A 72089-nucleotide genomic window follows, 5' to 3' on the forward strand; every position below is an offset into this window, starting at 1 on the left:
TTCTTTGACTTTTGAGGATTTTGGAATAGACTTTTTATGAATATGGCAGTTCCTTAATCAAGAACCACTCACGTACCTCTTTCTTGATGCAGCTGTCTTCAGCCTCCTTTTGTTCACAGATCTTTGACAATTATGCTTACTCTACGACAGCCGAAGTCACGTGGTATTGCAAAGATCGGCTCACCCCTCTGTACAGTCACCGGACTAGATTCGTTCAGAGCTAGGGACCGTATCATTTTTGCCCTTACCTTCTGATCAGCTCATATTAAATGCATGAGTTATCTGTTTTTTCAGATCCTTTTAGTGTAGTCTGACCATATTACTGCTTTTTAACATTCTTGCAAGTTTCCATTGCTGATTTTCATCATTGTTCCTTCAAAATCATTCATCATATGATACTGAAACTCATATCATGAGTTAAGCAACATTCTGAGGGAGACGTCAGCAAGATGGAGAAATACACAGTCCCAGCTCTCTTTTCCCCACAGACACAGACTTACCGGCAATATATGGAGCAAAACACCTTTGTGAGGACTTCAGAAGTCACTAAACAATTTGCAGTACCCTAGTCGAGGGCAAAGCTGAGAACACCCACCCTGAAGTGGGTCAGAAGAACCCTTTCATTTTACCCACGGCCACCTTTCCTTGAAGCGAGCACAGCGCAGCCCTGCTCATGGTTTCTCCATCATGGGGATTAGGGGAAAGAGGCGAGAGGAGAATTCATGCAAAGTTCTGTCTTTTGGAAGGCTGCCCGAAGACTGGTTTGTGTCTCACCTGACCTGAGTGCTGATGGAACTAGCATGGTCTGTCACCAGAGGGCCTGCAGTGCCCCAGACAGAGGCCGGTGTGGCTCACCACCATCAGGAGAAGGTGCCCAACTCACAGCTTCATCCTCAGGAGGCAGGGAGGAACGTAGACCATGTGTCTTGTGTGCCAGTTTTTGGAGGGTTGCCATCCGGACTGGTTTCTATCTCACTTGATTTGGGGTGCTGCTGGTGAGCTGACATAATTTGGATTACTGGGGGCCAATGAGAACAAAGGAAAGTGGGATGGCTTCCTGTTGCAGCACCAAAGAACCTGCAGTACTGCAGACAGACACCAGAGGGAGCAAGAGATTATGAGCGTCTGAAAGAGAAACTGGCCAACCTCTCCAATTGGCAAATTATGCACACAAGCCTAGAGAAGTCACATCCCGCTAAAAAGATTTCAGAGGACCTCACAATCTAGCACTGGGCTGATTGACGAAGGTCTTCCCCTGTATGAAGCAGCCCACAAAGACTGGAAGAGGTGGCTGCTTCTTCAAATGCATAAAACTCAGCAAAACGTCAAAAAGCACACAAAGAAACAGAGAAACATGGCCCAATCAAAGAAACAAATTAAATCTCCAGAAATCAACTCTAAAGAAACAGTGAACTATGAATTACCTGACAAAGAATTCAAAATAATAGTTACAAAGAAACTCAAAGATCTACAAGAGAATGCTGATAGATAACTAAAGGAAATCAGGAAGAGGATTATGAACGGAATGAGAATATTAAACAGATGGGAACTATAAAAAGGAACCCAACAAATTCTGGAGCTGAAGAATACAATAACTAAACTGAAAAATTCACGAGAGGGGTTCAGTAGCAGACTTTATCAAATAGAAGAAAGAATCAACAAAGTTGAAGACAGATCATTTGAAATTATGCAGGCAGAGATGCAAAAACCAAAAAGAATAAAGAGCAGTGAAGAGAGCCTAAGGTATTTACGAGACATTAGCAAATGGACCAATATACGCATCATGGTACTTCCAGAAGGAAAGAGAAAGGGACAAAACGTTTCTATGAAGAAATAATGGCTGAAAACTTCCCAAATCTGTGGAAGGAAATGGACATCCAAATTCAAGAGTTAAGCAACATTCTACTAAACCTGATATATGAAGACTGATTATATTTTTAATGGCATTAAAGTAGTTATCACCCAGATGAACTTGCCTACTACTTCACATTACTCTTCTTCAGTGGAGGAGCAGACATAGTAAAGAATCAGACCTTCAGCTGTGTTAGTGTCTGTTTTGGGTGCAAAGAACAAACAAGACTGCCGAGGGACATGCCTACGGGAGACGATTATAGGAAGGGAAAATTTCCCCTTCACCCTAGTGAACCCTATGACAGGATGTTAAGGTAAGGGAAATTTTCCAATCCATAGACTTGAAAGTCTTGCTAGATGCAATTCATAATCTCTTCCTTTGAATGAGTCTTCTTGCCAAAGAGCCAAGAGTGCCTTGAAATCACTAACTCTTTTCTGAACCTTATGCAACTTGCTGTTTTATGTGTTTTTTCAAAGTCACATGAAACAAAAGTAATATCGGATACTTTGTAAAACCATAGTTCTTAACCTCTTGTAGGGTAATAGACCCCTCGGAGAGTATGTTAAAAGAAAGAATGGACCCTACTATCCTAGAAAAATGAATCCACACACAAAAGTGAACCTAAAATTTCAGAGGTTTTACAGACCGTGTGAAGCCATCCACAGATGCCTTATGTGTTTGTGGTGACCCCAGTGTTAGGAACATTACTTTGAAAGATATTGGTGCTGGCTGCTCATGTCTAAAATGAAAGGGTGGAATAAATGTTCGATAAGGTTCCTCCAGCTGTGAGTGAAGTGAAATAGAACATAAAGTCAAGTAACAAGCCAACCAAGTGAGAGTGCTGGTACATGGTGTGGGGTGGGTGGGCAACAGAAAAGGGAGACAGATGTCTTGCAGTTGTTACAGCAAAGGAAGATTAAGACTAGAAACTGCAGAGGTCCCAGCACCTGTGATCCTTTAACAACTTAAATCCAGAAGGCGTGTATATTTTCACAGCAAAATTCAGTCAACAAATGAGAGAGGAGAGCCAAATACAGCCTGAGTACCCCACCGAGAAATATTAACTAACTTTATGTGGAGTTGTTACTGGAGCTACTAATTAAACATTTACTGAACGTGTAAAGTATTTAAAAAGGAGTGTATAATTTTGTTAATTAAATGATGCTATATATTAATTGATGTATTATCTAAGTCACGTATGGATAACTTTACATTAATGAAATATACACACAGAGACTGGAAATTTCCTTCAATGACTTTATTATTTATAATAATATATAAAGAAATAAAACAATCCAGCTTCTAAAGTATTACCACATTCAGGAAGAAGGTATTGCTGTCACTTTTCTAAATTACTGGAATGCCTTAATTTCCTATTCCTTCATCTTCTAACTCTAGTAGCAAAGTGACAACTGAATTGAAATTAAGTTAGAGACTGACATCGCTACCAATGACAGACAAATAAATTAACAGATACAGCCATTTCCAAACAAGGGACACCAGTCCCCAGGAAAGCGATGGGAGAGGGGTCTACTGAGTTTGGCATGTGGGCACAGCTCTTCCTGAGGACGTGTGACAGGGGATCCGATGAGGATCCACTTGCTCAACTCCAGGTTTTTGTTCGCCTGAGAAAAAAATAAAAAACAAAAGTCATCTCCTAAAAAATACACAAAAAACAAGGACGACTGGCGGTGGACAGGATGTTAAAACCGTAGAGACGTGAAGAGTGGAAAATGTCAATGTGGTCATTAACTTCCTCAGGTTTGGTCTTTAAAAATGTATATTTCACTTCAGCAGAGTTGGAGAAGTTTATTCCCCATTTTCTGACAAAATGAATTGTTAAGAAAACCCTGTTGAACATAAAACCGAGAAGTAATAAAGTCTTATTCAGAATGCATCAACTGGAGATTCAAAGTGAATCAAACATTAATTAATTGAGTTTGATTTTCTTTTGACCTATTTTTAGGGAAAAAAAATCGTTGTGCTAAACAAATAGTGTGTATTTTAGAGAATATTTATCATCTTCAGAAAACTTCCCTTGAGCCTTTAAAAAGCACTACAGCTACATCTATTTCTTTATAAACAATATTTATTTTCAAATAATTATATTCATAAAAGTGAATCTAGCGTAACCGCTCTTATCAAGTATTTTAAGTTGTTGAGATAATTCAGAATACCTTTTATAATTAAAATTAAAAACTGACATTAAAGTATTTTAGACTGATATATTAGAGACTATGTCCTTGAATTCTGAGTTGGTCAGTTTTTGATTTATATAATCCTCTAGACTACTCCTTTACTTATTTCACTTAAAAACAGTTACAGAGAGATCCAAATATTGACAAAAGGAATTAAACATTTGAATTTGTGGGGTCTCTCCCGTGACAGCAGCAGTGAGAGCTATCCCTCACTGTCAACGTCCACAGCATTGGGGTCTGTCCCCATGATGGCAGCAGGGAGAGCTGTCCCTCACTGTACCCTCCACGGCAGTGGGATCTGTCCCCGTGATGGCAGCAGGGAGAGCTATCCCTCTCTGTCACTCACCACGGCAGTGGGGTGTCACCTGTGATGACAGCAGGGAGAGCTGTCCCTCACTGTCAACCTCCACAGCAGTGGTTTCTGTCCCCGTGATGACAGCAGGGAGAGCTGTCCCTCTCTGTCACTCTCCACAGCAGTGGGGACACCTGGAGGGCTTCTTCCATGACACAGTTTGTGTGGGGTCCACCGCCAGTCATTCAGTGTACTGTCACTACTCAACACATATTCGTTACTAAATAAACCTTAGAATGATAAAGCATACATTATTAAGTATTTTATACTATGTCTGTAAAAGAACTGTTCTGTAAAATTTAGGTAAAATTGCAGAAAACTGTGAGGTGCTTATAAAGTGGAATAATCCACTGGGTCGTGGACTATTTACACAGGAATGGTAAAATGTGTGGGGAAGATTCTCAATGTCCATTTCTTTTGAATTATTTTGAATTCAGGTACAATATATACCTGAAAGTCACTTACAAATCAAAAGTAATGTTGCTGACGATTCTGTAAGAACGAAAGTTCCATTTTTATCCCTTGAAGTGTTCCAGGTAGGAGCTGCGACTGTCCTGCTATAGACACTAGGGCCGTTCACACTAAATACATACTAGACGACATCTTTAACACTATCTCTAATTTTTTTTAAATGAGTGGACAATAACACACACAAATATCATCTTACGTTTGACGACAGCTAGGATGTTCAGTGTGCTTTCACACACGACTCTGAGTCTGACCCTTACAAGCCTATGGATAATCTAGACGGTCAGCTGTCGTCCTCACGAGCGCACAGGCCGTCGTGTGAGGGTCCTCAGCCTGGAGACTCATTTCTGACTTTAGCTCAGTGCTGGTCCTACTACACAAAGCTGCCCCAAGGGCTGGTCAACATTCTCTTTCTTCAAATGCAACACAAGAGGTAGAAATATGGGAAAAGGTGTAGTTTGAGGAATGGATATGCAGAAATTGGATCATTGGATTTGAAAACAGTGCCTAAGATAAGCTTCAGTTTGCCAGTGAGCATCAATGCTGTATTTTCAGTATTAAGAACAAGTAGGATAACATTTACTTATTTTTACTGTGTACTGATTATATTTTTATGGTGCACATGGTTAAAATCTATTAAGACATGCTTGTATTTTTATTGGGAAGGGATCTTCTACCCTGATAGTTAAGTCATTCTTTTATAGTACTGAAGGTATCTTCACTAATATGTAAATATGTGACAATGCAAGGGTAAAATTCATATTTTTCCAGAAGCTATAATGAATAAATAGTTGAGAATACAGCAAACTAAGGAGATGTCACAGGATATATATGATCCCAATGTGTTCACTTCAAAGATAATTCTTTCTAAATTAGTGATTAACTTAGGTTTATTCTTGACTGTCACATATATAATAGTAGTCTTCAAATGTGTAAGTATATTGAGAAGTAAGATGGAAAGCATCAGGAAGTATCAGCATTTTCTACTTACTTGAAGTTTCCTGGGCCTGTTGATTTCCTCTAAGATTACATCTCAGTCACCTCCTTGCATCTTTTGATCCTCGACAGCAGCTTCTGTAGGAGTAATTCCATTAAGAACAACAGAAATATGTAAAATGCCAGCAACTAATTTTAATGGAAGAATAAACAGAACCGCTGTCAAGAATTTCCTGATAAGATACATCACATTGACATAGTATACGTAAGGAGCAGCAGATAAGTCCCCATGATACCCTCCTGATATCACACACTTGAAAGCTATAAATAACACCATCAAATTGGAAATGTTCTGTTTGGTTGCAGGGGATTTTTTTTTTTATCATTAAGATACCAATTCTTTTTAAATTTCTGAAACCCCAATAGCTATTAATTGGATATTGAGCAAAATTACATTTGGGGGCACCATAAAACAAATAATTGGGTCGTTACCATGAGGCACTAGAAACATCTTGAAGCTACAGAAATTACCAGAGCACAAAGGCAAAAAGCAGCTTCCTGTCTACATGGTCAGGCAAGCAAACCCATGCTGCAGCTCTGATCTGAGATGACACAGTCAGAGGCCAAATTCTGCTTGTTGTGCCCAGTAGAGAAAGACATTTTGTGAACTGTTTGAGCATGAATCGGCAATGCTAATTTATGAGACTTTCTGCCTTTCTTAGAGACTGAAAATATCTGCTGATTCTATCCTGTAAGTCAAACTGCTTTTTATAATGATGAATTTAATAGGTATAAGCTCCATGAAAACCAACTGTTCTATCGACTCAGATGATGAGTCTGGTGAGGACGCATGAAGAACGCATGAAGATTCAGAGTGCTACTTTTTGGGCAAAATTAGATATCGTCACTTAATATTCATTCATTAAACACTTAGAGGAAGAATAAAAAGTGTTAGGAGTCAGAGGGTATCTTAAGAAATGCTCTAATACAAACCTATCCTTTTATTGATTATGAATGTGAGGACCAGAGACATTAATAACTGGCAAAATTATATTTCTAATTCAGATTCCCCCTCTGTTTAATTTCCTTTTCATTATGCTACACCACAAAGGACCTTAGGAACACTATTATATGTGGTACTATATGTAAATAAATCAATAAAAAGAGGATATGCTCTTGGGCACTGAGTACTACAATTTAAAAGGAAATACAAGGGTGGAACGGGTGGTGTAGTGGTTAAGCTCACATGCTCTGTTACGGCGGCCCAGGGTTCCCAGGTTCAGAAAGTGGGCACAGACCTACACACCACTCATCAAGCCGTGCTCTGGTGGTGTACCATATAAAGTAGAGGACGATGGGCACGGATGTTAGCCAAGGGCCGATCTTCCTCAGCAAAATGAGGAGGATTGGCAACAGATGTTAGCTCAGGGCTAATCTTCCTCATCAAAACAAAACAAAATTAAAAAAATAAAAGGAAATACAACCTTTACACAAAAACACAACAGGAATTAAAAAATAAAATTAAGAGAACCAACAGAAAACTTTGTCAAACAACTAAACACATGCACACGTTCTGAATACTCACCTTCAAATATAAGGCCATATATTTTTTATTTTTTTGGTGAGGAGGACCAGCCCTGAGCTAACATCCAATGCCAATCCTCCTCTTTTTTGCTGAGGAACACTGGCCCTGGGCTAACATCCGTGCCCATCTTCCTCTACTTTGTATAGGATGCTGCCACAGCATCGTTTTAACAAGCAGTGTGTGGGTGCACGCCCGGGATCCGAACCGGGGTACCCATGGCTGTCATAGTGGAGCGTGCACACTTAACTGCTTGTGCCACCAGGCTGGCCCCCATAAGGCCATTTTTAAGCTCGTTATATATTACTGAACAAGAAGCATCCAAAGACATATTATGTTAGTCATTGATCAGAATTGTGCTTGTTTTTAAAATCTTTGTGTGCGTAAAGAGAATTTAATAAATTTGAAATCTCTAGATGTTTGTATTTGTTTTACAAACATCAATAATAATATCTTAATATATTTTAAAAAGTTAACTAATGCAAAGAAATTTAGACAGTTTAGAAGGGAAATTTAAGCTATAGAAGTCATAGTCAATTGAGACAAAGACATACTCCTTCTCCAACTTCTTGGCATTTCTCTTCTTCTCTACGTCTACTTTCACCAGCTTGCTGCAGATATTCAACTTCTTTAGAGAGCTTAGCTGTTAAAGCAACATTTTCCTAAATTTTTTAAAGAAAAAACAAATAAAGTAATTTTAGAGAAGTTTCAAAGTCTTGTTGACTACCTTGATCTGGTAAGAACATTTTACAACAGCAAACTCGAAATATACAAAAACAGGAAAGGCACAATTTTTAACCCTAAAATGAATAGCAAATAGATATTTGATGTGAAGTATATTTGAAGCTATTGGATGGTAATGTGTAATTAGAAAACCTATAACTCTTATTTCTTAAAACTAATTTTTCCCCAATTAATAAACCATATACCTAAACAAAATGAAACATAAAGGTTGAAAAGAACAAAATGGGTAGACAAAGGGAAATGAGGAAAATGAGAAGAGACGAACAACAATATAAATATCAAAGTAGAACTGAATTCAAGGCACAAATTATTATATAACATTATTGGAGATATTCCATACTCAAGGACAGTTCTATCTAGTTGTATAAATGTATCTACTTCCTACTCAGAGAAAAAAATTATTCATATATCATACAAACATATATATAAATCTTTTTAATAAATATATTTCATTTTTTAGAGCAATTGTAGGTTTACAGAAAATTTGAGCAGAGTACACAGAGTCCCCATATACCCTTGTTCTCCTCCTAGATTCTCCTTTTACTATTATTTTATAATTTATTTATTGTGGTCACTTTGGCTTATAACATTATAAAAATTTAGGGTGTACATCATATTTCAATTTCTGTGTACACTACATCATGTTCACCACCCAAAGACTTATTACAATCCATCACCACACACATGTAACTAATCACCTCTTTCATCCTCCTTCCTCCACTCTTCCCCTCTGGTATCCACCAATCCAATCTCTCCCTATGTGTTTCTTTGTTGTGGTTTTTATCTTCTATTTATGAGTGGGATCATACGGTATTTGACTCTCTCCCTCTTAATTATTTCGCTTAGCATAGTACCATTAAGGTCCATCCATGGTGTCACAAATGGGCAGATTTCATCCATTTTTATGGCTGAGTAGTATTCCTTTGTGTATATATACCACATCTTCTCTATCCATTCTTCCCTTGACGGGCACTTAGGTTCCTTCCAAGTCTTGGCTACTGTGAATAATGCTGCAATGAACATAGCGCTGCATCTATCTTTTCAAATTAGTGTTTTCACATTCTCTGGATAAATACCCAGCAGTGGAATAGCTGGATCATATGGCAGTTCTATTCTTAATTCTTTGAGAATCTCCATACTGTTTTCTACTGTGGCTGCACCAGTTTGCACTCCCACTAGCAGTGTATGAGAGGTCCCTTGTCTCCACATCCTCTCCAACATTTATCATTTCCTGTCCTGTTAATTATAGCCATTCTGATGGCGTGAGGTGATATCTCTTTGTAGTTTTGATTTGAATTTCGCTGATAATTAGTGATGTTGAACATCTTTTCATGTGCCTGTTGACCATCTGTATATCTTCTTTAGAGAAATGTCTGTTCAGATGTTACCCTCGTTTTTTGAGTTGTTAGTTTTTGTTGTTGTTGAGATGTATGAGTTCTTTATATATTTAGGATATTAATCCCTTATTAAATACATGGCTTGCAAATATCTTCTTCCAATTGTTAGGTTCTCTTTTTGTTTTATTGATGGTTTCCTTTGCTACACAGAAGGTTTTTAGTTTGATGTAGGCCCGTCTTTTTTTCTATTGTTTCCCTTGCTGGGTCAGACATGGTAATTGAAAATGTGCTGCTAAGACCAATGTCAAAGCATATACTGCCTAGGTTTTCTTCAAGAAGTTTCATGGTTTCAGGTCTTTAATCCATTTTTGAGTTCATTTCTGTGTGTGGTGTAAAAAAATGGTTTACTTTCATTCTTTTGCATGTGGCTGTCCAGTATTCCCAACAGCATTTATTGAAGAGACTTTCCCTTCTCCATTCTATGTTCTTGGTGCTCTTGTAGAAAATTAGCTGCCCATAGCTATCTGGGTTTACTTCTGGGCTCTCGATTCTGTTCTGTTGATCTCTGTGTCTGTTTTTTCTTACTACTCTCTACATCTCTCACTGAGATGCACCCAGATCATATCAGGTGTTTCTCTTTTCGCCAAAGGAATGTGCACCTTTCTGGTGATTTTAGGTTGCTTTCCAAAACAGGTGAATTTGTGTGTGGGCCCTATAAGAGCAGACTTTTCTTTCCCCTTATGTCCAATAGCTTCTCCAGAGGTATTCCCCCTTGTTGTTAGTAGCCAGCAAAGCCAAGTATTATGACACTAATCTCAGTTGTGTTGAGTTCAAAAGCTGTTTCTTGCAGTAACACTCTCCCACTCAGATACTCCACTCCTTCAGGGAAGGCTTTGTACCTTAGAATTGCTCCCAGCTGTGAAGTGTCACAGCTGGGAGGTGGTTTTTCCTCTCCCATAAGGAATTTCTGTCTCTCCCACCTCGGTCAGCATCGTCCCTTTGTGTGGGGGTTGTTTTATTTATTTATTTATTTTTTGAGGAAGATTGGCCCTGCACTAACATCTTTTGCCAATCTTCCTTTTTTTTTTCTTCCCAAAGCACCAGTACATAGTTGTGTATCATAGTTGTACAGTTGCAGCTCTTCTATATGGGACACTGCCTCAGCATGGCTTGATGAGCGGTGAGTAGGTCCGCACCCAGGATCTGAACCAGCGAACCCCAGCCGCTGAAGTGGAACACGTGCACTTAACCGCTCTGCCACCAGGCCGGCCCCTGGAGATACTTTATATCCCATTTTCAGTTCTCTCTTAGGGGTAATTGTTCCAAGAGTAGTTGTAAATTCAGTGTGTCCATGGGAGGAGGTGAGTTCAGAGTCTGCCTATGCCACCATCTTGACATTATCTTTCTCTCCGATCATTAACATCTTGTATTAGTGTGGTATATTTGTTACAAATGATGAGCCATTATAGATACATTATTATTAACTAAAGTTCACAGTTCACGTTAGAGTTTATTCTTTGTATTATACACTCTATCGGTTTTGACAAACGTATAATGACATGTGTTCATCATTCCTGCATCATACAGATTAGTTTCACTGCCCTAAAAATCTCCTGTGCTCCACCTATCAACCCCTCCCTGCCTCCACCTGAACCCTTGGCAATCATCAATCTTCTTACTCTTTGCCTAGTTTTGCCTTTTCCAGAATGTCATACATTCTGGAGTGGGCTTTTTAAAATTATCAATATGCATTTTAATTTCCTCCATGTCTTTTTGTGGCTTGATAGCGCATTTCTTATTATTGCTGAATAAATCATTCATTTCTTTTATCGTTGTTACCACAGCCATACAATCGATTACTATTAGATATTGAATAAAAAATAAACCCATCTAAATAGGAAACCCTGGAGCTCCTTATTCCTCTAGGCTTTCCCCCCAGTCCCCATAAAAACATTTGCACACACACACAATGGTTAGCAAAGACTAAAAAGGTGCAAGCTTCCAAAAATGAGATGCTCAGCTTAAGGAGGTCAATGAGCGGGTCAGATGAGCCCATTCGTGGAAGAGCCTTCCATTTACTCAGTCACAGCACCACTAAAAGACCCTGGCTTTCTGGAGCAGATGCTGACATCAGTGACTCCCTGAGCATGTGACTGGCTGGAGCGGTGTCAATTTTGTAAGAAACTGTCCAACTGTCTTCCAAAGTGGCTGTACCATTTGCATTCCCACCAGCAATGCGTGAAAGTTCCTGGCTCCACTCCTCGCCGGGATTCAGTATTGTCAGTGTTTTGGATTTTGGCAATTATGATATTTTGAGATACTGTGGGTGTGTAGTGGTGTCTCATTGTTTTTTGATTTGCAATTTTCTAGTGACACATGAGGTGGAGCATCTTTTCATATGCTTATTTGCCATCTGTATATCTTCTGTGATGTGTATGTTCAGATCTGTTGTCTACTTTTTACTCAGGTTGTTTGCTTTCTTATTATTGAATTTTAAGTGTTCTTTGTATATTTTGGATAACAGTCCTTTATTAGATATACATTTTGCAAAAATTTTCTTCCAGTCCATGGCTTGTCTTTCACAGAGCAAATGTTTTTAATTTAAATGAAGTCTAATTTATCAATGTTTTTCTTTCATAGACCATGCTTTTGGTGTTGTATATAAGTCAATGCCTAAAGATCACGTAGATTTTCTCCTATCTTATCTTTTAGCTGTTTTCTAGTTTTGTGCTTTATATTTAGGTTTATGATCAATTAAGTTACTTTTTGTGAAAGGTGTCCAGTTGTTGAGCACCATTAATTGATAAGACTATCCTTTTCCATGGAATTGCCTTTCCTCTTTTGTCAAAGATCAATTGACTATATTTTTGTCTATCTATTTCTAGGCTCTCTATTCTCTTCCATTGATCAATTTGTATACATTTTGTTTTAAAAGTTCAAAGAACTCTAAAAACATTTATTAATTTTGATGCCAAACAAAAATTTCAATATATTCTAAAAATGCAGAAATTACAGTAACTTTTGCCACAATATAATGAAATGAATTAGTACATATAACAGTTTGAAAATAATTCTTGGGTAAAAGAAATCAAAATCGGAAATGCTGACTTAGAAATGAAAGACAATGAGAATTCCATATTTCAAACATATGGCATGGGACCAAAGGTGCACTCAGGAAATACTGACAGCCTGAAACAGTTTACTAATAACCTGAAAACATACGTTCTTAGCTGACATCATCTATTTATCATATTTTAGATGGATTCTGTTTCCTTGGTCTACTAGCAAAAGAATTCCTTTGAGCGTCTGATTTGAATTACATTAACTTTAGAAATTAATTTGGGAAAAACTGATGGTTGTACAGTATTTAGGCTACAATCTAGGAAATGACATCTTTCTTATTTTAAACTACATGCCCTCCTATATTTCCTTTTAGAGTTTTGTTGTTTTTTTCATATATGTTGCCAAATTTTTTGTTAAGGTTAGTCACTTGAGCATTTTATTTTAGATTTTATTCCCGTTATAAATAAGATCTTTTTCTCCTATAGTGCAGGATGTCCCTAAAGTTCTAGCACAGGTTAAATTGTTAACAAATTCACTGCTACTTTATCTAAATAATTTGTAAAGCTACAACAGAGGAAACGTATTAAGATTTAAACAAAACTGTTAATGATTCATTTGTTCATATTACTTTCTTCTATATTCACGTAATAAACCCTACATTATATTGGACAGCTATCCAGGCAAATTAAAATAATGGTGAATAGGGTAAAAGTTAATATATTTACATTTTATTATGCCAAGTCTTGAGTTAAATACACTTTCTTGCATTTTATAGAATATTTATAAAATATACAGAAACAAATTCTTAAATATTCAAACTGTATAAAGATTTTATGGATACCCTGTGATTTGTTTTCTTTCCCCATGGGCGCTGTACAATGGCAAACCCTATTATAGTATCTCAATGGCTACTTATAGTACGCAGGAAAGATAGTTATCTCTCTGTAGATACCTGTCTCAATCTATACTGAGCATGGAGAAATTTGTGGCTCACTCCCTCTTTCTTGAAACACTACCTCCACTTATATCAAGGACCTGGACCCACTCTCTCTTGCTCACCCCCCTTTCTCTTTCACTCACTGGCTGCTCCATTTCAGTGTCTTTTGTTTACCACACATCTCTTCTCCATGATGCAGTCTTCATCCAGTCTCATGATTTTTATATGCTGATGATTCCCCAAATTTATACCTCAAGTCTAGATCTCGTTCAGACTCATACATCCAGTTGCCTAAGTCACATCTCAACCTGGGTGTCCCCAGTAGGCATTTCAAATTCAACATGTCCAAAACTGAACTCTGATTCTGCTTCCCTGGTTTCAGACTTGCTCTTCTGGCAGTCTCTCCCATTTCCATAAATGGCAAGTCTATCCTTGCGGCTGCTCAGACCAAAAACTTTGGCATCATCTCTGACTCCAGGAAATATGAGAGGTACGTTTTGCTTTCTGTTTGATAAATGAAATCTAAATATTCTGCAAAAACCAAAAGAAAAAGAGGGGTCTGCCTGGTCTCTTAGTGGTTAAGTTCATGTACTCTACTTTGGTGGCCCGAGGTTTGCAGGTTTGGATCCTGAGCATGGACCTACACACTGCTTATCAAACCATGCTGTGGTGGCATCCCACATACAAAATAGAGGAAGATGGGCACAGATGTTAGCCCAAGGCCAATCTTCCTCAGCAAAAAGAGAAGGATGGGTAACAGATGTGAGCTCAGGGCTACTCTTCCTCACCAAAGAAATAAAAAAAGAAATATGAGAGGAAGAGATGTGTGCTACTTCTGGGCCAAAGACTTTAAGAGTAGAGATTTTGAGACAATTTTCAGCTTCTCCATCTTGTCTCTTTTCTGTGAGCCTGATCATGGACAGCACACAACTTGGCTTTAACCATGCAGATGAAAATAGCACCGAGGGAGTGGTGGAGAAACAAGATGGGAGAATGTGACCCTCTGAATGATTAGGTGGAATGGAGACACTCGCCAACCTGGAACTCACACTTTTATGTGTGAAATAAGCTATTTTGTTTGAGCCATTGCATTTTTGCTTGCCTTTGTTGTAGCAGCTGGCACATCACTAACAAACACACTCTCCTGGATACTATTTTCAAAGGGCAGCCCTTAAAAAATTAAGTCAGACCATATCCTTTTGCTAAAATCCTCTGATGACTTCCCATCTCACCCAGAATAAAACCGAAAGTACTTACAACAGCTTCTAAGACCCTTTATGATTTGGCTCTCTGCTACTTCTATTTCCCCCTCTATCCCTTGCCCACTCTGCTCAGGAGATGCTGGATTTCTGGCTGTCTCCTTGAACATGTCTCAACTACTTGCATGTCAGGGCCTTTGCATTTGTTACTTCCTTTGTCTAGGAGGCCCTTCTCTCCCAGACAGCTCACCCTGTCACCTCATCATCCTAATACTGTGGCTCTCCTCATCTCCCCTTGCAAAATCACATTCCTACTCTCACACACCCCCTCTCACCCAGCACCTCTATAACCCTGTGTGGCTTAATGATTTTACATTGCACTTTTCCCACCATTTGACCCAAATATATACTTGTTTATTTTCTGACTTCCTGAATCAGAATGTAAGCCTCTTGAAGGAGGCTTTATTTTTCTCCATTGCTGTTCACATGTCATCTAGAACAATGACTAACACATAGCAGGTACTCAACAAATGTGTGCTGAATAAATAAAAATGTGATAATTTAATTATCTGAAATATTAATTACTCTTAAAGATGCTAAAGCCTTACAATTGATTTTCTTGGTTTTTGGTTCTAACTGCAACTGTCTAAAAACAAAATTAAAATTATTTTCTCTTGCCTCTCTGTTTCATGTCTCATTGAATGGACCACAATTTTCAGAACGATGTTAAATAATGAAAAGAGCAGACATTCTTGACTTGTGCCGAATTTTGGAATGAAAAGACAACTGAAGCAGGAACAGTGAAGTGAAATATCTATTAGGGTCTGATCCAAGTAACAGAGGAGTGGGAAGTGGCTGGGGCTAAAATGAGAGGGAGGAAGGATGTGATGAAGGAGGGTGTGCCTGGTGTAATGGCACACAACTGAAAAACATTTAAACTACGTTCTTTCTAGAGAAAAATGTCAGATTCAGCCCATAGGCTACCAGGGGATTAAGTAGGGCAAAAAAAAAGAATTGTAAAATGTACTTATCTAACAGTGTGAAATATTTAGATAAGAAGCATTTTCTTTGAAAAATAAAAATATATATTTTTAAATGTAAAGATTATTTAGGTTTTTTAAAAATAACTTTTTTAGGAAGATAAAAGTAATCATTATTTTGCATGAAAAGATACTCTTGCATTTAATTTTCAAGTTGTCACTTGCTTTTTTGAAGCTTGATTATAGAACTTCAGACGTAAAAGATCAGAGTCCCATACTATCTGCCAAGCTCAACAATAAAAGAAAGAATCTCTTTCATCTATAAAATGAATTTGTTCTTACCTCAAGGTTTTGGACAATTGCTTTTGCTTTTATCAGGTACTTATTTGTATCATCAACTTTCAAAAGCATTTTATCATTTTATCTATGGCATCATTAGTCATCTCTTGTTCTCTCTGCATCTCTATAATCTTCTCTTTTTTGTCCTTGGCACTTTTTCTTGCTTCATGGAGTGCAGTTTCCAGCTCTTGAATTTTCTATTAAAAAAACACACATATATAAGGTCTGCCTTTGAGACAGAATCACAGTGTACAAGTTTAAGACAAAGGTGATCATATACGGGTATTAACTTTTCAGATTGCATTAACAAAGCATAGAAGAGAAGCCGAATGACACTCAATTTACATAGTTATTCTTTTTTTCATTTAGAAGCTGATGATTTTGGGACTAAAAAATGGCCCGGTTTTACATAAGCATTGGTGTTTATTTTATTTACTAGTTACCATGGTGCTAAGCATATTAAATAGGCACTTACATTTTAAATTAACATTAGTCACACAAAGTACACTTGTTAATTGACTCTTTAGAGTAATACATGTAACATATCTTTCTCTTTCTTTTTATTACCTAGTTTTTACATTGAAAAATACAAGTATGTGGAAAAATTCAAAGGGACATAAGGAAGAGTAAGTTTCCCCACCTCAGAACCCACACTAACTCTCAAGCGATGACTACTCAACTCTTTCAAGAGTATCCTTCTGCAAATTTAAGTATCTAAGAATATGTGAAAATACAGTTTATACAAACAGTAAGTCATACACACAATAGTGTGTAAGAAGAAAGTACACACAAAATAGTGTATAAGGAGAAAGTGCCAAAACAGGACTGTATTTGAACATCAAGAAGAGAGAAATCACGACTACAGAAGAAGTACTCAACTTTAACGTAGACAAAGAAGACATTTAAATTGTTAATGATTTTGTTTACCTTGGTTCAGTCATCAATCTAAATGGAGACTGTAGTCCAGAAACCAAGAGAAGACTGAGACTCAGAAGGGCAGCAACGAAAGAATTAGGAGAGATCGAGTGTAAGGAAGGGAAATTAGACACTAAGGCCAAGATTATCCACACTCTCATACTATCAATTACTATGTATTGGTGTGAAAGCTGGAGTGTGAAGAAGGCTCACAGGAAAAAAAACTGGATTCATTTGAAATATGGTGCTGGAGGAGAGCTCTACGGATACCCTGGACTGCCGGAAAGATGAACAAGTGGGTCCTAGAGCAAATTAAGCCTGAACTATCGCTGGAGGAAAAAGATGAAACTGAGGCTGCCCTACTTTGGGCACATCATGAGAAGGCAGGAATCTTTGGAAAAGACAATAACACTGGGAAAAGCAGAAGGCAGCAGGAAAAGAGGAAGACCAAATATGAAATGGATTGACTTCATAAAGAAGCCAAAGGCATGAGTCTATAGGAGCTGAGGAGGGCTGTTGAGGAGGATATTGCTGACATTACTCATTTATAGGGTCGCCAGGAGTCAGAGCTGACTTGATGGTACATAACAACAAATATATAGTTCTGTTTTATTTGCTGTTGTTCATTTATTTATTTATTTATTTTGCTGAGGGAGATTAGCCCTGAGATAACATCTGTGCCAATCTTCATCCATTTTATACGAGTGATGTAGGTCTACACCCTGGATCCAAACCACAAACCTGGGCCACCAGAGCGGAGTCACCTGAACTTAACCACGTGGCCATTGGGCCCCTGCTTTTAAATTTTTTTTTTAACTTGAAAATGCATTTTTCAGATCTTGTTCAATATCAACCCACAGATATCTCATAATTTTGTTTTCATGGATACATACATCCTGTTTCATGGAGGTATTATAAACTAATTAACCTGTCACCTACCAATGAACATTTAAATTATTTCCAGTTTTTTATACGTACACAAATACCTGATTTCAAACACCTGAATTCGTTCATATGTATAAGATTATTCACATACACACACATGCAGGTTTTCCTGGAAAATGTCTGTTTCTTTCGGTCCACCCAGAACTTATTTGTGTTTAATGAATGAAGTAGGAGTCCAGACTTATGTTTTCAAGATGGCTAGCTGGTTGTTCTGATGCAAACACTAAGTAAACCATCGTTTCCCTACTGAGTTGACTGCTACCACTATCATACACTAAGTTCTCATACTCATTTGAGTGTACTCCCGAACACTCTACTCTGTTCCATTCCTCTATTTCTACATCACCACCAAACTACTCTATGCTACTCTAATTTGGCATAATTATCAAACTAATAGCATATGATTTACTCTCTGATGGGGTATTCTTATTTCTTCAAGGCTTTCATGAAGTTTCTTAGTCAAATGTAAGTTATCCATTTCCACACTATGCATGGAGAAATTTTGGCCTCAAATTACTTCTTGAATCGTTCCATTTCATTCACTTTTTAAATGAGTTTTATTGACATATTGCATTTTAAGAAGCTGAAGTTCTTTTTTCTGAAGTTCTTGGATCTTGAGATAAGTATAAAACAAGTTAGAATGTAAACAGAATTCCTTCAAGGAAGGAAAACAGTGTCTATTTGTTACATACGCACACATACCTATGTCTACATATCAACTTCTATCTCCTTTCTCATTTGACAAATAATTTCAGACAAAATTTCTCCCGAAAGAACAAAACACATACCTTTTTATGTAATTCATCTTTTGATTTATTTAAATCATGTTGAATACTTGAAATTTGTCTTGGTTTTCTGAAACTCTTTCTCTCAACTTATCAATAGTTTCTTGGTGTTCTTTCAAATGCATACGAGCAATTTTTAGTTCTTGTTGTGTTTCTAGATCCTTTATTATTAGCAGAAATTGAGAAACATGATAATATAAAGACACATTACCTTTTCTTAATGATGAACTAGGTAAACAGTCTTAAGAAATGCATGTTCATAGTTAAAAACCACCACCACACCACCCCAAATCAGAACAGTACAGAAGGATATCAAGTAAAACTTCCCGTCTCTCCCCTCACCCATCCCAGTCCTGCTTCCTGTTGAACTGGGCCTCTTGCTCTTCTCCTTTCAGACCACTTGCACAGCTTTCTGGATCAATGTCACATAAAAAGTGCCCCATTCTTATGCTTAGTATTCCATTATACAGACAAACCCCACTTAGCCAGTGCCTTATGGCAGACACTTGGATTGCTTCTAGAGTCTGTTCACCACAAACAGTATTGCAGAGAATGCTGCTGTATTTCTGCCCAAATGTGTGAATATATTGGTAGGATAAGTTGCTAAAGTATAAATGCCTTAACAAATGTATATGCTGAAACATTTTTAATAAGATATTGTCAAACTGTCTCCCTAAAAGGTTATAACTTACATTTTCACCAACAGTACCATTGATTTAAAAGAGAAGGAGGCTTCTTGTATTTAAAACATGTTTACTGGATAGGAAGAAAGAGCATAACTCACTCTAACTATGGTTTCTTGTAGGTTTGCCTTGAGTTGGTCTCTCTCCAGTTTGAGATTCTCTTCTACTACTCTTAGACTATCTCTTTCTTTCATTACAGATTTCATTTCTTCAAGGTTTTCATGAAGTTTCTGAGCCAGCTGTGAGTTCTCCATTTCCATTTTATCCAGAGTTAAACTTTGGGTCTTGAATTGTTTCTTCAATTTCTCTATTTCAGATATTTTTTTCTGTGTCTCACTGACATCTTCTTTTAACTTAAAAAGTTGATGTTCATTTGTCTTAAGTTCTTGGATCTTAAGATAATCATAAAATAACATGTTAGGATACAGATGGTTTTTAAGGGAAGTATCAAGAATAGTTTCTAAATTGATTAAAACAATAGGCTTCCATGTGACTCAATATACTGCATAATTCCACACAGAATTTACTTTCTTTTGAGGTATAATATACATAAGCACACTAATCTCAAGTGTATAGCTCAATTATTCCTGACATATGTATACGTCTATGTAATTACAGCCCAGATTAAAATACAGAACATTTCTAGCACCCCATGAGTTTCCTGGGTGCCCCCTTACTCCAGCCAACCACTATTCTGACCTTGATCATCCTAGATGAGTTTGCCTGTTTTTGAACTTACAAATCACAATGTATGTATCCGTTCTCCTGTTGATAGGCATTTGAGTTGTTTTCAGTTTTTCACTATTATGATTAGAGCTGCTATGAACATTCTTGTACACATCTTTATGTGGAAGTATGCATTCTTTTCTCTTAGGTACATACTCGTATATGCTGGGCCACAGGCTGGTATACGTTCAGTGTGAGTAAACACGGTAAAACTGTTTTCCAATGTGGCTAAACTATTTTACATCCCCAAAGGATTTTAGGCACAAATAAGTCAGATATCCAATCAAATAAGCCTCCCTTCCCCCAATACCTTTTCTTGTAATTTAGCATTTGAATTTTCTAAATCCATCTGCATATTTGATATTTCATCTGTCTTCTCAGAAACAATCCCTCTGAGTTGATCAATAATTTCCTGGTGCTCTTTCAGATGCATGTGAGCAATTCTTAGTTCCTCTTGTTTTTCCAGATTCTTAATTAGAGAATTTTAATAACAGTGATGTATCTTAATTTTAACTAGTATTTTCTTAATGAAAATGGTATATTTTCTTAGTAAAAATAATAAAACTATTACTTCTTAATCTACATCTTTGTTGTTAGAAAGTTACAAGCTTATCCCCCCGTCCCTACCTCCCCACAACCAACTCTTAATTCCCAAAGACAAACATATTACATACGTACTATTCTACAGCTTGCTTTTCCACCTAAGGGTTATTTTGGGCTTCCATATTAGGACGTGCAAATCTATTCCATGGTTTTATTATGTCCTGCATAGTATTCTGACATAGTGCTTGCGTTTACCCAGTTTCCTTCTGATGGACATTTAGATTGTTTCCCATTTTTTATTACAAATTGCTACAATGAACAACCTTGTGGTGTGTATTTCTGTATGTGTGTATAAACATAAATATATATTTATCTTAACAATTGATTAAGTGTACATATAGGATAAAGTCTATAAAGGAAATAATGGTTGCAGAATTTAAAATTTTCAAGTATACCAAACTATGTGCCTAAAAGGTATATCAGTTCACGCACACTAACAGTACCCCTCATTTCAAAGAAGGCTCACTGCTGTCAGAAAACCCCATGTCTCCTCACTAGGGTGGGGAATGAGTGTAACTTACTTTAGCTTCCAGCTCTCTCAGGATTTCACTGAGCTGGTCTCGCTCCATTTTGAGGGTTTCCTCCACTCTTCTGAGGCCATCTCTTTCCTTAGTAACAAGTTTTATTTCTTCAAGGTTTTCAAGATGTTTCTGAGTCAACCTGAACTTCTCTGCTTCTATACTTTCCAGGGTTGAATTCTGGACCTCTAATTGCTTCCTAAATTGCTCTGTTTGATGCGCATTTTCCCTGAGATCATTTTTTGCCTCAAGAAGTTGATGTTCTTTCTCCTGAAGTTCTTGGATCTTGAGATAATCATACAATAAATTATGATATAGACAGATATTGATAGAAAGCTAAATAATAGTTTCTAAATTAATTAAGGCAAGTAAAGACAAATCTTTACTTGTCTTCAATTTTAGGCTAATTCATATACTGTTTCTTTACACAAACGACCCGATTCAAACTGTCAGTTACTCAGATAACAACCGAATGTGATCTTATTTGGAAATAGGGTTTTTGCAGATGTAATTTCTTAAGGAATGAGAGGCTCTCCTAACTGGACTAGGGTGGGCCCTAAATCCAATGAGAGTGTCCTTATAAGAGATAGGAAAGGACACGCAGAGACACAGAGAAGATCATTTGAAGATGGAGACAGAGATGGGAGTGATGGAGCTACAAGCCAAGGAATACCGAGGACAGCTGGGAGCCAAGGATAGCAAGAGGCCAAGAAGGACCCTTCTCTAGAGACTTCGGAGGCAGCATGGTCTTCTGACATCTTGGTTTTGGACTTCCAGGATCCGGAAATGTGGCAGAATAAATTTCTGCTGTTTTTAAGCCACCGAATTTATGGTAATTTGACACAGAAGTCCTAAGAAACTAGCATAGAGTCACTAGGTAAATCAAGGAGGCAAAGTGAATATGAGAAAAATTTAAAAAGAAACTGACTAAATATACAGATGTAGCTGTCAAACTGTAATTCCTCATCTCTTAAAATCTTTTTGGATAATTTATTTTTACTTCCAACAAGGTCTTTAGGGGGTGGCCCACACAAACATTGAGGCATTAACTTTTACATAAGGCTATTGATTTTACTTCTTTAGGAAGAGAATGAAATAGACAGGAGGTTTCAGTAAATTCAGTTAGGTTATAGTCAAAGGGATGAGAATTACGAGAACCCATGTTAAGAAAGCATCATTCAACAGAAGCACAATGGAAACAGCAATGAATTATTTATAATGCAAGTGGTACTGTTCTTAGAAGAAATAGAAAGATCTCAGTGGATGCCTTTTAGAATTACTGGAGCAGTACAAATGTTACAAGAGTCTTAGCTCTTATGCAAATATACTATGACAGCACCTTACTTCCATTAAGGAAATGATTCAGGAAATTGCAAACGTCTAAGGGATGGCAATAGTGACAAATCTTACATTTTAGAGAATGCCTAATACAGGTCTATAAGGGCAGGGGCTTTGTTTTATTGACTAATGTATCTCAAGCACCCAGAGCAGAGCCTGGCCCATGGCATTGCTCAATAAATATCTGATGAGTGAATATATCATGAGTAGTTTAGATGAACCAAGCCCCCCTCTTATCTAAAGACTCCAGGATAATGTAATCCTCACAAAGGACAACAGCAACATCTTCGTGTGAGCTGAAACTGTCCAAAACATTAGCAGTGAGATCTGACCATCTGGGAGGCATATGCTATTTCTGGAATTTAGGTCTACTGGGATAAAAATTTATTACCAAAAAAAGTTGAGTCAGGAAATATGGCCAGGAAGGTAACTTTAAAAATTCACCTTTTCCTTTAGCTTTTCTTCAGCTTCTGCCAGTTTCTCACAGGTCCTATAAAGCTCTTCCTCTTTCTTTATGGTATGGTTCTTTTCTTGTACAACTATCTCTTGTTGCTTTTTAAGCTCACCTCCAAGAATTCTTAATTCTTCTTGGTTTTCAGTGGCCTAAAATTTTTTAAAGTTGACATTAAAATAAATACTAGGTTACATTTAAGAAATCAGATAAAAATCAGCATTTACCTCAGCCTGAAGATGGAGGAATCATGGCAAAGTATATTGGAAAAGACCTATTGAAAAAGAACATAAGTCTTTATTTTAATCATGTAAATGCCAAGAATCTGCTTTCTTATGCTGTTTCTTTATTGCTCAATGTACATTCGCAGCATGAGAATTAGAACTGGATCTAACATTCCATCATGAGAGGTTTGCTTGTTTTCTACCCCTAAGCCAAAAGAGACCATCTCTACACTTTCATCGACTGATGATGAGACTCTAGCTATGGGCTTTTCATACACTGGGATGGCTTGTTTTGGGGCATTGATTTTGAGCAAGCTCGAAATAGCAACTGTCCTTTGCTAGCATGACTTGGGCTAATCTTACTTATTATCTTTAAAAAGTGACATTCTCCAGTATCAAGACCAAAAAACATTACAAGCCAGAGATTGAGAAGAGAATATGACCTTTGTCTGTATTCTTATTTACATTCATATCTTTTGAGCAAACAGACAATCCCAAGAGACATGAAAAATTACACAAAAGGTCAAGTTCTACTGTGATCCACAGCAAACTTTTCAAAATATTAATTTCTATCTATTACACATTATATTGCCCCTAAATATAAAAATAAAGCCTAAAGTAGGTTTGAAGATACTGGCAAATATTAACAACAAGCAAACATGAAATTAGAGAAAACTACAACAGCATAAATACAAGAGAAACATTTAGGAACAAATTAACAAAATACGTACAAGACCCGTACACTGAAACCTATATAACACATCACTGAGAGAACAGAGAGTTTATAGAAAGATACACAATAAGCACATGAATGATGCCCAATATCTTTAGTCATTGGGGAAAGGCAATTTAAAACAATGAGGTTACACCCAATAGAAGTGCTTAGAATTAAAAACACCAATAATATGAAGCTTTAGTGAGGATGTGGAGCCATCAGAATTCCCTTAATTTGCTGATGAGAATTAAAATGGTACAACTACTTTGGAATTGAGTCTAGTAAACTCTCATCAAGTTAAATATACATGTCCCTATGACACAGCTATTCCATTCAGATACTTACCCTAGAGAAATAAAAAATATGCGTTCATAAAAAGATTAGTATAAGAATGTTTACAGCAGCTTTATTCAAGAGTCAAATAGCGGCAATGAATCAAATTTCCAACAATAGGAGAAAAACTAAGCAAACTGTGGCCCATTCATACCATGGAATAGTACCCAGCAATAAAAAGGCATGTAGAAAGAAGTGAGACACAGAAGAGCACATGCTGTGTGATTCTATTTGTGTGAAGTTCTAGAAGAGACATGGTGATCTGAGGTGGAGAAACATCAGGATACTGACTCTACGGGGCAGAGGGTGAGGTGAGGATTGACAGGTGGAGGTGTGAGGGAACTTCTTGTGGGTGGAAGTGTTCTGTATCTTGACTGGGGTGGACAGTACATAGGGGGACACATTTGTCAAAAGTCATCAGACTTTACACTTGCAGCAGATACATTTATTGCATGTAAACGATACCTCAATAAAGTTGTAAAAACCCGAGACACAAAGATAAAAACACACTACCAAGTACCCGGTGCTGAACTCACCCTGTCAGTACTCTCCCTCACGTCAGTCTTCAGTTGCTCCTTTTCTGCGGTAACACACTCTAACATTTGCCGCAGCTCTTTTTTCTCCTGTATCAAAGAAAATATTTTTCTCTGTTGTTCAATCAGCTCATTATCAACATCTGCAATCAACACTTGGGTTTTTTTGGCTTCCAAATTCTGCTTTCTATTTATGTCAACCATCTCAAATATAAATACATTAGAGAATAATTTCTTAGTTTTAATAATAACAAAATAGCCAACACATATTACTTATTATGTACCAGGCACTATTTTCATATACTGACACATTTAATCTTCACTATAACCTTATGAGGTAGGTACTATTATTATCTCCATTTGACAGGTGAGGAGACTGAATCCGACAGAGGACAGGTCATTTGCCCACAGTCACTCAGAGACGTAGAGTCATGCTGTGAGCCCAGTGCTCTGGCTCCAGAGTTTGTGCTCTTGTGCCTGTGTACTGAGAAGAGCTACCTGGACAGCTACAGATGACCCACACTCACCTTCACGTCTGACAGGTTAACCTGACTTTGTGAAGGAGTGAGCCACCTTAAACTCTCCCCCTCTTTCTTTCCTTCAAAAGCTGGAAATTGTAACCTCTTCCCTACTCCCAACAAATCTTTATTTTCAGAGTTTTATGATATATAAGAAGGCAAAAGAGTTTTGTTAGAAACATATTTCATATCATAGTAGCATAATACATGTTTTCTTAATTTACACTTTCCACACACTGCTTAAGAAAAACACCTCATGTCAACTCATTTATCCATAAATAAGGCTGAACCAGAGGTAACAGAATACGTGGACTGCTTGGTAAAAGGAGACAAAACTGACATTACAAGCATAGGTATGAAATTACGGTATCACCATATAATCCTACACTACCCCAGTAAAAACACTCAGCTCCATGTTGGCCACAGATGTTTGAAAAAGTTGTTATAATAATCTATATTTTCATTAGAAAAAAAAGAAAAAGAAGAAAAATAATCTAATGACACTAACTTCACACAATCACTATTAGAATTCTGGAATACTTCCTTCCAGATTTTTTTCCATTAAATTTTTTTTAACATTGCAATTATGATTCATTTACTTATACATAACCTCCTTTTTTACGTTTACTTTTCCACTTAGATTAGATGATATGCATTTTCCCAAGCTGTTACATCATCTTCAAATTATAATTTTTAGTAGCTGCTCGATTCTCTAGACTGGATATGGACAAAACATATTTGACTTACCTACCCCCTTACTGTTGGCAATAGGCACGAGTTTATAACAAAGATGAGCACAGAGCTAACTACTAAGTACATGAGAAATTAACATTTGGAACACACAATCTTGGGGACTAGTCTGTCAGATACTACAATTCAGAATCTTGCATCTTTTTCCTATATATCGGAATATACACAGAAACAAAGCAGAGTGAGACAAAGTTCAAAACTAAACTCAGCCTAGAAAGTATTTCAGCTACCAAGGTTATGAGCAAATCTAATAGCTCTAATCATTAAAGAAAAAAAATTGTGTTCTTTATATGAGAATAAGACAACTAATCACAAAGTTTGAAATTTCTGTTGAGATACACCAGAGAATCTCACTTGCAGAGAGAGACACATCAAGCTGGACTGAAAACGGGAAATCGAAGTGGATTCATGATAGACCTACTAGTGCAGACCTCTGGTGCCCTGAAAAACAGAGGGATGACAGAAATGCCCAGACCCACTTCTTTATCCACATGGGTGATTCCAGCATGAACATATCACAAGACCAAGCTGATCGCGGCCTCCCATCCCAGATTTCAGAAACCTGGATGAACAAAATGGCCCCAGAGAATGCCCAGTCAGACCCTTTTATCAACACAGATGATTCCAGCATGAACATAATACCACAGATCGGCTCGTCACAGTGAGTGTAACTCCCCTTTCCCCTCACTCCTCCTCTACTGCCCTTTCTCAGGGGGCCCTGTGCCTGCATTTTACATTTGTTTAAAAGCAGCTACTGATTGTTATATCTTATTTTCAAAATTCTATTTAAAGAAACATTCTCCTCATAAAAGTGGAAATTATAAATTTTAAAGCAAGGTTAAGTGCCTTTGGCCCATGGTTGATCTAAATTATAGATAAGCTGAGAACACAAGATACAAAGCAAGTGAAAATGCTTCCTAGGAGAAAATGACTGAAGCATAGGCATAGAGGAGGAGAAAGCTCCTTTTCCAAGGCAAGAATAATGTACCCCAGGGTAAATGGGGAAAAAAAGAAGATCGTTATATACAGGAATAGTATATAAATGTATATATAAGTTTATTTACATAAGTTGGATCTCACTGAATTATTCTGTAGTATGCATTTGCTTTTATTTAACAGTGTGTCCTGGAGACTTTTCCATCTGTATATAATGTCTACTTTAAAAAATTTACATAACTGTACAAAATTCAGTTATATTTCTATACATTAACAATAAACAATTAAAAAGGAAATTGAGAAAACAATCCATTTACAATAGCACCAAAAAGAATAAAATATAAAGGAATAAAATTATCCAAGAATGCAAAGACGTGTACAATGAAAACTACACAATGTATCTGAAATAAATTAAAGCAGCAGCAAATACACGGAAAGACATCTATGTTCATGGATAGGAAGACTTTGTATTGTTAAGATGTCAACACCACCCAAAGTGATCTCCAAATTGAATGCAATTCCTATAAAATCCTAACAGTGTTTGCAGAGATAGAAGAATCCACCCTGAAATCCACATGGAATCTCGAGGGGCTCCAAACAGCCAAGTCAATCTTGAAAAAGAACAGAGCTGAGGCCTGAAACTTCTTGATTTAAAAACTTACGACAAAGCTGTATTAATCAAAACAGTGCAGTACTGGCACAAAGACAGACATGCAGGCCAATGAAATAGAATATAGAGCCCCAAAATAAACCTTTGCATATATGGTCAAATAATCTTTCACAAGGATGTCAAGCCCACTCAATAGGAAAGGACAGTCTCTTCAACAAATGGTGTTGGGCAAACTGGCTATGTCACACAGAAGAATGAAGTTGGGCCCTTACTTTACATCATATAAAAAATTAACTGAAAATGGATCAAAAGCCTAATCATAAGAACTAAAACTATAAGACTCTTAGAAGAAAACATGAGAGGAAAACATCGTCACACGTGTCTTGTCAATGATTTCTTGGATATGAAACCAAAAGCACAGGCAACAAAAACCAAAATAGATAAGTGGACTATATAAAAATTAAAAACTTATGTGCATCAAGGGACACAATCAACAGAGTAAAAAGGCAAGCTATGGAATGGGTGGAAAGATTTGCAAGTCATACAACTGATAAAGGGTTAATATCCAGACTGCATAAAGAAATTCTACAACTCAACAACAAAAGAAAAAAACCCAATTTAGGGCCTGGCCCGATGGCTGAGTGGTTAAAGTTCTGTGTGCTCTGTTTTTGTGGCCCGGGTTGATGGGCTCATATCCAAGCCGCACAACTAATCCGCTCACCAACTATGCTGTTCGGGTGTCCCGCATCCAAAAACATAAAGGACAATTGCCGTGGATGTTATCTCAGGGTTAATCTTCCTCAAGCAAAACGAGTAGAATGGGCAACAGATGTCAGCTCACGGAGAATCTTGCTCAGGAAAAAAAAGAAAAAGATCCCATTTAAAATTGTAAAAAATAAATAAATAAAGCACTTAAGGATAAATGTAGAATTCTAAAAAAAAAAACAATTTAAAAATGGGCAAAAGGGGAGTGACATCAGCATCATGGCAGAGTGAACTCTTCTCCGATAGGATACAATAAAAGAGACAGTCACAGACCAAGAAGGGTCACTCACACAGCACAAAGGGACATTGGAGAGTCCCACACTGCTGCATATCTGAGAGTGGACATGCTGGGGCCCCCCGAGGAGGTGGGGAGAAGTAAGGAGAAATCCTCCCCCTCACCATCAGATCGGTGACTCGGGTCTGTGAGGCTCACAAAGGGGGGTGTGGCTGCCTTCTGCAGGGAAACTGTAGCCCGTCAAGCTCTCTCAGCCAGTGGGAAACTCCCACACAGAGGACTCAGAACTGCTGCAGGGGTGCATCAACATTTGAGGACCCCAAGAGAGAAGATAATGAGAGGCGAGTGAGAAGCCCCCCCAGGGACTGGGAGCACAAAAGAGAGAACCCTTCCCAACCACATGCCCGACGCTGCAGCTCTGCTGATCAGTCAGAGCAGCCACAGCACAGGCAGCCAGGGAGCACCAGCAGCCGCGGAGCACAGGGCGCTCAGATTACACAGCCCTTGACCCTTACCCAGTGGCAGGAGGGGGAAAATGCAACCAGATATTTCCAGTGTGAGGAAAAACACAGTGACTACAGCAACCACGTTGCAAAAGTACATTAAATTGCCATACCAGAAGGAAAATGACAAGCACCCAGAAATCAACCCTGAAGGCACAGAAATTCATAACCTAAATGACAGAGAATTCAAAATAGCTATCATAAAAAAGCTCAACGAAATACATGAAAACACAGAAAAGCAATTCAACAAGATAAGGAGTTTCTTCACAAAAGAGATTGAAATCATAAAGAAAAACCAATCAGTATTGATAGAGATGAAGAACACAACAGAGGATATAAAGGAGAGTCTGAGATCTTTAAAGAACTGAGCTGACAATACGGAGGAAAGAATTAGCATTATCGAGGATAGGAATACAGATATGCTCAAGATGGAGGAGGAGAGAGAATTAAGACTAAAAAGAAATGAAGAAAGTCTCCAAGAAATATCCTACTCAATTAGAAAATCTAACATAAGAATGATAGGCATTCCTGAGGGAGAAGAGAGGGAAAAAGGAACAGAGAGACTATTCAAGGAAATAATAGCTGAGAACTTCCCAAATCTGGGGAAGGAGCAGGAAATACCAGTAAGTGAAGCCAATATGTCTCCTAAATATGTCAACAGGCAAAGGCCCTCTCCAAGGCATATAGTAGTAAAGCTGGCAAAAGTTAATGACAAAGAAACAATATTAAGGGCAGCTAGACCAAAACAAAAATTAATGTACAGAGGAATTCCCATCAGGCTCTCAGCAGATTTCTAAACAGAAGCTTACTGGCTAGGAGAGACTGGAATGATATATTCAAAATCCTAAAAGACAATACCTTTCAGCCAAGAATACTCTATCCAGTGAAAATACCCTTCAAATATGGTGGAGAAATAATAATTTTCCCAGATAAACAAAAACTAAGGGAGTTCACGGCCATGAGACCCCCCCACTGCAAGAAATGCTCAAGAAGGCCCTCATGCCTGAATAAAAGAAGAAAAATGGAACACAGAGCTTGGAGCAAGGAGAAAAATAAGTAGACAAAATCAGAAAAAACAGTAGATCTTTATCAGAATAGGTTAGCAACCACTTAAATACCACAATGAAAGATCAAAGGAAGGAAAACACCACAAACAAATGTAACCTCATCACTTTAAACACACATCCACAATAAAAGATGGAATAAGTTGTGACAAGAATAACTTAGAATGGGAAGAGGAAACAGATCAAATGGACTTAGTCTAAGGAAATAAGAGGCCATCAGATAATGGACTATCTCATTCACAAGATTTTTTATACAAATCTCAAGGTAACCACTAAACAAATAATCAGAACAAAATCACATATGATAATAAAGAGAAAACCAAAAATGTCATAAGACAGAACTATCAAACTGAATTGGCAGTCCAAAACACATGGGACAAGAAACACAAGAAATTCAAAAGAACCAGAAAATAAGCAATAAAAATGCAACATTAAGCCCTCATATATCAATAATTACCCTAAATGTAAATGGATTGAACTCTCCAATCAAAAGACACAGAGTGGCAGGATGGCTTGAAAAGCAAGACCCAACAATATTCTGACTCCAGGAAACATATCTCAGCTCTAAAGACAAACAGAGGCCCAGAGGGAAAGGATGGAAGACAATACTCCAAGCTAATGGCAAAGAAAAAAAAGCAGGTGTTGCCATACTCATATCAGACAAAGTAGACTTCAAGATAAAACAGGTTCAGAGAGACAAAGAGGGCCACTATATAATGATAAAAGGGACCCTCTGCCAGGAAGATATATCAATTATAAGTATATATGCACCCACCATAGAAGCACCAAAACATAAAGCAACTATTAACAAACCTAAAAGGAGATATTAACAACAACACAATAATAGTAGGGGATCTTAATACCCACTTACATCAGTGGATAGGTCATCCAGACAAAATGTCAATAAGGAAACAGTTGACTTAAATGAAAAACTGGATGAAATGGACTTAGTAGACATATAAAGAGCACTTCATCCAAAAACAGCTGACTACACATTCTTCTCAAGCGTGCACAGAACACTCTGAAGGATAGACCTTATGCTGGGAAACAAGGCAAGCCTCAATAAATTTAAGAAAAATTGAAATCATAACAAGCATCTTTTCAGACCATAATGATATGAAACTGGAAATAAACTATAAGAAAACAACTAGGAAAGTGACAAAGATGTGGAGATTAAACAACATGCTACTGAAAAACCAATGGATCATTGATGAAATCAAGAGAAATCAAACAATATCTGGAAACAAACACAAATGAAAATATGCCATACCAACTCACATGGGATGCAGCAAAAGTGGTCCTGTGAGGGAAATTCATAGCACTACAAGCCCACCTCAACAAACACTAAAAAGCCTAAATCAGCAACCTTAAATTACTCCTAACAGAACTAGAAAAAGTAAAACAAGCAAAGCCCAAAGTCAGCAGAAGGAGAGAAATAATAAAAATTAGAGCAGAAACAAATGACATTGAGACTAAAAATACAGTAGAAAGGATTAATGAAACAAAGAGTTGCTTCTTTGAGAAGATCAACAAAATTGACAAATCCTTAGCCAGACTTACTAAGAAAAAGAGAGAAAAGGTTCAAATAAATAAAATTAGAAATGAAAGAGGCAAAATTACAACAGATACCATGGAAATACAAAGGATTATAAGAGAATACTATGAAAAACTATATGCCAACAAATTGGACAATTGAGAAGAAATGGATAAATTCTTAGACTCACACAACATCCCACAACTGAACCATGAGGAAATAGACGATCTGAATAGATGCATCACAAGTAAAGAGATTGTAATGGCAATCGAAAACCTCCCAAAAAATAAAAGTCCAGGACCAGATAGCTTCTCCAGTGAATTTTTCCAAACATTCAAAGAAGATTTAATACCCATTTTTCTCAAACTATTCCAAAAGATAGAGGAAGATGGAACATTTCCTAACACATTCTATGAAGCCAACATCACCCTGACACCAAAGCAAGGCAAAGACAATACAAAGAAGGAAAATTATAGGCCAATATCACTGATGAACATAGGTACAAAAATCATCAATAAAATATTAGCAAACTGAATACAGCAATACATTAAAAAGATTATACACCATGATCAAGTGGGATTCATACCAGGAATGCAGGGTTGGTACCAACTTAATACACCACATCAATGAAACAAAGAACAAAAACCACATGGTCATCTCAGTAGACCCAGAGAAGACATTTGACAAGATCCCACATCCATTTATGATAAAAACTCTCCACAAAATGTGTATAGAAGGAAAGTGCCTCAACATAATAAAGGCGATTTGTGACAAACACACAGCCAGCATCATACTCAATGGGGAATGTCTGAAAGCCATTCCTCTGAGAACAGAAACAAGACAAGGCTGCCCACTCTCACCACTCTTATTCAACATAGTACTGGAGGTTTTAGCGAGCAATTAGACAAGACAAAGGGATAAAAGGAATCCAAATAAGCAATGAAGAAGTGAAACTCTCACTATTTGCAGATGACATGATCTTATATACAGAAAACCCTAAAGAATCCATTGGAAAACTATTAGAAATAATCAACTACAGCAAAGTCGCAGGGTACAAAATCAACCTGCAAAAATCAGTTCCACTTCTGTATGCTAATAACAAACTAACAGAAAGAGAGCTCAAAAAGATAATACAGTTTTACAATTGATTCAAAAAGAATAAAATATATAGGAATAAATCTTACTATGAGGTGAAAGACCTATACAATGAAAACCACAAGACATTACTGAAAGAAATCGATAATGACATAAGGAAATGGAAAGAGACCCTATGCACATGGATTCGAAGAATAAAAATGGTTAAAAAGTCTATATAACCTAATGCAATCTATAAATTCAACACAATCCCAATCAGAATCCCAACGACATTCTTCACGGAAACAGTACAAAGAATACTAAAATTCATATGAGGCAACAAAAGACCCCCAATAGCTAAAGCAATCCTAAGAAAAAAGAACAAAGCTGGAGGCATCACAATCTCTGACTTCAAAACATACTACAAAGCCATAGTAATCAAAACAGCATGGTACTGGTGCAAAAACAGACACATAGATCAATGGAACACAATTGAAAGCCCAGAAATAAAGCCACACATATACAGACAGCTAATCTTCGACAAAGGAGCTAAGAACATATAATGGAGAAAGGAAAATCTCTTCAATAAATGGTGCTGGGAAAAGTGGACAGCCACGTGAAAAGAATGAAAGTGGACCATCTGCTATCACCATTCACAAAAATTAACTCAAAATGGATCAAAGACCTGAAGGTGAGACCTGAAACTATAAAACTCATAGAAGAAAATATAGGCAATAAACTATTTGAAATTGGTCAGAAAGGAATCATTTTGGATGCCATGTCTACTCGGACTAGGGAAACTAAAGAAAAATTAGGCAAGGAAGACTTCATCAGATTAAAAAGCTTCTACAAGACAAATGAAACCAGGATCAAAATGATTGGACAACCCACCAGCTGGGAGAAAATATTTGCAAAACATATATCTGACAAGTGGTTAATCTTCGTAATATATGGGGAACTCACACTATTGAACAACAAAAAACAAACAACCCGATCAGAAAATGGGCAGAGGAAATGAACAGACACTTCTCCAAAGAAGATATACAGATGGCCAATAGGCAAATGAAAAAATGTTCAACATCACTAATCATCAGGGAAATGCAAATCAAAACTACACTAAGATATCACTTTACACCCACTAGAATGGCTATAATCACCAAGACAAGAAAACAACAAATGTTGGAGAGGTAGTGGAGAAACAGGAACACTTATACACAGCTGGTGGGAACGCAAACTGGTGCAGCCTCTATGAAAAACAGTATGGAGAGTCCTCAAAAAATTAAAAATAGAAATACCCTATGATCCAGCCACCCCACTACTGAGAATCGATCCAACGAACCTGAAATCAACTATCCAAAGAGGCTTATGCACCTTTGTGTTCATCACAGCATTATTCACTACAGCCAAGACATGGAAGCAACCCAACTGTCCATCGACTGATGATTGGATCAAGAGGATGTAGTATATATAAATGGAATACTAGTAAGCCATAAAAATGACAAAATCGTCCCATTTGAAACAACATGGTTGGACCTAGAGGGTATTACGTTAAGTGAAATAAGCCAGAGAGAGAAAGACAAATGCCACATGCTCTCACTCATATGTGGAATATAAACCAACACACAAACAGAGAAAACTGTATAGTGGTTAGCAGGGGCAAGGGGGGTGGGGGAGTGGGCACAAGGGGTGAAGGGAGACATGTATATAGTGATTGACAAACAATAATGTACAACCGAAATTTCACAATGCTATAAACTATTAAGACTTCAAAAAAAAAAGTAAGTTAGTATGCACCACTAGGAGGAGATGAAGTGGTAAAGTCGTAAAAGACATTCTTTGATAATCTTTTGTATTTCTGAGACATGTGTTGTAATTTCTCCACTTTCATTTCTGATTTTACTTATTTGTGCCTTCTCTCCTTTTTTCGTGGCGAGTCTAGCTAAAGGTTTGTCAATTTTGTTTATTTTTTCAAAGAACCAGCTCTTGGTTTTATTAATTTTTCCATTGTTTTTTTAGTCTCTAGATTTCATTTATTTCTGCTCTGATTTTTATTATTTCCCTTCTTCTACTGAATTTTGGCTTTGTTTGTTCTTCTTTTTCCAGTTCTCTTAGGTGCATTGTTAGATTGTTTATTTGAGATTTTTCTTGTTTGATGAAATAGGCCTGTATTGCTACAAACTTATGCGTAAAGATACATGCACCCCTGTGATCATTGCAGCGATATTCACAATAGCCAAGACTTGCAAGCAACCTAAGTGCCCATAAAGGGATTAATGGATAAAGAGGATGTGGTATATACACAATGGAATACTACCCAGCCATAAGAAATGATGAAATCCAGCCATTGTGAAAGCATGGATGGACATTGAGGGTATTACGCAAAGTGAAATAAGTCAGAGGGAGAAGGTCAAATACCATATGATTTCCTTCATTAAGGAGTAGATAATAACAACAACAAACAAACACATAGAGACAGAGACTGGATTGGTGGTTACCAGAGGGGAAAGGGGGAGGGAGGAGGGCGAAAGGGATAATTCGGCACATGTGTGTGGTGATGGGTTGTAATTAGTGTTTGGGTGGGGAACATGATGTAATCTATGCAGAAATAGACGTATAATGATGTACACCTGAAATTTATACAATGTTATAAACCAATGTTACTGCAATAAACAAAAAATTAAAATATATATATATAAATTTGTTTGTGAGCTATGAGAATTTTAATTTTATTGAGGTAAAATATGCCCTACCTACAGAACACCTACATGCAGTTACCATAATCAATAGTTTCTCAAACTTGAAGTAAAATATACATTTCTTCTCATATCACTATTCTATATGTCATCTATAAGATATCAATGCTGTTAAAGCAATTTTATTAATTGACTGAAAATATATAAATAATAGGCAGAGAATTCTTAAAGCAGAGACTTGAATAACTATAGCAAAAGAAGTGCTATCATAAGACCGCCATTTGATATTTTAGCTCATTTTTAAAAAGATGATTAAAATGTAAGATTTTTACAGAATAGGGGACCGTGACGGTTAAAACAAACAATGACAAGCAATTACAGTATCTTATTAGCTTGCTATCTTAGGGCTAGAAGAGGAATTCAAGATAATTAAAATGAAACAAAGTAGTTTTAAAAACTATTGATAGAGACTCTTTTTAACCTAACTCTCTATGTATTTGTGACAATTTTTAAAAATTATCTCTAAAAAAAAAAAGCATCTCTACTTGGCCCATTTGAAAATCTCAAATTTTGCCCTTTGGAAATGAAAAACAATATCTAAAATAATTTCAAGAAACCATACCTTTCAGTTTATAGTAAACTAAAATTTTTATGAGTTGATTTCTCCTTAGTTAAAAACTATTTGTTTTAAATTTAGGTTGTAGAACTCAGATAGATGATTTAAGAGGCTCTGGGCATTTAGGCAGTTCTGAATTCTAAATCTCTCTATATTCTTTACTGAAATACATGGCTCATACATACCTCCTCTAACTGTTTTTTAAGATCAATTATTTCTTTTCTATATCTTTCCAGGAGAGCTTCATCATTTGATACCTCATTAACATAAGGGGTATTCTTCATAGACTGAGCAGTTCTGGAAAACTGGGAAAAAATACAAGAGAGTTAAGTGTTTGACACTAAAAAGTTAATTTACTTAATATTTAGGTTCCTCGTAACTAAGTTTTGTAAAGAAAAATCAATACTCTTCCCAGGTGGCTTAATGCTTGTGAACACAGAGCATTCTATGTCCCTGTGACAATGCTCATAATTTATCCTAGCTGCTAGTCTTCAGGAGAGTTAAAGAAATATCTTGATGACAGGTGCTGACAAAGAAACTACAAACACTGGCTCACTGGAATCCCATCTACACCTCAAAATCCTGTGCAAAGGTCCCCTCTACTCTAAAGATTTGCTTCCAGTCAAAAGCCTCTCTCCTTCCTTTGATCTCTGTCCTACTTATTAGCCACTTAACTCTTAATCCATGGCAAGCATGCTGGAAGACAGGTCTTTTCTTCCCTATAAGACTATAAATTCTATGAAGCCAGAGACTCTATCTTCTATCTGCTTCTCTGGCAGGATTTTGATCCAGTGCTCAATAGCTACTTCAAGCAATGTTTCTTCACATATGAGTGTCAGAAGGAACTTTTATTTTGGTTAGGAAGCTTGGCCCTGAGCTAACATTTATTACCGATCCTACCCTTGTTTTGCTGAAGAAGATGGGCTCTGGGCTAACACCTGTGTCCATCTTCCTCTATTCTTTTGTATGTTGGATGCCACCACAGCATGTCTTGATGAGCGGTATGTCAATCTATGCCCAGGATTAGAACCTGTGAACCCCGGGCCACTGAAGTGGATCACGCTAACTTAACCACTATGCCACCGGGCTGGCCCCCAGAAGTAACTTTAAGAGGATATGTGTGGGGGACCATTAAATGACACTGAATCCTTCATTGAGATAGATAGTCTACTGACATTCCTCACTTTTCCTGTTTTAAAAAAACAGAAAATGCAGGCCTTAGGCTCAGAGAAATTTCAGACAGTAATTCACTAACAGGAATTTAAGAATTATTTTGTTATAAATATACACCCACCAGTTTTTTGGGTCACCTTCTGTTTGTTGCAAGTGATAACCAGTTTTTCATTTATGGGATTGATATAAAATTTCCTTTTATAATAAGTTAAATTTAAAAAGTGAGTTATTTAAAGAAAAAATCAAGTCAATTTCAGTAAAATACTGAAGAACAAAATTGTGTAGGTGGCATATGAATGACTGAAGTTTGGGAAAATTAAGGAATGCTCTTTAGTAGACAACACATCAACTTTATTTTAACAGGTATATTATATCAATTAAAAAAACTGTACCTAATTTTAGTAGGTAATTTTTTCTTCTGAAAGATAATTTCCCCCCATAGTAAGTTGAGATAAAAATCAAACTCACTTGAAGAGTAGTCAGGGTTTCATTCAAAGACACTGGAGTAATTGTGCAGATAATACATGTTTTTGCATTTCCTCCCAAGGAATTCTGGAGAATTCGTGTTAATTTGCTGTCTCGATAATTTATGAAAGCACTTAGTGAGGAATGAGTTTGGGAAGAAAAAAGAGTAAAAGTTTTTATATAACAAACGTGGTTGGTTTTTAATGCAGAACCTTCAATTAACTACAGTTAAAAAATTGATTCTTTACAGGTTACACGAGGCCAAGCAAAACTACTAACTAAAAATATTCCATTTAATTTAGAAAGTAAACTTAGTAGGTCACAGTCATACATACAAGAAGCAATTCATGTTCATGGAATCACAGCAGCTTTTGAATATATGGGAGAAATCAGTACATTTGTTTGAGTGTCACTGAAATATCATAATTTTCAACCTAATGAAAAACCTTAACATTAATAGGTAAATGTACAATGGGATAAACTTACCCATCTTGTCCATCACTAAGTTTCTTGATCACTTGTCACAAAACAAATAAGCTACGATTTATATTACAGCCTTCCTTGAGTTTCACACCTGCATTTATTAAATAAATAAATGAAACTAAAATTTTCCCCTGTACTAGATTATGAACTTACTTATCAGTAGGTTATGAGAGAAATTAGAAACTGCAGGGTCAGATGCTACAGTCTGGGCTTCAGATTAGATCTGCACCCACCTTTATTACCACAGGTAGCAGGCACTCTCTCTCTCTCCCTCCCACCTGTTATGTGAATCAGAAAGGCTCTCACCAGAGAAACAGCAAGAAGAAAAAGATGACTAAGAAAAGATTAAGGAGAGAAAGCCATGTCCTAAAAGAGCCCTGCTAACTCCTCAATTCAAATCTATTTTTCCAAACCCCCAAATATACGCAACTAATGACTTACAACCAAATTAGTTCCTAGCAGCTCACAACCAAACACATTCTTATTTTTAAACTATTAATATGCCCACATGGCTCAAACAAAAGCACATGGAAAAAGCCCTCTCTCACTTTTACGCTCTTTTCATTCAGTTCCTGTCCCTCTACCGGGAAACCACTGTTATTAGCTTATTCTTCTGGAGATTTTTGAAATACAAGTTCATATATATTAAGTTTTCCCCTTTCTTTTTTAAACAAATAGTAGCATACCATACACACTATTTTGCACTTTGCTTTTTTCACTTGGCAACATACCATATATCTTATTGGTAAACATTGGTCTTTCTCATTCTTTTTTATAGAATGGAATATCATTGTATGGGTCTACCAGAATGTATTCACCCAGCAGCCTGCTGAGGGACACGCAGGTGTTCAATCTACCCTGTACACAAAAAATACTGCAAGAATCATTCCGAATAGCGATTATCTCACAGGTGCCTTAGTCAGCTATTGCTGTAATATTGCTGTTACCAAGCCAGCTTAAAACAACAGGCATTCATTTCCCATTCACAGGTCTGAGGAGCCACTGCTTTGGTGAGTACAGGCCATGCTCAGCTGAGTGTCTCTATGTCAGGTTGCAGAAAATTAACACAGAGAGAGGCTTGACACCTTTACGGTTCTGAAGCTTCCTATCCAAGTATACTTTTCCATTTGTTTAAGTGTTCGGTTATGTCCTTCAGGTCTGTTTAAAGTTTTCTTTATTTTGATCTTGGGCAATTTTTGCTGAGTTTCTTCCTAGGTATTACATCTTCTAAGTCATTATTGTAAATGGGATCTTTTTGTACATTAAATATTCCAACAGGTTGTTCTATTATGAGTTATTCATGTCTGTATATTAATTTTGTACCCTGCCACCTTTCTGAATTTCCTTACTGATAATGGTGTCCATGGTACTCTCAGGAGCTTTCCAGCTATAAATCTCATACAGAGTTTTAGCATTTTAACTGATGCTATAGCAGCCCAAAGAATATAATTAACCAGATAAGGAAGCTGCTCTTTATGTTAAAGACTTTTTATCACAAAATTATCACCATTACCTTATTAGTTTCTAAAATGCCTGCTGCCATTTGTATTCTGTAAAAGAACAGCAGGACATTCAGACCAACATATTTCATGAGTTTTCATTACCTTCAGCACCTGTTTGTTCAGCTCTTTCTCAGCCTGCAAGATCAACCAAATTCTGTAAGAGAGGAAAATAAAACTTTAGGAAGGGTAACTTGAAAATAATAAAATCCAAACTACCGAAAGAACGTTTTTAACCCATGGCTTATCTGAATACCCCGTGTTTCCTTGTCTCTCACCCCACTCTTTAGGCCTTCCCTTGTCTGAGTCAAACTGACCTCTACACCTTGTTCCTTCTTTATAACGCCTCCTCTATAATGTTGCCAGAATAGTTTCAATTTCTTGCACCAAGTTCAAAATCTTACCCTGGTGAACACAGTTCTCCACAATCTGGTACTTGTGTTGCTCTAGCCTTATTCCTGGCCATCTCTTACTCTTAACTCTGGATGAGCTCCTGACTATGCGCTCCACAACTCATGTACTGTTACACTTTGCCATTCCCTTTGTTTAGCTAGTTCTGACATTCTAGTCCACCCCTACTATCTATTCAGCACCAAAGGCACATGTTACCTTCTCAGTGTAGCTTTGCCAACTTTATCCTTTTTTCCCCACACCTTGAATGAACTGCTCTTTCAACTGTGTACCCAGAGATCTTTACAGATATGACTTATTATTATAGCACTTACTGTGTTGTGCTGGTCCTTTATGTCTCTGACTACACTGTAGCATCTTTAAAAGCATGGGCCTCTCTTTAATTTCACAAATTTTGCCGAAACAATTGACCTCCTGTCCTGTTCCAGGCAGCATGTCAGGTGCTGGGACATGGCAGTGAGCCAGACAAAGAAGGACCCTGCGCTCAGAGAGCTCACATTCTGCATGGGGTGGGATGGGGGAGAAAGTCAGTGAGAGGAGAGAAAAAGACAAATAAGCAACATATCACCATGAGGGTAATACAGACAATTTAAACAGAGTGCCAGAGGAGGGAAGAGGAGAGGCCAGAGTAGGTTCTTAGGATTGAGTGGCAGGAGAAGGCTTCCTATTTAGCTAAAATCTGCAGTGACAGAGAAGAGGAAGCCAGCCAAGCAAAGAACAAGGGACCCAGACTCCCAAATAAAGAACAGCCAGCACACCCAGTCACAAAGCAGAAATGAGCTTTGTGTGTTCAAGAAAGAGAAAGGGCAGCATGGCAGCGTTGGTGAAGCAGAGATGGGACAAGACAGGGTAAGAGAAGTAGGGAGGGCTCAGATTATGTAGGGCTTTGTAGGCAAGAGTAAGAACTGGATTTTCTAAATAAAATGGGAAGCCATTAGAGGGATTGAACAAGAGAGTGACATATCTTGATTTAACATTCTGAAGGGTCACCTGTGGGCCCTGGGTGGAGAACAGATTGCAGAGGGGCAAGAGTGGCAGCAGGAGCCCAGTCAGGCAGCTTGTGCAGGAATCTGAGTGGAGATGACAGTGGCTTGAACTGGGGAGTGTGCAGTAGAGACGGTAAGTATGGAGGGATGTCTTCTCTATTCCTTTCATCTCAGAGCTCAGCACTGTGCTCAGAACAGGGCAAAGGCTCAGTAAATATTCTTACTGCATTAAAAGGAAGTCAGAGATTTAAATTACTTCTCTCTGTGGAGACTTCCAGGGATAAGCATGTCATTATACACTTCTGCTTTATAGTCCTATTTCAGATACTTCTTTCTTCAAAATATTCAAAGATATCTGATGTTTCTTGTACAGTATCTACCACAGATGACCTAGATACATAATAAAGGGGTGAAGTGGTGGTGAAGGCAGCATGAACTAAGGTATAAAGATGGGAACAATCATTAGTGTTCAAAGATACCAAGAGGTCCAATCTACCTTTAAGGGAGGAGCTCAGGTGGAGCAGAAGGATGTCAACTTAGACTGATTAAGACTGGACAGATCTTGTTAAGGAAGTGATGCAACAGAAGTTTAGCCACATTAGAATTCTGTATATTGGACTGAAAAAGGAAAACCAGGTCGTGGAGGCCAGGTCCAGTGGAATGATACGGTAATTCAAGTGAGATAAGGACTTGGGTATGACACCCATGGAAAGCTAAAGGGTGGAATCAGTAAGAAACGGCGATGATGGGAAAAAAGGGAAGGCAGAAAAAGATGAGGCAAAGCTGACTTGGGTTTCCAGCCTAGATGACAAGGATAATGCTGGTACTACTGGAAAAAAGGAATATTCACCATGGTAACAAAAAATAAAACTTGGTTTTAGTAACAGTAAAGTTTGAGCTAACAGTGGGACACACAGTTATAATCTTTAGGAAGATGTGAATGACGACTCAGAGATCTAGATACAATAAAAATTCGGCTGTCATCAAAAGAGAAATGCTAACATAAAGTCAGAGGGCAAGCATGGGAAGTAAGAAAGGCCACAGAACACTCCTGTGTTGTTGTTAGGAGGGTAGGAAAAAGAAGCCACAGAAGCGAACAGGGAAGAATCAGAGCTAAGAGAACCTGGATATTATTCTCCTAGAAAGGCCAGGAGACACTCAAACAAAGGCCCCCTCCAAAGAGCCAGAAAATGACTCTCTGGGAAGACTGCATTCCAAGAAGGTACCTAGAGTGAATGGGAGTCTGGAGGGTTGGACTTGATGGTATCTAAAGTCCCTAGATAATAGAGCATCAAAGAGCATGAGAAAAGTCCAAAAATGGATCACTGAATAGGTCAAGAGTATTAAAGCTAAATTATTAAAAGTTAAAATCTCACTGAAATATCACAGGCCAGGTTTGGGAAACAAAACAGAAGTTAGGTTTTGTAGCATTTTTTGTTGTTAAATTAAAGCAAGACTAGACTATTGAAATAAATGTTATACTGTGTAATAAAATAACTGAGGTGAACTAGAATTAGATATTTAATTAAGACTCTGATTTTTCAAAATCTAAAAGTGAATAAACATATTATAGATTTATGACTTTTTTCCCTGAAGTTTTCAAATCAAACAGAATAATCTTAAATCATATCCCACATCAAGCTAAAGAATTTAGGCCCTGAAGACAGAGAATAAAGCAATAATGGTAAGGAATAGGAAGGAAACACAAAAATGAGAGATAATTGATACAGTGCAGCAAAAAGGAAATAGGGGGTTTACTTATATGGAAAGAAGGAATATTTGTATAATGCTTATATTCACTTATTCAACAAACAAGTATTGAAAATAAACTAGGTACAATGTGCTGAGGCTACAAAGATGAATGAGATATCACCCTTCTCTGACGGATTTACAGCATAAACATTGTATTTACAATCTAAAATTTATTTTCTTATTGTTCCTAAAAATGAAATTGAACATGTGATTTATTTATAACCATCCACGTAGGTTTTTGTTGATTTCCCAAGTCTCAATTCTATTGGCTGAAACTAAATAAATAATAAAAAATATCCCGAGAGAAGTCAAGATGGTGGCATAAGCAGACTCTGAACTCACCTCCTCCTGGGGACACAGACAATTTACAACTACTCATGGAAAAATTACCCCTGAGAGAGAACTGAAAACTAGATAAGAGGAACTCCTCCAACAAAAGACAATCGTAATTGAGGTGGAAGAGGCAGAAACTCCCTTCTGGAGAGAAAGAAATGCCACCTTCACAAGCTGCAATGCTTCACAGCCACCCGGGAGCAGCCCAAAGGTACACAGCTCTCCCTGGAGGAGCGGAGCCCTGAGCCGGGGAGCGCCCCTGCTGTAGGCACTTCATGGACACAGCACAATCGAGGTGAGTAGCATAATATCTGACTTTGCCTCCTACTAAAACATTGGGGAGTACCCCCATAAAAGCTGGTTCACAAAGAAATTAAAACCGACATTTAGAGGGCCCATGCGCAAACACACCCGTTTCAGAAATCAACATAAAATCACCAGAAAGAAAGGTGCACAGTGCTTTGGTGAAGACAAACTCACCTGATAGGCTCTGAGTGCATCTTAGTGAGAGGTGAGACCTCTCCAGGAACTGGGACATTGCCGGCGGCCATTGTTGTGGCCTGGTGTGGGCGTGCTGACACAGACACCATTGGAGTTCTCCCTGGGGCCTGCTAGCCCAGGGTCTGTCCCTCCTACTAGAGAACCAGTTTAATCCAGCTCAGCCAGGGCAGGCAGCCCACCCTAGGGGCTGGCCCCACCCAACAACAAGCCCTCAGGCAACTTGTGGGCCTGCATACATTGGTGACTGGATTCTCTGCAGCCTGGTGACCGAGCCCACTTCTGTGGGGCAGGGCGTGCACAAGGAGTAGGTGGAGAGTGTGGGGCAGTGGTGGAGTGTGTGGTGCGCCCACCGTGGAGAGACTGGGTCCACTTCAGGAGGTTGGGGTGTGCACATGGGGCAGGACTGTGTTGACTGTGTGTGTGGACCTGTGGGCGGTGGGGCTTGTCAGCTGCAGAAGACTTGTGCTTCCCAAAGACCCACATAGGGGTTTTGCCCCACCTTCTGAAGCCTGAAACAATTGGGTGCTCCCATGCCTGAGGCAAACCCCACCCAGCTGCAATCCTCAGAGAGCTGACAAGAGACCTAAAAGCTGGAGGCTTGTAGCAATTGTGAGCCCCTGAGCCTAACAAACTGCCATGCTGGGGGCCTACTCACTTAAAAGAAATACTGCAAACCAAATGTGGTGTTAGAACTTGCAGCCAACTGTGCTGGGGCTTCCCACACCTGATAAAGAGACTGAAGGGCCCACAACAACTACATAACTCAGCCTCCCTGGGCGCCTACAGGGAGAATAAACATGCCACAACAGAAGGACACACGTAGCCCACATAGCGGTCACTCCTGGAACATTGAGAACTGAGGGAAGCACACTGCAGGCCTGCTAAGGCATCACTTATATAAAGTCACCTATCCAAGTGCAGGGCATGTAGCTGACCTAGCTAATACACAGACACGAGCACAGGAAAAGTGGAAAAATGAGAAGGCAAAGGAATACATTCCAAGTAAGGGAACAGGACAAAACCCCAGAAAAGGAACTAAGTGAAACAGAAATGAGCAACCTACACGACAGAGAGTTCAAACAAAAAGTGTTAAGGATGCTCACTGATCTGGGGAGAAGAATGGATCAACTCACTGAGAATGTCAAGAAAGAAATGGAAGATATAAAAATGAACCAATCAGAAATGAAAAATACAATACTAGAAATCAAAAATTCACTAGAGGGACTCAAAAGCAGAGTTGAGGAAACAGATGAACAGATCTGCGAGCTGGACGAAAGACTAGAAGAAATTACCCAAGCTGAACAGGTAAAAAAAAAAAACAGAATTAACAAGAGTGAGGAGAGTCTAAGGGACCTCTAGAACAACATCAAGCACACTAGCATCTGAGTTATAGGTGTCCCAGAAGGAGAAGAGCGAGACAAAGTGGCAGAGGATCTATTTGATGAAATAATAGATGAAAACTTCCCTAACCTAAGGAAGGAAACAGAGATCCAGGTACAGGAAGCACAGAGAGCACCAAAGAAGATAAATCCAAAGAGGCCCACACAAAGACACATCATAATTAAAATGTCCAGATTTAAAGATAGAGCGAGACTCCTAAAAGCCGCAAGAGAAAGACAAGTTACATACAAAGGCAACCCCATAAGTCTATCAGCTGACTTCTCAGCAGCAACGTAACAGACTAGAAGAGAGTGGCATCATATATTTAAAGTGCTAAAAGGGAAAAAGTTACAGTCAAGAATACTCTAGCCAGCAAGGTTATCATTCAAAATGGAAGGAGAGATAAAAAGTTTCCAGACAAAAAAATTAAAGGAGTTTGTCACCTAAAAGCCAGTGCTAGAAGAAATGTGAAAGGGACTGATTTGAGGGGAAAAGAAAAGACCACAAATAGGAAAAATTATCTATTTCCATGATAAGACAGTAATGGATACAAATGCACAAAAATGAGGTTAGATATGATACCAAAAACATAAAATGAGGGAGGAACGGAGTTAAAGAGTAGAGCTTTCAGACAGAGGTCAAATTAAAGAGACCATCAATTCTGTATAGAGGTCTACTAAAACAATGAGAAAAAAAGCTAAAAAACGGCAGTAAGTACATACTTATCAATAGCTACTTTAAACGTCAATGGACTAAATCCTCCAATTAAAAGGCGTAGGGTGGCTGTTTGGATAATAAAACAAGACCCATATACATGCTGCATACAAGAGACACACTTCAGACTTAAAGACACTCACAAACTGAAAGTGAAAGGATGGAAAATGATACTCCACGCAAATGGCAATGAAAAGAAAGCTGGGGTTGCAATACTCATATCAGACAAAATAGACTTTAAAATAAAAACTGTAAAAAGAGACAAAGACGGTCAATACATAATGATCAAGGGAACGATCCAACAAGAGGATATAACACTTGTAAATATTGACGCACACAACATAGGAAAAGCTAAATATATAAAGCAATTATTAACAGACATAAGAGGAGAAATAGACAGTAACACAATAATAGTAGGGGACTTTACCACTCCAGTTACACAAACGGATAAATCATCCAAAGAGAAGACCAATAAGGACACACTGGCCTTTAATGACACACTGGAACAGATGGACCTAGTAGATATACACAGAACATTCCATCCAAAAACCGAAGAATACACGTTCTTTTGAAATGCACATGGAACATCCTCCAGGGTTGATCACATATTATGTCACAATACAAGTCTACATAAATTTAAGAAGATTGAAATAATACCAAGCATCTTTTCTGACCACAATGGTATGAAACTAGAAATCAACTATAGGAAGAAAATCAGAAAAGCCACAAATAGGTGAAGATGAAACAAAATTCTACTGAAAAAAGATTGGCTCAACGAAGAAATCAAAGAAGAAATCAAAAAATACCTGGGGACGAATGAAAATGAAAATAAGACATGCCAGAATTTATGGGATACAGCAAAAGCGGTACTAAGAGGGAAGTTTATAGCAATACAGGCCTAGCTCAACAAGCAAGGAAAATCTCAAATAAACAATCTAAAAATGCATCTAAAGGAACTGGAAAAAGAAGAACAAACAAAGCCCCAAATCAGTAGAAGAAGGGAAAAAATAATAGTCATTGCAGAAATAAATGAAATAGTAACTACTAAAACAATAGAAAAAATTAATAAAACCGAGAGCTGGTTCTTTGAAAAGATAAACAAAATTGACAAAACTTTAGCTAGACTCACCAAGAAAAAAGAGAGCAGGTTCAAATAAGTAAAATCAGAAATGAAAGAGGAGAAATTACAACAGACACCTCTGAAATACAAAAGAATAAGAGGACACTATGCAAAGCTATATGCCAACAGATTCGACAATCTGGAAGAAATGGATAAATTCTTAGAAACATACAACCTTCCAAAACTGGATCAAGAAGAAATAGAGAATTTGAATAGATCAATCACCAGTAAAGAGATCGAAACTGTAATCAAAAAATCTCCCCCAAAATAAAAGTCCAGGACCAGACGGCTTCCCTGGTGAATTCTACCAAACATTCAAAGAAGACCTAATACCTATCCTTCTCAAACTCTTCCAAAAAATTGAGGAGTAGGGGAAGCTTCCTAACTCCTTCTATGAAGCCGACATTACCCTGATACCAAAACGAGACAAGGAAAACACAAAAAATGAAAATTACAGGCCAATATCAGTGAGGAACATCGACACAAAAATCCTCAACAAAGTAGCAAATCGCATACAACAATACTTTAAAAAGATTATACACCATGATCAAGTTGGATGTATTCCAGGGATGCAGGGATGGTTCAACATTTCCAAATCAATCTATGTAATACACCACATTAATAAAATGAAGAATAAAAATCACATGATCATCTCAATAGATGCGGAGAAAGCATTTGACAAGATACAGCACCCACATATGATAAAATCTCTGAATAACATGGATACAGAAGGAAAGTACCTCAACATAATAAAGGCCATACACGACAAACCCATAGCTAATATCATCCTGAATGGTGAATAACTGAAAGCTATCCCTCTAAGAACAGGAACCAGACAAGGATGCCCACTCTCACCACTCCAATTTAACATAGTACTGAAAGTCCTAGCCAGAGTAATCAGGCAATAAAAAGAAATAACAGGGATCCAAACTGAAAGGAAGAAGTGACACTCTCACTATTTGAAGATGACATGATTTTATATATAGAAAACACTAAATAATCCACCAAAAAACTTTTAGAAGTAATAAACGAATATGGTAAACTTGCAAGATACAAAATCATCATAAAAAATCAGTTGCATTTCTATACACTGACAACAAAGTAGCAGAAAGAGAAATGAAGAAGTCAATCCCATTTGCAGCAAAAAGAATAAAATACCTAGGAATAAACTTAATCAAAGAGGTGAAAGATCTAGTACACTGAAAACTATAAAACATTGCTGAAAGAAATTAAAGAAGACACAAAAAAAGGGAAAGATATTCCCTGCTCTTGGATTGGAAGAATTAACATAGTTAAGATGTCCATACATCCTAAAGCAATCTATAGATTCAATGCAATCCCTGTCAAAGATCCAACAACATTTTTCACAGAAATAGAACAAAGAATCCTAAAATTTATATGGAACAACAAGAGACCCTGAATAGCCAAAGGAATCCTGAAAGAAAAGAACAAAGCTGGAGGTATCACACTCCCTGATTTCAAAATAAACTACAAAGCTATAGTAACCAAAAGAGCATAGTACTGGCACAAAAACAGACACACAGATAAACAGAATAGAATCAAAAGCCCAGAAATAAAACCACACATCTATGGATAGCTAAACTTCAACAAAGGAGCCAAGAATGTACAATGGAGAAAAGAAAGCTTCTTCAACAAATGGTGTTGAGAAAACTGGACAGCCACATGCAGCAAAATGAAAGTAGACCCTTACCTTACACCATACACAAAATTAACTCAAAATGGATTAAAGACTTGAATGTAAGACCTGAAACTGTGAAACTTCTAGAAGAAAACATAGGCAGTACGCTCTTCAATATCGGTCTTTGCAACATATTGTCAAGCACCATGTCTAACCGGGCAAGAGAAAAAATAGAAAAAATAAACAAATGGGACTACATCAGACTAAAAAGCTTCTGCACAGCAAAGGAAACCATCAGCAAAACGAAAAGACACCCTAAAAATTGGGAGAAAATATTTGCAAACTATACATCTGATAAGGGGTTAATCTCCAAAATATATAAAGAACTCATGCATCTAAACAACAAAAAAATGAAGAACCCATTTAAAAAATGGGCACTCATATGGTATTTGACCTTCTCCCTCTGACTTATTGGACATTGCGGGTATTATGGAAAGTGAAATAAGTCAGAGGGAGAAGGTCAAATACCGTATGATTTCCCTCATTAAGTAGTAGATGATAACAACAAACAAATACATAGAAACAGAGTTTGGATTGGTGGTTACCAGAGGGGAAGGGGGGAGGGAAAAGGGTGAAATGGATAATTCGGCACAAATGTGTGGTGATGGGTGGCAGTTGGTATTTGGGTGGTGAACATGATGTAATCTATGCAGAAATAGAAGTAGAATGATGTACACCTCAAATTTATACAATGTTATAAACCCATGTAACTGCAATAAACAAAAAATTTAAAAACATAAAAATAAATTTAAAAAAAATGGGCAAAAGACCTGAACAGACATTTCTCCAAAGAAGATATACAGATGGCCAACAGACACATGAAAAGATGTTCACCATCATTAACTATCAGGGAAATGCAAATCAAAACAACAATGAGATTTCACCTCATGCCCGTCAGAATGGCTATAATTAACAAGACAGGAAACAACAAGTGTTGGAGAGGATGTGGAGAGAAGGGAACTCTCATACACTGCTGGTGGGAGTGAAAACTGGTGCAGCCACTATGGAAAACAGTATGGAGAGTCCTCAAAAAATTAAGGCTAGAACTACCATACAATCCAGCTATTCCACTGCTGGGTATTTATCCAAAGAACTTGGAAACTCCAATGCATAAAGATACACGCACACCTGTGTTCATTGCAACGTTATTCACAATAGGACAAACCTGGAAGCAACCTAAATGCCCATCAAGGGACGAATGGATAGGAAGATGTGGTATATATACACAATGGAATACTACTCAGCCATAAGAAACAATGAAATCCAGCCATGTGTGACAACATGGATTGGCATTGAGGGTACTATGCAAAGTGAAATGTCAGAGGCAGAAGGTCAAATACCATATGATCTCACTCATTATGTAGTAGATAATAACGACTACAAACAAACACACAGAGACAGAGATTGGATTGGTGGTTACCCTAGGGGAAGGGGGGAGGGAGGAGGGCAAAAGGGATAATTAGGCACATGTGCGAGGTGATGGGTTGTAATTAGTATTTGGGTGGTGAATGTGATGTAATCTATGCAGAAATATATGTATAATGATGTACACCTGAAATTTACACAATGTTATAAACCAGTGTTACTGAAATAAACAAAAGTATCCCCATATTCCAACACCACTTTAACTTTCAAATGTGAATTAAAAAAAAAAAAAACCATTTGCTTACTGGTTAGGAAAGGCCTCAACTCCTACAGTCCTTACATCTAAATTGTAGGAGAAGGCAGCCATAAAAGAACAGGAAGAAAGAGCTCTTGAATTCTTCCTACATTTTAACTAGTCATCTCGTGCTACAAATGAGAATAAACTACCAATTCATAGATGTTTTTGCCTATTTAGTTCAGTTAACAGTTCTTATGAAACCAAAGATCCAGCAGCTGAATTAAACTTTGCTTTGGTCCATAGAGTACATCATCATGGTTCATCAACACTCACCAAATGGGACACCTTGACAGATCCTTCACAATTAGAGGGTTCATCTTTCTCTCTACTTTCCAAAATCTAGACAGAAATGGCAACTTGTAGAAAAATTAGTGTATTCTTAATTGGAAAGACCAAGTAGAGAGAAAATTACCTACCATCCTAAAAATAGCATGAGAACGACTGCTTCTCTGATTCGTTTTTGTAACTCTGTAATGTCTGTTCTCTGTAAAAATGAGTCACATTTCAGCTGCATACATTAAAATGCAAAGAAAAACATTAACTTTTATTTTAGCTTAAGAATGAAAAGTGTGGTTTGAAGCCTAAATACATTCAACTGAATAGTTTTTACAAATGTTTTGCAGAAACACAGCATAAAGTCTTACTTTCTCCCTTTGTGATCCACTTCAAAGCCATTTTTGGTGTATAAACAACTTGCTCTGTGAGATCACCCACATACGGATTCCTCTGAAACAAGGTTAATGATTGGAAGAGTAGAGAAATAGAAGTCACTTAAAAGTTTGCATCTCAAAAAGAAGGTGCAAACTATTACAGCATTCATTTGTGGAAGGTAAAAGTGGGCAATGGGGACTATTACTCTGTAAAAAAAATAACAAGTAAGCCTATGATATTTACAATTTATTTCCTATACCAAAGCACACCAAATTCTAACTTCATCTTATTCTTTTTAGACACTTACACAAAGGTATTACAGCTGTCAATATTTAAAAACGATACATATCCCTTAAAAGATGAGCTCTATGAACACAAGTAAGAAGACAAAAAACAAATCATAGAAACAGGAGACACTTTAAAAAATATGGAAATTAAAGGTAAACGTTCATGAACAATAATTTCATTAAGTCAGTCTATTTGTTGAGCCACTCTCTTAACTCTGTTACTCACACTGAAGTCTTCTCGAATTATTAAAGGTTTCATTTTTTGAGTGTCACAGAGTAAGTCTGTAATGGTTTCATTGTATATCTCCATGTAAGACACACATAAGAGAAATTCCTTATCAGGAAACTAGAATAAAAAATATGTAAAAACGTCAGAGATCATCCAATTACGAAAACCTATTACTGAATGCTTATGTGCTCTTATTAAACAGTAAAATATTCTTTGAGAAGTTATCTTTGTAAAATAAACAAAAAACAAAACAAAAAAAGCCCCTATGGTTCTACATCGAGAAAATTAAACACAAATATAAATGCATTGTTTTGGAAATAATGAAAATATAGTATTATAGCATTAGAAGAGGAGAGTGCCTAGCCCAACTCTCTAAGCTTAAAATAAAACCCTACCAATAGATGTTCAAATAAGAACCTTAAAAATCATTAGGTTGCCTATCCTGGTCTCCAAACCATATCTACTCTCTCCTGCTCCTTAATGATCACTGGCAGATATTCAAAGGCAGTGATAAGACTTCTTGTTTCTCAATGCCCACTTTTTGGCAGGCGTATTACTGCTTCAGGATGCAAGGGAAAGAATGAAAGAAGTTTAAGCTCTATATAGTCAGTTTGTGGGGAAAAGTGAATCTATGCTCTGCCTTTCTTCTTTCCCTGTGGATAACCAAGAGAGAACTGTAAACATACTTCCTTTCACCATGAGAAGACATTACTACTTTTACCTGTATGTACTAGAAATTTAGCTACTTACCTTCTTCACTTTGTTGAAAATGTCATGAATTGCCCTGGGGATTATTCCTAAATCATCTTTGGAACCGATCATGGTATATGTTTTGCCTGAAGCAGTCTGCCCATAGGCAAATATAGGACCTGCAGAAACAAAACAGACACACGCAAGAATAAAAATGAATCTAGAGTGTGTAAAACTATCAATACTGTTGAACAGACACCCAAGACTTAATAAAGCATTTCTGCAGTGAATACAAACCATTGTAGCCTTGCATGGCAGAGTCTATGATTGGTACTGCTATTTCTTCATACACATTTTCAGTCGATTCATTATTGAGAAAGACACGATCTAAAAAAAAACAAAAACACAGAAGTTAAAGCAAACAAATCAACTATGCATTCATTCTGAATTAGTAGTTGCCCAAAGAAATAAAATTGTCAGAATATGGTATGATAAAATATTTGTCACACTATTTTCTTCAACTTAGTAGTCCTCTGAAAATACACTTCTCTATAAGGTAAAGTGTGTTGGTTCTCACACACAAAAAAACACAAGTCAGTTATCCTATGTGTTTTCAAGACGGAGTAAGACATAGTGGCTGAATGTGGGGTCTGGAATCTGACTGTCTGCGAATCTTGGTTCTGCAAGTAAGTACAAGCTGTGTGACTTTGGGCAAGGTGGTTGATCTCTCAGTGCCTAAATTCCCTAACCTGTAAAATGAATACATATTATCTTCCTTATAGAATTACTGTGAGCATATGGTTAATACTCGGGAAATGTGAACTATTACTATTCTTTGAGAAATTTTAGTGTTTATACCATGTCTAGCAAGAAGGCCTGGCTCAAACTAAACCAGGAAATGCAGACATTTGGAAGAAAAGTACTGAACGAAGCTGAGGTGGTACAGAGAATGGCCGGTTGGCTGGCTGCTGAAGGCTGGGTTTAGGGCAGCATTTGCACTGATGAATCCACTAGTCCAGGATGCAGTTTCTGTTTTTGTCAGCGCCATCAGGAATGGACCATTCTTTCAGTGGTGGCCTCACATTAGAAAGCTTACAAGAATGGATTTGTAAATCAGGAGGGAAATGTACGGACCATCTTGAGAAACTCAGTGATGACACTGCTCGCACCATGACCATATATCTGCCCTTGTAGGTGGAACCATATGGAGAGCCAAAGTGCCATTGGAAAGCTGTTGGGGTCCTGATTTCAGAGCAAGGACAGATGGCAGGATTATTCAGGTCTCAACGCCAACAGCTTCAGAGAGGTGGGTGAGTCCAAATCCTTTGTGAGCATGAACAGCCACTGACAACCTATAGTACTTGAGTCTGAATGCCTGTGTATCCCTTGTTCTTGGTTTTCTAATCTCTGGCACACACTGTTTTACCTTTTTAAAAATTATGTTGATACTATCAAATAGTCTTTTAGCAGGAATCATTTTTTAACCTATACATCTTTGCTCCAAAGCCTTATATGCTGGGTTTCTAGTGTAACACTAACTCGACAACCTAAGCACTCGTACTCCTAAGGTTGTTGAGAGGACCTCACTGTCCTCTACGGTGCCTAAGTGGAAACATGGTAGTGTGGCTGGAACATAGATCTGACTCCCCCATCTGCTGGCTGTGTGACTTGTGTATCAGTTCCTCATTAAAATGGGAAGGTACATACTGCACAGGCTGGTTAGGAGAAATAAATGAGTTAATATACATGAAGTGCTTAGAATGGTGTCTGGCACATTGTCAGCACATATATGTGTGTGAAATCAATACACAAATCAGCCTAGCCAATGTTGAGGGCCTCCAAGTCCCTTTCTCCCAGCTGGTTCTCACTCATCCTGCAGGCTCCAGGGTAAGTGGTATCACTTCAGACACCTAGACTATTTAGACCGCCTGCTACAAACTCCCACAAAGCTATGTCATCACGAGTGTAATTAGTTGTTGAAAGCCTTTCTTCCCACCATATGATAAGCTCCACAAAAGTGGTGGTAAGTCCCTGCTGTATTCTAGCAAAGAAGGAATATCTTCACTATTTATTCTGTCAAGAGTTTTCCTGAAAATAATTGTGGAAAGAATATACTAAACTGAAACATCTTAAAGATGACTCGACATTAAGCAACAAATTTTGGGCTTACAGAGTCTTAGGCCACAAATACACTAACAAATAAGAGGAACAATGTTAGTTTCAGTCATAAGGCACTATGACTATAATCGTGTTTTAAATATCAATTTATTACCTTACTTATCATATATGATAAACAATTTTTTAAAATTTCCACTGAAGGAGTTTACAGAAGGCTTAGTCTGATCTTTAATGACAAATACAGTATTATTGAAAAGCCTTTTGTACTCAATAGAAAAGAATAATACGTTAACGTTTGATGCTATTATAAGCTTACCAAAATTGAAGGATATACTTCCATCAACTTGATAAATAGTATTATTGTCAGTTTTCCAGTGATCTTGCATAGCCCCTCCAAGAGCTTCTTTCCTAAAAGAATAAAAACAGTGCATTTTAATACAACTGGTTTTGAAGTCATGTTACATGAAAGAGAATTTAAAAGATTTCATATTCTGAAGAATATTTCAAAAGATCTTAATGACCTATACTATATACAAGAGCAATGTGGAAAGTCCCCCGTTGAGGGTTCAGCACTTTTAAGTGGGGCTTCAGCGACCTCCTGCCCTGTCATGGGCCTTTCCTTGGGAAGCTCTCCACTCCCCTCCCCCTACCTAGTACTGGCCACTGAAGAGAGACATTCAAATCCAACTCCAATTATGTCCTTCCTGCTTAACATCTTTCAAAACCATCTGAAATCCTTAATATGGCACATGAGACTGGGATCATGTTTATTTCTCTCTTCAACCTTATCTTCCTCTAACTTCCTATATACACCCTAACTCCATACAAATCAACTATCTGAAGGTTCCCCCAAGATAACAGATTCAATCCCTCTGTGCCTGGAATACCCTGGCTTACCTTTCCTACAAGTAACTTAACTATTCTTTCATTCCTGAAAAGTGTCAGGAGTTTCCTGACACCAGCCCTGCCCCTTTCCCCACATTGTTATCTAACAGAAGGACTCATGAGCCCTCAGCAAACACTCTCCACCTGCCTGTCATAGCACTTGTCACGATGTATTGTAATGGTTTCTTTATGTAGCTGTCTTCTAATGCATTAGATAATGAGCTCCTGAAAAATAGGAAATTCCTCATCTGGATATGCTCATTTATTAAACACTCTAATATTTAACACATAATTCTCAAACAGAAAAATGTGTTTGTATTCTTGGGGAGGGGCAGAGATTAGAGAAGCAAAAAGCCTTCATTTCTTCCCGTTCCCCAGGGCAACAACGGTAGTACCTACACTGTACCAAAAAAAAAAAAAAATGGACTTCAATTCTGATAAATCTCAGTCCTTCAACATTCTGCATGCTGAATTCAGCCATTGACTGTGAAGTCTTGAGCGCCTTCTGAACCCAGTGCAACAAGACAGACTCGGCCTTGTTGTCAAGGACACAGTAGAGGGGGAGACAGCCTAGTGCACCAGGACCACCTGTGAGGAGCACCAGAAGCTCTTTCCCACAGGTGTCCCTGATGGGAGGGGTGAGCAAGCGGGGGCAGGGTCACGGGGGTGGGGGCCTGAGTTACAGCGGAGTCAAGCGAATCCCACAGCTGGACCCTCCAACCCCTCTTTGTCACTGTACCAAGAAGGAAACCATGCAAGGCTGTGCGGGAATGGGTGGCGAGGAGCAACTCCTCAGCTCGGGGCTGCCGCGGGGACCTGGCCGGGTCGTGCCGCCTACCTGCTGAGGGGCCGCAGGCGCACGCAGACGGTGATGGCCTTCTCCTCCGCCATCCTGCCGGCCATCCTGCCTTGAACGGGAACTGGTCCAGATGCCGCGCTGCAGCTGCGGAGCGCCAGGCCTCCCCGCTTAAAGCTTTCAATTTCCACAACGCCGCGTTTGAATGGGCTGCCGCCTCCTGATGCTTCTCACCTGCAGCGCATGCTCAGCTAAAGGGGGCAGGGGGGTTCAAGGGTCTGGAGATAGCTCGCTAGGGGAATGCAGAGAGCCGCTATCCCAGTAATAGCAGAAATTGCTGTCACCTGCTGAAAGCCACTGAAGGGCAGGCAGCCATTTACAAACACATCCTCCACCGCACCCTTCAAGAGTTTGCAATCTGTAGAAAAAACAACGCAGAAAACTTTTTCACTAACAAAAGAGAATTATGACATTTAAACAATCACACTTTATTTTTTAATTAAAAAGAGTCAAACGACGAGTTGCAAGTCACTACCCAGCCCAGAAACATAAGAAACTTGTGCTCTTTAGAAACTCTGAGATTTAGGTTTCTCCTCTTGCTTTCTTTTTCTTGAAACTCCTGTTTCCCTTGGCTGTCAGTTCCTGAAAGGTTGACTTAGGAAAAGAATTAGCGAAGAATGGAAAAACTCACTTAGTAATGAGCTGAAACTTTTATTAGCGGAAGTGGGAAAGTGATTCTAAATTCTTTCCCAGAAACAGTGCTTGATTTTCTTTGTTTTAAAGATTTTTTAATTTATTTATTTATTCCCCCCAAAGCCCCAGTAGATAGTTGTATGTCATAGTTGCACATCCTTCTAGTTGCTTTATGTGGAACTCGGCCTCAGGATGGACGGAGAAGTGGTGCCTCGGTGCACGCCCGAGATCCGAACCTGGGCCGCCAGCATCGGAGCGCGCGCACTTAACAGCTAAGCCACGGGGCTGGTCCTTCCTTTGCTTTAAATATGCATCACAGTAAAGTATTACGTATTCTAGAGGAGATTTCATTTTCTTTCAGTCCTTTTCTTAGTTGATTTAAGATGCATCAAGAATTACCTCCTTTCAGGGTCCGCCCGGTGGTGCAGCAGTTAAGTGTGCGTGCTTCACTTCGGTGGCCCAGGGTTCACATGCTTGGAACCCCGGGCAGGCACCAATGCACCGCTTGTCAAGCCATGCTGTGTCAGTGTCCCATATAAAGTAGAGAAGATGGGCACAGATGTTAGCTCGGGGCCAGTCTTCCTCAGCAGAAAGAGGTAGACTGGCATCGGATGTTTGCTCAGGGCCAGTCTTCCTCACAGACAAACATTTTAAAAAAGAATTATCTCCTCTCCCTCACCAAAAACATGACCTGCAGTTACTAATAACGGTTCATTATTTAGAGGAGTAGAGAAGTCTATTGATTCAATAAAACTATTTTGGAGGGTAATTTTGCAATATCAATAAAATATGAAAGGCACGTGTATGCCAGCAATTCTAAGACTTTATTTATAGATATATTTGAAGTGATGAAATCCCGCCATTTGTGACAACATGGATGGGCATTGAGGGTATTATGCAAAGTGAAATAAGTCCGAGGGAAAAAGTCAAATACCATATGATCTCACTCATTAAGTAGTAGATAATAACAACAACAAACAAACACATAGAGACAGAGTTTGGATTGGGGGTTGCCAGAGGGGAAGGGGGGAGGGAGGAGGGGGAAACGGATAATTTGGCACATGTGTGTGGTGATGGGTTGTAATTAGTATTTGGGTGGTGAACATGATGTAATCTATGCAGAAATAGAAATATAATGATGTACACCTGAAATTTATACAATGATATAAACCAATGTTACTGCAATAAACAAAAAATTTAAAAAAAGTGAAAAGCAAATAAATAAATAAATAAATAGACAGATAGATATATTTGAATGACTGTGCAAGGACATACATATGAGGCTATTAGTTGCAGCGTTGTTTACAGTAGCAAATGGCCGAAAACACATTAAATTCCAATAAATATGGCACTAATTAAGTGGATGGCATTTTATCAATACAATGAAACACTATGTAGCCAGTAAAAAGAATGATATTGCTCTTTATGTGTACTTTAGAAAGCCATCCCAGACGTTTCCTTAGCTGAAAGAAATCTAAAGTGGAGGACTGTATGCACAGTGTGGTCCTATTTGATATTTTCAAAGGATATTTGTATGTCTCGGTATGCATACATGATTTCTGGAATGGTACAGAGAATATGCCTAGTTTCTTTGGAGAGGGAGGACTCAGTTAGATAATGGATCAGCCTTTCATTGTCCAGTAGTTCCCCCTTATCTGTGGTTTTGCTTTCTGTGATTTCAGTTACCTGAGGTCACCTGCAAACTGAAAATTTTAAATGGAAAATTTTAGAAATAAATAGTTCCTGAGTTTTAAATTGTATGCCACTCTGAGTGTCATGTTGAAATCTCGAGCCATTCTGCTCTGTCCTGCCCTGGACGTGACTCATTCCTTTGTGCAGCAGATCCACCTTGTGTCCACTACCCACCCATCAGTCACAGTAGCAATCTTGGTTATCAGATCGACCGTCGGTATTGCAGTGCTCGTGCTCAAGTCACCCTTATTTTACTTAATAATAGCAGAAAAGCACAGAAGGAGTGATGCTTGGCCATTTGGATATGCCAAAGAGAAGCCACAGAGCAGCTGCTCTCATAGAGCTACGATTCTCTGAGGGCTGATGGATAGTGCACAAGCTTCCCTCTCTATTCCTATCTCTGTCTCTCTCTCTACTGCTATTGGGTGGTTGTGAGAAGAGGAGTACAGCCTGATCAAGGGAGAGATTGATAAGGTGGGGGTGGGGGTGCTAGTTTCTTATGAAACACATTCTTGTGGGTAGAAGCAGAAAATACAGAATAAACATGTAAGTAAAATAAAATGATGAGAGGAGGGGCCACTTTAGATGGGGTGTTCAATGAAGGCCAAGGGAGGGGACCTTTGAGGTGAGACCTACATGATAACAATTAGCCAGACTTGGGAGGTAGGAGAGAGGGCTTACCAGACAGAGGGACAAGTAAGTCAAAGAATCAAAGGCTCGTATGTTAGCCACGTGTCTGAGGCACAGAAGGAAAGCCACTGTAGCTAGAGCATTTTGGGCAATGGAGAGAGGTAGGTGGGGCCAGGTCCTGTGGGGCTTTGTGGACCATGATGAAATGTTTGGATGTTATTTAATAGTGAGGAGAAGCCTATGGGAGACTTTAAGCAAGAGAGTGAAAAGGGATTCACTAATTCCTCCAAAGAAGATTTTCGTTTCTATTTCACTATGAAAGTAGGAGCAGGCAGAATAAACTTTGCAATGACTCCTGTCAGCCTGTCTACCCACCCACTTGTCTGTGCCCATTTCCACAGTCTTCCAGATTGTAATAAGATGAACAACTGTCTTCCACTCTGACAATCTCCCCACCTGTGCACTGGATCCTACCCCTTCCTGCCTACTCTTCTCTCTCTTGCATCGTCATTTCCCCTGCTCAATTAAACCAATCTCCTCAGCAAACACATGCCTTAGTTTCTCCCATCTTGGACATCTGATAGATACCGCAAACTTAAAATACTGATACCAAATTCATGATCTTCCCCTCAAAATCTGCTCAAACCAGTTTTCCACATCTCAGTTGATGGCAAATCCACCCTTCCAGTTACCCAGGCCACAAACGGTGGAGTCCTGATCCTTGACTTCTTTCTCCCAAAGTTGACATTCAATGTGCCTGAGAATTATGTTGGGGCTACCTTGAGAATATTCCAGAATATGATCAGTTATCACAACTTCTGCTATCCATCGGATCCAAAACAACATCATCTCTCACGGAACTCATCTCCATGTTTCTACCTTTGCCCACCCCCACTGCCAGTCTATTCTCAACACAGCAATTTCAGTGATCCTTTTACAATGTAAGTCAGGTCATGTTAATCCTTTCTGAAGACCCCCAGGGCCACTGATTCTGATTTTTCTCAGGATAAACCTACAGTCTAACTGTCTCCTGAGCTGTACACGACTCTGCCCCTTCTTACCCTCTGGCCTTACCCCCTGCACTCCCTTTTTCCCTCTCCATTCAAGCCACACTGGTCTCTTCACAGTTTCTTGAATACTAGACAGGCTCTGTCTCTCTCTCTCTTTTTTTTTTTTTTTGCTAAAGAAGACTCACCATGAACTAAAATCTGTTGCTGATCTTCCTCTTTTTTTTTATGTGAGCTGCCACCGCAGCATGGCCACTGACAGATGAGTGGTGTGGTTCCATGCCTGGGAACCGAACCCAGACTGCTGAAGTGGAGCACGCTGAGCTTTAACCACTAGGCCATCGGGGCTGACTCGACAGGCTCCCTCTTGATTAAAGCCTTTGCACTGGCTGTTCTTTGCCTGTTAGGCCCTTACCCAAGCTATCTATGTTTTTCTTCTTCCATTTAATTCTGGGATCTACTCAGATGTCACCTTCTCAGAACTCTGTCTGTATAAAAGAGCAACTTTCTTGTCTGCTCCCTCTGTTTCTTTACTCCTCTTCTTCTTTTAAAATATTATAACTTTCAGATATAATATCTGTGTGTTAATTTGTGTATATATTTTTTGTCTTCTCTCACTAAAGTGTCATCTCTATGAGGCTAGAGGCCTAGTTTTTATTTACTCATTATTCCTTGCACCTAGAAAGATTCTTGGAGTATGGTAAACATTCAGTTAAAAAAATTTCTTATTCAATCACTCAATATATACATATTGGTGTAATATCTGGAAAGATACATGGAATATCCTTAGTCTCCTTTGGAGGGGAGGACTAAGCTAGAAGATAGACCTACCCATGGTGGTGGCACCTGTGACCCCAGCCCACTCAGAAGTGGTGATGATGCCCACAAACATGGTACCACCAGCAGTGTTGGTGACAGCAACCCCAGAAAAGCCAGGAACAGCAGCAGAGGCAGCATGAGCGACTCCAGTCCCCCTAGTCACAGCAGCACTTGAGGCTGCAAAGAGCGAGTTAGCAATGGCAGTAGAGCCTGTGACCCCAGTCCCCCCAGCTAGAACAGTGCCTGCAACCCTGGCCCACCACCTGTGGCAGTAGCACCTCTGGACCAAACATCCTCGCGTGTGGCAGGGTGCCCATGTCCTTGGATCCTGCCCCACCCTCTCCCTCCTCCCACTGTAGTGGGGGAACCCATGGCCCAGGTGACCCTGGAATCAGCAGAGGGACTAGACAGCCTGGGGAGCTCAGTGGTGATGCCTGAGATTGCAGTGACACCAGCAGCAGCAAAGCACCAGCAACCTTGGAGGCACAAGCGGCACAACAAGGGCACCAGGAACACCACTGAAAGAGGCAGTGGAGGGTGGAAAGCACAGCCATTCAAATACAACCAGAAGCATCTCAGAATCAAAGTACACAAAGCCCTACCTAAATAAGAACCGTACGCACTACTAGAAATGCACCAGCAGAAGAACAACTCATCAAGCACCATGGAAAAATATGGTAACACGTTATCACAAAAAGAAAACAACAACTCTCCAGAAACCAAACTTGAAGTTATGGAAGATTGCAGTCTAGCCAATACAGAATTCTAAATAGCTGTCATCAAGAAACTCAATGAGCTACAAGAAAACTCAGCAAGACAGCTCCTTGAGCTCACGAATAAAATCAATAAACAGAAGGAGTACTTTATCAAAGAGATTGAAATTCCAAAAAAAGAACCAAACAGAAATTCTGTAGCAGAACTCAAAAAATGAGATGAACAAGACAGTAGAAAACATTGGAAATAAAGCACACCATATGGAAGTGAAAATTAGCGAACTCAAAGATAGAAACTTAGAAATAGAGGTAGAAGACAAGAGAGAAATAAGATTTAAATAAAAATGAAAAATTAACAAATTCTGTGAGAAATATCCAACTCCATTAGCACAATACCCTCAAGCTTTATCCATGTTGCAAAGGGCAAGATTTCATCTTTTTTATGGCTGAGTAGTATTCCATTGTGTACATATACCACATCCTCTTTATCCATTTGTCCCTTGATGGGCACTAGGGTTATTTCCAAGTCTTGGCTATTGTGAATAATACCACAATGAACATAGGTGTGTATATATCTGTACCTATTCGTGTTTTCATGATCCTTGGATAAATACCCAACAGTGGGATAGCTGGATGATATTGTAGTTCTATTCTCAGTTTTTTGAGGAATCTCTATACTGTTTTCCGTAGTGGCTGCATCGATTTGCATTCCCACCAGAGTGTTTGACACTTTCCTTCTCTCCACATCCTGTCTGACGCTTGGTGTTTCCTATCTTGTTAATTACAGCCATTCTGGTGGGAGTAAGGTGATAGCTCATTGTAGTCTTGATTTGCATTTCCCTGATAGTTAATAATGTTAAACATCTTTTCATGTGCCTGTTAGCCATGTGTATCTCCTCTTTGGATAAGTGTCTGTACAGATCTTTTGTCCATTTTTTAATTGGGCTGTTAGCTTTTATGTCATATCATTCTTTGAGAATATTATATGGCAACCCTCATACTTGACCACCATTATTTCTGAACACCTTCATAACTGATCATCCCTTTATCAGACCAGCCTCATGTCTGACAACCCTCATAACTGATCACCCTCATATCTCACCAACTTCATATCTGTTCACACTCATATCAGACCACCCTCATGTCTTACCACCCTCATATCTGGTCTCCATTATATCTGACCACTATCACATCAGGTCACCCTCATATCTGATCACCCTCAGTATATGATCCCCCTCATATAAGACCAACCTCATAAGTGGACCCCCTCATATATGTTCACCCTTATATCTGACAACTCTTGTATCAGACTACCCTCATATCTTCTCACATTAATATCTGATTGCCCTCATAACTGTTCCTTCTAACACATGACGATGCTAATATCTGACCATCTTCAGACCTGATCACCCATATATCTGAATCCCCTCATATTTCATCACCCCCCTATGTACCCAACATCCTATCAGATCACCCTCATATACGATAGTCCTTAATATCTGATCAGCCTTGTATCTGACTACCTCATATCTGGCCAGCTCGATTTCTGACCAACAATATTTGTGACAAACCTCACATCTGACCACCCAGATATTAGATCACCCTCATATCTGTCCGCCATCATGTCTGTCCACTGTCAAAACTGATCATCCTCCTATTCGACCACTCCTAAATTATCACTCTCACATATGACCACCCACATATATGACTACTCTCATATATAACCACCCTCATACCTGGCATCCTTAATATACAACGACTCTCGTATCTGACCACCCTCATATCTGCCCACCCACATATCTGGCCACCCTGATATCTGACCATCCTCATATATGGCCATCATCATATCTGATCACCTTTATCTGACCAACAACATATCTGACCATCCTCGTATCTGGCCACTCTCAATTCTGACAATCCCTTTATCTGCCAACCCTCATATTTTACCACTCTGATGTCTGATCACACTCATCTGATCACCCTCTTATCTGACTACACTCATATCATATCATCCTCATTTCTGATCAACCTCGTATCTGTCCACCCTCATGTCTGGCCAACCTCATATTTGGAAAGTCAGATATCTGACAAGCCTCACATCTGATCAACCTGATATCTGACCACTCTTAAATGTGATCACCCTCATATCTGAAAACGCTGATATATGAACACCTGCATATCTGTTTGCTCTCATATAAGATCGTCCTCAATATTGGACCACCCTCATATCTGGTCCCATTCATATGTGACAAAATTCATATCTTATCACCCTTATATCTGACCAACCTCACATTTGACCACCCTCATATCTCATCACCCTCAATTCTTTTCTTTTTTATTTTTAATTTTTGGTTTATTGTAGCAGCATTGGTTTATAACATTGTATAAATTTCATGTGTACATCATTATACTTCTATTTCTGAGTAGATTACATAATGTTCACCACCCAAGTGCTAATTACAACCCATCACCACACACATGTGTCTAATTATCCCTTTCGCCCTCCTCGCTCCCCCGTTAACCTCTGTTAAACAACAATCCAATCTCTATCACTATGTGTTTGTTGCTGTTATTATCTACTACTTCATGAGTGAGATCATATGATATTTGACCTTCTCCCTCTGACTTATTTCACTTTGCATAATACCCTCAATGTCCATCCATGTTGTCACAAATGCTGGATTTCATCGTTTGCTATGGCTGAGTAGTAGTCCGTCGTGTGTATACACCACATCTTCTTTATCCACTCGTCCCTTGATGGGCACTTAGGTTGCTTTCAAGTCTTGGCTATTGCGAATAAAGCTGCAATGAACACAGGGTTGCATGTATCTTTACACATTGTTGTTTTCAAGTTCTTTGGATAAATACCCAGCGGTGGAATAGCTGGATCATATGGTAGTTCTATCCTTAATTTTTTGAGGACTCTCCATACTGTTTTCCATAGTGGCTGCATCAGTTTTCACTCCCACCAGCAATGTATGAGAGTTCCCTTCTCTCTACATCCTCTCCAACATATCTGACCACCTTCATATATGTCAACCCTCATATCTGATCACCCTCTTCTCTGACCACTCTCTTATCTGATCACTCTTGTAGATGACCACCCTCATATAAGATCACTCTCATATATGATGTCCCTCAATATCTGATCACACTCCTCTTGGACCACTCTCATATCTGTTCACTCTTATATCTGACCCTACTCATATCAGACCACCCTCACATCTTCCCATGGTAATATCTGACCACCCTCATATCTGTTCTCACCAATATCTCATGATGCTCATATCTGGCCATCTTCAGATCTGATCACCTGTATATCTGAAAACCCTCATATCTGATCACACCCATATCAGCCCTCCATCAAAGCAGATCACATCGTATACAATTGTCTTGAATATCTGATCACCCTCATGTCTAATCCCAGTCAGATATGGCCACCCTCCTATCTGATCACTATTACTGACCACTCTCCTATCAAACCACCCACATACTTTGCCAACCTCATATTTCATAACGCTTTTCTCTGAACAAATTTATATCTGACCACATTCACATCTGACCACCATCATAACTGATCACCCTCACATATGATCACCTTCAAATCAGAACACAATCACTTCTGATCACCCTCATATATGACCACACTTATATCTGGCAACTCACTTACCTGATCACGCTTATTTCTGATAGCTCATATCTTATTACACTCATATCTCATCACACTCATATCTGTCCACTCTGATATCCTTCTAACCTCATATCAGGAAACACTGATTCCTGAATACCGTCTTATCTGATCGTCCTCATAGCTAAACATCAATATTTATGCACCCTTATATGTAATCTCCCTCATATGTGGAAACACTAATATCTGTTCACACATACATATGACCAACCTCCTATCTGACCAACCTCATATCTTCTCACAATCATATCAGATCACTCGTATATCTGATCACCCTCATATCTGGCAACCGTCATATCTGGCCACCTTTGTTTCTGAGCACCATTATATCTGACAGCCCTCATATCTGACTACCCAGTTATCGGGTCAACATCACTTCTGACCACCATCTTATCTGATGACCATCATATTTGATCACCTTCCTATAGGACCACCCTCATATATGACCACCCACATATATGATCACACTCATATCTGGCCACCCTCATACCTGACCACCCTAATATACAATCCCTCTCATATCTGATCACCCTCATATCTGACCACCCTCATATGAGTCAACACTCTTATCTGACAACCCTCAAATCAGATCACAATCATATTTAATCACCCTCATATCTGAGCATGCTCACATGTGACCACCCTTGTGTGGGACCACTCTCATATCTGCCCACACTCATATCTGGCCGCCCTGATATCTGACCATCCTCGTATATGGCCACCATCATATCTGATCGCCTTTATGTGATCATCTTACCTCACCACCCTCATATCTGGCCACCCTCATTGCTGATGACCCCTTTTCTGACAACACTCATATCTTATCACCCTGATATCTGATTACACCCATCTGATCACCCTCTTATCTGATTAAATTCATATGTGATCAACATCTTGTCTGGTCGCCCTCATATCTGTCCACCCTCATGTCTGGCCGTCCTCATATCTGGACAGTAAGATATCTGATATAACTCACATCTGATCCCCCTCATATCTGACCACCCTCAAATGTGATCACCCTCATATCTGAAAACCCTGATATCTGACCATCCTCAAATCTCTTTGCTCTCATATCTGATCGCCCAATATCTGATCATCCTCACATCTGACCCCCTTCATGTTTGGACACCCTCATATCTGATCATCCTCATATTTGCCCTACCTCTGATCTGGCCAACCTTACATGTGGCCCCCCTCATATCTGACAACCTTCATATCTGATTACCCTCATGTCTGACCAACCTCATATCTGATCACACTCATATCTGACCACCCACATATGTGAGCCTGCTCATATTTGACCACCCTCAGTTCTGACCGCCCTCCAATCTGACCAGCCTTATATTTTACCACATTCATATCTGATCACCATCTTTTCTGATCTCCCTCACATGTGACCAGCCTCATATCTGACCAACCTCATGTCTGATCACAGTCCTTTCAGACATCCCTCATACCTAACCTCTCTCTTGTCCTATCAGACTCATATCTTATCAACTTCACACCTGATAACATTCTTCTCTGACCACCCTCATACCTCGCCACTTTTATATCTAATCACGATTATTTTTGACAACCATGATATCAGATCATCCTCATATCTGACCATCCTCATATCTGACCAACATCATATCTGATCTCCGTATAATCTGATTACCCTCATATCTGATCACCCTTGTCACTGAGATACCTCATATCTCCTCACACTCATATCTGACCACTCTCCTATCTGTTAACCCTCATATTTGATCACACTCATATGTGATCACCCTCCTATTTGATCACTCTCATGTCTCTCCACACTCATATCTGGTCACCAACATATCTGATACTATTCGATACGTGATCACCCTCATGTCTAATCACACTCATATCTCACCACCCCAATATCTGATAACTCTCTTATGTGACCACCCTCATATCTGTTCACCATCTTTTCTAACCACACTCATATCTGATCTCCTTCATATCTGTTTGCCCTCAATATCTGACAACACTCTTATCTGACCACACTCATATCTGATCACTGTCATATATGTCCACCCTCAATTTGCTATCAACTTCATATCTCATCACCCTAATATCTGAGGACCCTCATATTGGATCTTCCTCATATCTGAATCACCTTCATATATGACCACCCTCATAAATGACCACTTCACATATGGCCACTCTCATTTCTTACCACCTTCATATCTGACCACCCATATATCTGACCACCCCCCTCATATCTGACAACCTTCGTATCTGACAACCTCATGTCTGGCCAGCCTCATGTTTGATCACCCGTATAGGTGATCAGGCTCATATCCTATCATCCTGAATATCAGACGACTGTCATAGCTCATCTCCCTCCTGTCTGACCTCCCTAATATCTAATCACCATCTGAATTGACCACCTCATATCTGACCACCTTCATGACTGACCACCCTCATATTTGATCATCCTCATATCTGATCACATTCATATATCACCACCCTCATATAAGATCACCCTCATATGTGAAATCCCTCATATCTGACCACTCTCATATCTGATCACGATTTTATCTGACCTCTTCATATCTGATCATCCACATATCTGTTCTCCCTCAATGACTGATCACCCACATATCAGACCACCGTCGTATATGACCACCCTCATATAGTCTCAAACTCTTATTGGAAAACCCTCCTATCTGAACTCACACTTGTCTGTCCACCCTCATATCTTTCCAACTTCATATCTGATCACAATTTTATCTGGCATCCCTTATATCTGATCACCTTCATATCTGACCACAGTCATATCTGATCACCATCCTGATTAGTGTTATATCTGACTACTCTCATTTCTAATCACCCACATATAAGTTACCAATAAATATCTGATCACCCACATATCTGATCACCATTTTATGTAATCACCCTCATATCTGACCACACTCATATCTGGCTACCCTAATATCTGATCATCCACATATATGAACACCCTCATATTTTGTCTCCCCCATATCTGATCAACCTTCATCTGATTGACTTCAATCTGATCACCCTAATATTTTATTACACTCATTTATGTTCACCTTAATAGCTGACCACCCTCATATCTGGCCATTCTTATATCTGGCCAACCTCATATCCGACCACCCTCATGTCTGTCTGCTCTCTTATCTGAATCACAATTATTTCATCACCCTAATATCCGACCATCCTCATATCTGGCCACCCACACATCTTATGACCCTTATAACCGACAACCTTCACAACTCATCACCCTCATGTCTGACCACCCGCATATCTTGCCACATTCATATCTGATCACCCTTATATCTGACAACCATCATATCTGATCATCGTCCTTTCTGACCACCCACATTTCTGATCACACTCATATCTGCCCAACCCTCATATCTGGCCCCCTTTCATAAATAACACCCTGATATCTGATCACCATCATACCAGACCACCCTCATATATTACCAGCATCAGGTCTAACCACCCTCCTGTCTGATGATCCTTATATCTGACTATCCTCATGTCTGATCGCCCTCATATCTGATTACCCACATGTTGGACCACCTCATATCTGATCACCATTATATTAGACCATCCTCATAGGTGTCTAACATCATATCAGACCAAACTCATATCTTATCACCCTGTTAAGTGATCAGCCTTATTTCTGAGGCTGACAACCCTCATATCTCATCACCCTAATATATGACCACATCATATCTGATAACCTTCATATCTCATCCTCGTCTTATATGATCACTCTAAAATAATATCAGTCCCATACCTGTCCCCCCTCATACCTGATCGCCCTGATATCTGATAAATCTCGAATCTAACCACCCTCATAGCTGATCACCCTTATATCAGACCATCCTCATACACGATCAACATCATATCAGGCCACAGTCGTATCTGGCCATCATTGTAAGTGATCACCCTCATTTCTGACCACCCTCATATCTCATGACCCCTATAACGGATAGCCATCATAAATCATCAATCATATATGACCTTAGTCATATCTGATAACCCTCATTTATGATCACACTCATATATGATGAACATAAATTCTTGCCACTCTCATATCTGTCCACCCTCATATGTGATCACTCTCATGTCTGATCGCCATTAGTATGAGATGACCCTCATATCAGATTCTCCTCATATTTGACCACCCTCATAACTGATCACCATCTTATATGACCACTCTCATATCTGATCACCCTTAGATCTTATTGCTCTCCATATGTGATCACCCTCATATCTGCCCAGCCTTATATCTTCACACATTCATAACTGATCACCTTCATATGATCATCCTCATATCTGGCCACCTTCATATCTGATTACCCTTCTATCTGAACAACACTCATTTCTAATCACCCTCATATCTGATGACACTCATAGGTGGTCAACCTCATATCTGGACACCATCGTATCTGGCCACCCTCATATCTGATCAGCGTCATATCTTACCACCCTCATACCTGATCATCCCCGGTTAAGATCACCTTCAATATCAAATAGCCCTCAATATGTGGTCATCCTCATTTCTGATCACCCTCATATTTGACCACCATCATATCTGATCCCTATCATATCAGATAGCCCTCAATATGTGATGACTCTCCAATCTGATCACCCTCATTTCTGACCACACTCATATCTACTCACCCACTTTTGCTACAACAATCCTATCCGAGGACCCTCATATCTGACAACCCACATATCTGTTCAGCCTCTTATGTGATCATCCTCCATATGTGGTCACCCTCATATCTGACCACCCTCATATATGTTCACCCTCGATATCTATTCACCCTCACACCTGACCACTCTCATATCTGGCAACCCTAATATCTAATCATGACTATATGATCACCCTCATATCCGATCACCCTCATAACTTACCTCCATTATATCTGAACACCCTCATATCTGATCACCCTCATAGCTGACGACCCTCATATCTGATAACCCACATTTCTATCCTCATATCTAACCTCTCTCATATATGACCACTCTCATATGTGACCACCATCTATATTGTCAAGTTCATATGTCATCACCCTTATAACTGACCATCCTCATATGTCATCACCCTTATATCTGACCACCCTCAAAGCTGACCACTCTCATATCAGGCCACCCTTGTGCCTGCCCACCTTCATAAATGATCAGTTTATAACTGATCACCCTCATATCAGACGCCCCTCATATCTGTCCACTCACATACGTGATTACCATCATACCTCGCAACTGTCCTATCTGATCACCCTTGTATATAATCACTCTCAATTCCTACCAGCCTAATATATGATTGTACTCAATATCTGATCACTCTGATATCGGATCACCCTCATATCTGACCACCCTCATAACTTATCACCATTATAACTGACCACATTCCTATATGATCAGTCTATCTCATCACCATCCAGATCTGATCACAATCATATCTGATCACCATCGTAATGCTCCCCATTCCTATTTGACAGCCATCAAATCTGACTACCCTCATATCTGGCCAACCTCATATCTGATCACCCTCCTATCCAACTACCCTCATATGTGAACATACTCATATATGAGCAAAATTAAATTTTGCCACTCTCGTATCTTGTCAACATTATTTATGACCACACCCATATCTGATCACCATCGTATCTGAATACCCTCAATATCCGATCACCCTCATTTCTGACAACCCTCATATCTGGCCACCCTCAGATCTGATCACTCTGGTATCTGACAATCCTCATATCTGACCAACCTCAAATCAGATGACACACATATCTGATCAACCTTTTATCTGACGACCCTCAAATCTGGCCACCCTCTGATATGATCACCCTGATATCTGACAACTTTCATATCTGATCACATTCATATGTGATCACACTCCTATCTGGTCAGCCTCATATCTGATCAGACTCATAACCCACCAGCCTCATATCTGGCAACACTCATATCTGGTTACCCTGATATCTGACATCGCTTATATGTAATCACCCTCATATCTGATCATCCTCATATCTGGCCAGACCAATATTTGACCCCCCTCATATCTGGCCAACCAGATATCTGATCATTCTGATATCTGAAACAATCATATCTGATCGCTGTCATATATGACTACACTCTTATCAGGCAAGCTTCATAACTGACCACCATTTTATATGATCACCATTGTATCTTACCACACTCATTTCTGACCACCCTCATATCTGAACACCATCATATCTGTTCACCATAATATCAACTCACCCTCTATATCTGATCATGTTCAAATCTGGCCTCATTCATATCAGATGACCCTCATATCTGACCACACTTTTATTTGACAAACCTCATATCTATTCACCCTCATATATGGTCACCCTCATATGTGAACACCCTCATATCAGACCACCCTCATACCCAAACACCCTAATATCACTTCACACTCACATCTGATCACCCTCACATATGATCACCCAAATATCTGGCTGCCCTCATATCTGACTGCCCTCATATCTCTCCAATGTGATCACCTTTATCTGATCAATCTCATATCTCATCACCCTCATATTGATCAGCTTCATATCTGATCACCCTAATGTCTGATCATGCTCATATCTGACCACCCTTATAACTGATTACCCTCATATATGATCAGCCTCATATCTGACTACCATCGTATCTACCCTCGTATAATACCAGCCTCATATCTGATCACCATTATGTCTGACATTCCTCATTTCTGAATGACTCTTTCATGAACTACACTCTTATATGATCACCCCCATAGCTGATGACCCTTCTATCTGCACATCATCATATCCTATCACCTTTATATCGGGCCACCATCATATCTGTCACCCTTATAACTGACATCCCTCATATCTGATCATCCTCATGTCTCATTACTATAATACTTCTCCACCCTCATATCTAGGCAACCTTTATCTGATCACCCTCT

At 38.7% G+C, this 72089-nt stretch overlaps 2 protein-coding genes and 1 long non-coding RNA gene across 4 annotated transcripts; all 3 read right to left on the reverse strand.

The window, feature by feature from the left end:
• Positions 1–18664: 18664 nt before the first annotated feature.
• On the reverse strand, positions 18665–21181 carry LOC131401648 (centromere-associated protein E-like). Its single transcript, XM_058536897.1, has 4 exons — positions 21166–21181; positions 20352–20510; positions 19417–19707; positions 18665–18793 (listed from the first exon to the last, which is right to left on the reverse strand). The coding sequence occupies exons 2-4, from the start codon at positions 20472–20474 to the stop codon at positions 18665–18667; spliced, it is 543 nt and encodes a 180-aa protein (XP_058392880.1). The 5' UTR covers positions 20475–20510; positions 21166–21181.
• Positions 21182–24828: 3647 nt separating this feature from the next.
• LOC131401707 (uncharacterized) lies at positions 24829–50694 on the reverse strand. Of its 2 annotated transcripts, XR_009217864.1 has the most exons (7): positions 50650–50694; positions 50507–50572; positions 39780–39831; positions 38179–38266; positions 37696–37825; positions 36240–36359; positions 24829–24846 (listed from the first exon to the last, which is right to left on the reverse strand). It is a non-coding gene; the product is annotated as an uncharacterized LOC131401707 (long non-coding RNA). The 2 variants fall into 2 exon arrangements; XR_009217865.1 differs by lacking the exons at positions 50507–50572; positions 50650–50694 and adding an exon at positions 43637–43766.
• Positions 50695–52029: 1335 nt separating this feature from the next.
• LOC131401649 (centromere-associated protein E-like) lies at positions 52030–56066 on the reverse strand. The gene is made up of 5 exons (XM_058536898.1): positions 55932–56066; positions 54525–54616; positions 52388–52477; positions 52151–52269; positions 52030–52053 (listed from the first exon to the last, which is right to left on the reverse strand). The coding sequence occupies exons 1-5, from the start codon at positions 55994–55996 to the stop codon at positions 52030–52032; spliced, it is 390 nt and encodes a 129-aa protein (XP_058392881.1). The 5' UTR covers positions 55997–56066.
• Between the last annotated feature and the right edge of the window lie 16023 nt (positions 56067–72089).

The sequence above is a fragment of the Diceros bicornis genome, assembly GCF_020826845.1.
Source record: "Diceros bicornis minor isolate mBicDic1 chromosome 13 unlocalized genomic scaffold, mDicBic1.mat.cur SUPER_13_unloc_1, whole genome shotgun sequence".
NCBI classification, from domain to species: Eukaryota; Metazoa; Chordata; class Mammalia; order Perissodactyla; family Rhinocerotidae; genus Diceros; species Diceros bicornis.

Bases quoted from the DNA above. Each gene is read 5' to 3' on its own strand.
- LOC131401648 (XM_058536897.1), bottom strand. From the start codon at position 20,474: ATGCATCTGAAAGAGCACCAGGAAATTATTGATCAACTCAGAGGGATT. The intron at 19,708-20,351 runs GTATTGGGGGAA...GATTATCTTAAG, and splicing joins ATGCTAAATTACAAGAAAAG to ATCCAAGAACTTAAGACAAA. The intron at 18,794-19,416 runs GTGAGTTATGCT...CTAATAATAAAG, and splicing joins TACAAGAAACCATAGTTAGA to GATCTAGAAACACAACAAGA.
- LOC131401649 (XM_058536898.1), bottom strand. From the start codon at position 55,996: ATGGCCGGCAGGATGGCGGAGGAGAAGGCCATCACCGTCTGCGTGCGC. The intron at 54,617-55,931 runs GTAGGCGGCACG...TTATTCTTTTAG, and splicing joins CGCCTGCGGCCCCTCAGCAG to GAAAGAAGCTCTTGGAGGGG. The intron at 52,054-52,150 runs GTAAGTAGCTAA...GGTTATCCACAG, and splicing joins TTTTCAACAAAGTGAAGAAG to GGAAAGAAGAAAGGCAGAGC.